At 37.8% G+C, this 72,089-nt stretch overlaps 1 long non-coding RNA gene across 1 annotated transcript; it reads left to right on the top strand.

Annotated features, from left to right (window-relative positions):
• On the top strand, positions 1,373-17,658 carry LOC110395578. The gene is made up of 3 exons (XR_002436467.1): positions 1,373-1,415; positions 16,903-16,971; positions 17,436-17,658. It is a non-coding gene; the product is annotated as an uncharacterized LOC110395578 (long non-coding RNA).

The following is a 72,089-nucleotide window of genomic DNA, read 5'->3' on the forward strand; positions in this document are numbered from 1 at the left end:
TAGCAGAAGCACCAGTTACTGTTAAATTAATTAAAATCACAGAATGTGTTAAAATCACAGAATCAAAGAATCATTTGAATTGGAAGGGACTCTAAAAGATCATCTAGTCCAACTCGCAGTGAACAGGGACATCCACAGCTAGATCAGGTTGCTGTGAGCCCCATCCAGGCTGACCTTGAACATCTCCAGGGACAGGACATCCACTGCCTCTCTGAACAACATTTTCTTCAACAGTGCTTTACAACTCATATCATAAAAATCTTTTTCCTTATATCCAATCTAAATCTCCCCTCTTTTATTTTGAAGCCATTTCCCCTTGTGCTATCACAACAGACCCTGCTAAAGTGTCTGTCCCCTTCTTTCTCAGTGTCCCCAATTAACTTACTGAAAGGCCACTCTCAGGTCTCTCCAGAGCCTCCTCTTCTCGAGGGTGAACAGCCCCAGCTCTCTCAGCCTGCCCTCATAAGGGGGGTGTTCCATCCCCTGGATCATTTCTGTAGCACATTCCTGGACACACTCCAACAGGTCTATGTTTCTCCTGTACTGAGGACTCCACATATGGACACAGCACTCCAGGTGAGGTCTCACCAGCTCAAAGTATAGGGGCAGGAATCCCTCCCTCAACCTGCTGGCCACAGTTCTCTTGATGCAGCCCAGAGTACAGTTGGCTTCCTGAGCTGCAAGGGCACATTGCTGGCTCATGTTCGTCTTGCCACTCACCAGTAGCCTCAAGTCAGTTTTGACAGGGCTGTGCTCAATGTTTTCAACCTCCAGCTTGTACTGACAGTAGGGTTTGCCATGAGCCAGCTGTTGGACCTTGCACCCTCATTTGTTGAACCGCATGAGATTCTCCCGGGCCCAATTCTCAATCCTGTCTACATCTCTCCGAATAGCATTCTGTCCCTTTGGGCATGATGACCACACATCACAGCTTTGTGTAATCTGCAGACTCACGGAGACTGCACTCGATCCCACTGTCTATGTCACTGATGAAGATATTAAAGAGAATTGGTCCCAGTACTGACCCCTGAGGGACACCATTTGTCACTGATCTCCATCCGGACATTGAGCCATTGTCCATCACTCTCTGGGTACAATCTTGCAACCAATTCCTCATCCATCAGATGGTCCACCCATCAAATCCATATCTTTCAAATCTCTGGAGAGAAGGATGTCATGGGGAATTGTGTCAAAGACCTTACTGAGGACCAGATAGATGACATCAATGACTCTTCCTCTGTCCACTGACATAGTTACGCCATCATAGAAGGCCACTAGGTGGGTCAGGCAGGACTTGGTCTTGGTGAAGCCATGCTGGTTGTCTTGTATCACCTTCCTCTCTTCCATGTGCCTTAGCGTTGCTTCCAGGAGGATCTGCTCCATGATCTTCCTCAACTCAGAGTTGAGACTGACAGGTCAGTAGTTCCTTGGGTGATCCTTTATACTCTTTTTAAAAATGGGTGCAACAGAAGCTTTTTTACAGGGATGGGGACTGCACTGTCTACCTGGCAGCCCATTCCAGGGCCTGACCACCTTTTCCATGAATAAATCCTTCCTGATATCTAATCTAAACCTCCCATGGTGAAACTTGAGAATATTGTCTTGTGTCCTACCACTTGTCAACTGAAAAGAGAGCAACATCAGTCTCACTACAACCTCTCTTCAAGAGAGCAATTAGGCTTCCTTTTCTTCAGAAGATTTTCTATCACCTTAATTTTGGGAGCAGATATTTGTGTAAAAATAATGTGTAAGAGTAGTTTGGACTGAGTAGATTTCATTTTGTCTTGTTCCCTGAACCTGAGAACAATATAGTTCTCTAAGCATTATAATTTTGTTTATGTGGTATTGAGTTTAAGCAGTAACACTGAGATCTGAAGTCACTCTGCACTCTTGCAGAGTGCAACTCTGCAACTTGCTGCAGGTAAACAAGAGCAGAGTATTTTTTCATTACACTTCTATAAGTATGTTGATGTCAGCTTACAGGTCAGTACAGAATTCCCTTTGCCTGCAACTACTAGTTCAGAGCTATGCTTCTCTACCTATTTTGGAAATCTGGAGAGATATAGTCATTGATGTTTAAACTAAGTTATTCTTTTGCAGTTTGTTTATACATTAAGAGCATGTTTTTATAAATGTGAGAAAAAATGAACGGCAACTTCTCAGCATTTGTTAGTGATTTATAGAAGTACCTTCCCAGGACCCTCCTGTTCATCTACCTAGTCATTCTGGGAGGAGTGAACAGAACAGGGCCAGGCCCAGTAGCTTGAGCAAGACCAGCATCATGGCTTTGGCCAGAGACAGCCTGGGCTTCCTGTGGGCAGAACAGGTCAGTGGTTGTGCTGCCAAATGAGTTTATTTGCATGTAAGTGAGCCATGCCATGCCAGCTGGCTTCAGGGCCAGAGAACAAACCTTGGCCCAGTATAGCTACTAGGAAAAATAGTGCTCAAGTTATTCAGTTTTACTTCTTAATCTGTAACTGAGCTAAAAGAACACACAGACAAATGTTTATGCTTCAAGAGGATTTTGTACCTTTTAGTAGGAGAAGTGCACAGACATACACAAAATAAAGAGCACACTTATAGACATTTCTTTATCACAGTTTCCTCTTAGCACCCACAGGATTTTTAGCCAAAGACAGCACCCTTTCAAGATTCCCCGACTCCTCTTTCCTATAAATGTTTTTCTTTCCACTGAATCATGTTCTTTCACTCCTCCCCTTTGCTGCAGATTACTTTTCTACGACTTTGGCTGGTTCTGGATTTACAAAAGATTATTTTGCTATAAAAACATACATTGAGCTTCCTGTCTCCCATTTAAAGCTTACTAACCTACTCTGAGTTTCTCAAAATTATACACACTATCACCCTTTTGTTCAAACTTTGGGGATTTTATACTCTCAAATTTATCTATTTCAGCATAAATTTGGAATTATTGGTTCTCTTCATCTAGTTTCAGATACTCCTGTCAAAATGAGAGATTTGTAAGCTAAATATCATCCAGAACTTAGATATGACAATAACAGTAACTGGCTTATTAAATGGTGAAGTAACTTCATATCAAAAACTGAAGTGCACAGAGTGGATGAAAAATGAGTTCTGATTTTTTAGGATGAAAGGCTAAGCTTTTTCCAGGTGTAAAGCCTGAATGCAGTATTTATGACAGCTAAAAATAGTTCAGAATATACTCACAGAATTCCAAGTATCAATATAGGTGTGATGACTAGACAGTGGAGCCTAGAGAGCAATTCAGATGAACCAATACTTGAAGGTGAGCTGAATACCCCTTTTGTCTCCACTGACTACATTTACTGCATTTCCTTTGATTATTACCGGTGCTTTTACATCTGACTCACACAGAATCCCATGTTATAAACAGCTAAGTTTATGGACATGGGCTACTTATTTATGCTCAGTTGTCTGAAACCATTTGAGGTAGCATGGGATATCTTGTTTGGCCTTTCAGGAGTTGTTTCAAAGGAAAGAGTCTTGTGCAGCACTTGTGTCACATCTATCAGCCCTGTGCAAATACCCTCAGAGATGGACTATGACTGGTCAAATCGCTGTTAGGCCCCTATTTTTAGACAACCTAAGCACGACCATTCTAGGTTTTGAGTCTGGAGAGAAATTCCATCACCTGTTTGGATGTCACCAAGTGTCTTAATTTCTTTGAACTCTGTTCTGATAAAGCAATTATTAAATGGGACCAGTGTCACATCTATTTCCTGTTTCTCCTTCAGTAGAACAAATGTATATTTTATTGTGGACTTACCTGGGTAACTAATTAATCTTTGCCAGATTTGTCAAGATCTTTGTACAAAAGTAAGTAAAGCAAGACTGGTATTGCTGTCTGGGAGGAGCTGATGGAGCAAGGCTTTTTGTTCATTGTTTTCCTAACCTGTCAGCTCTCTCAGGCAGAACATCATCTCATTTAACTTCTCTCACCTTTTTGGTTAAATGTGTATAAAGTAAAGATAATGAGTCAGTTCTGCCCTCATGTTGACCTGCTCAGCTCTCTAGGGCCAGTAGCATTGCATCTTTCTCATTCAAGGGAAGAAAGGACTTGATAAAACCCATATGATGCCTTGTTACTTCAGGATTAATCATCTGAAAAGCCTCCTAAGAGGGATAGCATGGAAGTGATGAAAGTGGCAACCAGTATAAAGTAGAGCAGAATATGACATTTTACTTAGAAGAAAAAGAAACAAGGCATTGTAGGACCAGCTCTACGTGCCTATTTCTTATAAAGATATTTATTTGCTCCATCTACTGAGAATCTGTATTTAGTTATTTGTACGGTGAAGAGTGCTTTTAATTTAAGAGCAGGAAATGCTACAATTTTGTAAAGTTCTGTTTAATATTTGGGAAGTAATTTAGCTCTGGAAAGGTGTCAGAAAAAAACTGGAGTGAGAAAATAACAACTCAGAGATTCATTGTAATTTTTCAATTCAATCATTCCTGCAGTTGTTTTTGCTTTGGTTCAGATTTTAGCCACCAAATTGGAAATTGTCAAGACAGCTATTAATATTTTGTCTCCAAATCTTTATGTACAAGGAAGGCAAATCACTCATCAGTATTACAAGAGATTCCTGGGAAGGAATCACAGAATCACAGAATCACAGAATTGTAGGGGCTGGAAGGACCTCTAGAGATATCAAGTCCAACCTCTCTGCAAAGCAGGCTCCCTACAGCAGGCTGCACAGGTAGGAATCCAGGAGGGTCTTGAATGTCTCCTGAGAAGGAGACTCCACAACCTCTCTGGACAGCCTGTTCCTGTGCTCCATCACCCTCACTGTGAAGAAATTCCTTCACATATTGGTGCGGAACCTCCTGTGCTCAAGTTTATGGCTGTACCCCCTTGTCCTGTCCCTACAGACCACTGAGAAGAGGTTGGCCATTTCCCTTTGACTCCCACACTTAAGATATTTATAAACATTAATAAGTTCACCTCTGAGTCTTCTTTTCTCAAGGCTGAGCAGACCCAGGTTGCTCAGCCTTTCCTCACAGGGGAGATGCTCCAGGCCCTTTATCATCTTTGTGGCCCTCCACTGGACTCTCTCCAGGGAAGTAAAAACCAGAGAGAAAAAATCTAAGTTATTTTGAACTACTCTTGCAAATATGGTTGGATCAATTAATATGATTGACATGAATGTGCAATGGGCCTTCATGGCAATATGCCATTCTCAGCGTGGGTCTAAGCTACAGTGCTGCAACTGCACAAGAGAACTCTTAAACTGCCTGCCTGGTTTAGCAAAATGGAAAACCAAACTCTCTAATTCCCTAATTCAAGATTTTTTTTCTGTATTTTTGTTGCCTTATAATTTTTTTTACTATTTTTCTTTCTTTATTTATCACTATTATTTATTATTATTTACACTAGTAAAGTCACTACTGCAGTAATTGTCACTTTTCTACTGATGCTCTGGATGAGCATCCAATATTATTTTTTTCAGCACAGATAGCGTTTTATCTACAGAACTATATTTATTTAATGTATATGATTTTCTCAAATAAAACATTTGAAAATGATTATTGTTTCTTTTCAGACACACTATAGTGGTGCAATGAAATGTCCATTTTTGACTGTCGACACTGTACTGCAATTCATTTAACTTTACCTGCCCAGGGTTTCAGTCACTCTGCTTACACACCACTCATATATTCTCAGAGATGTCCTTGCTTTCACCTACATAGTTTCTATTAAAGTCAGTAGTAGAGCTGATAGAAATAAGTCATTCAAACCTTGTTCTTGAAGCTGCTGCTTTGAATAAATATTTTTTTCATAGTCACAGTGATATGATCAGTATGTATTAAAAATAAAACAAAAATAGTTTGAAAAAAAAAGATACCATTTAAATATTTTAACAAGGAAGATTTTTTGTCAGTGACAAAAAAAAAAAAACAAAAAAAAACAGCAAGCAAAATAAAGCAGCACTTGTAATTTAGCAAAATAATATCTTCTTCAAATCTTATCCTAGGAAAGTGTTTCTATTTTGCTTGGTTTGCTATTTTTTTGCTCAATATTTACTGTTTTATCTGAAATAAGCACTTGATAAAAGTTGTAAAAGTTTTCTAAAATAAGAATTTCATTTTCTGAACTGTGCAATAACAATTATATTTGTGATTGACTTTCTCTGTACCAGAGCTTCACGTTTTTTTCTAAACCATGATAACTTGACATTTGCAATATATATATTTTTTATTATGTTGTCTCTACTGAAAGAAGTTTAGTAGTCTTATAAAAAACTCCTTCAGCATTTACAGAAAGTCACCTCAGTTAATTACAAAAAAAAAATCTTAAGTTCACTTTATCTAATTTCTTTTTTTTAATCTATATTATTGGAGGTGTTCTCACATGTATTATATATCTTTATTGTATATCTTTAACTAGCCCAAAATGGAAACTACTTAAGGCAAACAAAAAACAAACAAACAAAAAACAAAGAAAAATTTTATATCTGTTCGTATATTCTATTATTCTCTTTTTTTTGCATGCTGCTTTTGGTTGAAACTCTTTCAATTTTCTCATCATACATCCCTACCAAACTTAATTCCATCCATTTTTAATGACTAGTTTTCTCCTCCCTATCTGCTCTTTTGGGAGGTTGTTTCAATGACAGAAGTGAATCCTTTGCTGTGTTGTATCAAGTAAATATTAGTATTGAACTATTTTTTAAGACAATAATGTGCTTCATAGCTGATGATTCTCATCTCTCAGGTTTCTGGTGCTGGGGATACCTGGATGCTGATTCAGACTCCAAACAAATCAGAATAGGCTTTTGTATTGGCTGGAAATAAGGGAATGCTTTGAGATCCAGCCTCAGTGTGGATCCAGATTTTAAAAGAAGTTAAACATGGACCCTAAAGATTTATGTGTCGTGAGTTTGAAATCCAACGTTTCCATCTTGAGACATGCATAATATTAGCATAGTAACTGCACTGGTTTTGACTGATCGTTAGTTCTCATACTATGCATTTTGAAAAGTGAGAATCATGTTCATTTGTTATTACTACAGTCATTATTACCATTTATACTGCTGTATTGCACAGAATTTCCAGTCACTCTGAAGCTGAAATGAAGAATAGTGAGGAAAGGTGCATTCAAATATATGTAGTTTTCCTAGGCATTGGCAATTATTTTTGTTATCAGCAAATAGTTCTCAGCACCTGTTCTTCCCCTCAACCTAGTCATTATTTCTTAATGATTTCTTAGAAGCATACTGAAATAGGAAATGCAGAATAAATAATAGTAGTTATAATGTGTACCTTGCATTCTGTCATTTCATTTGTTGAATGACACTTCAAAAAATTATACAGTAAACAATTCTATTAAACCTCCAGATATCAGTAGTTTTTTGTTCCCTAACAGTTTAAATTCAGTTCAATTTTTGGATTTTTTTTTTATTTCAGAGCAGCATTAACAATTTAAGTAGTTTTCTTCTCATCACACACGGTAGATTTTCTTCTCCTAGATTTAGTTAAGTTGGTTTTACTCTTGAAACTATTTAACTGCATAAATAAATCACAAATGATGCCCTATACATAAGAATGTGAGGCATGTCGACTTGTCTAGTAGGCATCTCTGGAACAACATATGTCCTAAAAGTCAGCTTGCCATCACTGGGGAAATGGTGACATGTCTGAGGCACCGCTGCTGACATTGCATGAGGTTAATGAATGACAGTGCCAAAATGCCAGCACTTACCTTGTCACCGCCAAAGAGCTACAATTAAATTGCCCCTTAAAGAACTGACAAGTGACGAAAGGGGTTTCAGTGAAGGTCATGAGTATCTAAGATTTCTATTCCTTTGAGCACTGCAGTAATTTCTGATTTGCCACAAAGAAATTGCAAGACAAATATCCTCTATAACCCAGCAGTCTTCCCACAGAATTATTAAATTACTGGGGCGCAGTTAGCATTAAACCTGTGATATTAAGACATATTGTATGGCACCACAAGTTTACACACTAAAACTGTTCTGTGTCCTAAGTTATATTTCTTTCCTGGTCAATGGTATCTATAAAAGGGGGGGGGGGACGGGACGGACCTCCAAAATGCATTAGAATTTTCTTTTTGAGAGAGAACAGAAGATTTTTTTTCTCTTGAGAAAGACATGATTTGTATCTCCCCTACCAAGGGAGGATGTGTACTGTGTAACAAAGGTTTGACTGTGTATCCACTGACAACAGAAGATGGAATGAATGTACCTCTTGTGCTGATATTAATCTGAGCAAAATACTTCAGCCTTTTTTTCTTCCATTAATCAGGCAAAAATCCCATCAACAGAGGTCACAGAATTTGGTTTCCAGGGTTTAAAAGGACACTTTCAAATGATGCACATGTTTTAAAGCCTTCATCCTTCTTATTGTATGGCAAAGCTAATTCATATTCCTAGAACCTATCAAAATTTATTTACACATGACTTAGACAAATCAGTGACAGTATTTGCTCCATATTAGTTTTATCATGTATGAGTCTTTGTAATATTAGAAGTTTATTTTACATTCTTTAAGGAAAGGGAATTTTGTTTGTATTGATAGATCTTAATTATGAGTATTGACTTATATAATATCAACTCAAAATTGAAAGACAGATAGAAGGAGTAAAAATATTATTAAAACAAGCCAGCAAGAGATATATTTGCATCTGATCTTTGAAAATAAAGTATGTGGAAGATCTATCAAATTGAGACATCTTCCCTCCCAGATAGCAGAATTTTCAGATGACAGACATGTTCACACAAAAGCAGAAATATGGAGTGAGGAGATGGAGAAAAATCATCATCAGCTGTGGCTGGAGCAGGGAGGGAGGAAGACAGAACTAATGAAAAGGGAAGAGCTAGTCCATGGCAAACTGAAATGGAAAGAGTATCTTTGTTTTCCTAAGGGAACCAGGGAAACACTGAACATTTTGACAGTAGTTACTGAGATTCTGGAACTGAAGCACTCTGATTCAGAGGTGGATTTCTCATTTATTAACTTGAGTGCTAATACTTTGAAATACTGAACTTTCTGTCTTGCCTGGACCTGTGGTCTTCCACAAGCTCTGCTGTCAGGGAGCATGGTGAAACTGCTGTTAATGGTCCATATCCACGTTTTGTATTACGGTGGAATTTTGCATTCTGATTTCTTTCTAAAAAGTAGTTGGATAATGGTTCAATTTTCTTTTTGCAAAATAGCCTAGCGATGACAGTATTTCTACATGATAGAGCAATTGAGACATCTCAGCCTTGGGTAATTCTACAAAGACACCATCGTAAATCCATTTTTTTTTCATGCATTCATTCTGAATTCTGTTTGTCCCTGGATCGTTTCTTTCATAGTTTCTGAGGTTGTCAGACAAAGTCACTTAATGTCACTACAAAAGCAGAGATGGAGGCTGCTAGATGGGATGCAAGATTCTGTACCCCACATGCAAGACTGGGAAATATGTACTTTCAAAAACCTGATGACCTATGAATTCCCCCAGTGAGTACTAACTGGGTTGGTCTAGAACTGAGGTGATTAGTGTGTGCAGTTAGCATCCATGGCCTTGACCGTGATTTGTGGGCAACTCCTGTAAAGGGTGGCTATGCAGCCATAGCAACAGAGTAGAATATTTTGTGTATAAGCCACAGCAGTGCAAAAAATGGTCCAGCTGTCAAAAATAAATGTTCTGGACAGCTGTTTAGCATACATAAAGCCAAGCAGCAACTCGGTCTTTGTTTTCAAATCTTTGGGGTTTTTCAATCTAAAACATACTCTCAGATTCTCAGGGCCACCCTTGGAGTAAACTCAAGCTTTGCTTTAGAGCATAATTTATTTCTTATGTCTCATATGTAAGAAATGTGATAGATATCTCCAATTGTGAATGCCCTTAATTTCAAATCCTTACTCATTAATTTGCAATGATATGTGATGAATATTTATAGAAGATTTTATCTATATCTATTAATTTACTATGATATTCCACTGATATCTTTGCATTTTTGGTTAGTAACAAAATGAAGAATTAAATGGAAAACCAATAAAGCTTATGTTTGCCATATGAGACTTCAATACTATGTTTAAAGGGCAATATGTTCCATATGAATTATGTTTGACTACGTAGTTCACTGGCTACATCATAGGCAACTAAGTGACTCTATGGATGTACTTTAATTGCTAATATGGGTCATCATTTTTCCCCTTATATTTTAGGCATAATCTAAAAACAAACCTGTCTTTCTGCACTTAGTAGAAACTTAGTGTCCTCACTTTCAGTGAGTTACTGTAAGGCTCACAGGAAATCTTTCCCTTGGATTAAAGATCAAAGGAAAAACTGTGATTATAACTCACACAGTTTTCACCATAGTCTTTAATAAATGGTTTCAGTTTCAGTCACCAAGTATTACATATTCAGCTTCTTGACATTGTATTTATTTCGGCAACATTCTTCTCTTTTTAATAGCAATTTTATATGTTTGTTGTTTTGTTACTTAGTTTGTGTAGAGATGTTGATTCAAATGTTTAACTTCATTTTGCATTATGAAACAAACACCTGTAACAAATTCTGTGGTGTGCTGAATTTCTCTAATTGAGAGTATTCAAAATGTTGAATATTCAGACTTATTCAGGGAAAAAAAAAAAGAAACAAATAAGTTAAAAGCATTTTATTAACTTTTTTTTTTTTTTTTTTAAAATATATTTTTTGTCTAATTTCTAGTGACTAAGGCTATGGACATAATTTCTAGTTTTTTGAATTTTCTAGCATTTTGTATTCTGTGACTACGCTTTCCATGTGAGGTAGTTATTCTAGCTAAATCACTTANGTGCTGAATTTCTCTAATTGAGAGTATTCAAAATGTTGAATATTCAGACTTATTCAGGGAAAAAAAAAAAGAAACAAATAAGTTAAAAGCATTTTTTTTTTTTTTTTTTTTTTTTTTTTTTTTTTTTTTTTTTTTTTTGTCAAGACAGATTTCCCTTGCAATTTCTAGTGACTAAAGATATGGACATAATTTCTAGTTTTTTGAATTTTCTAGCATTTTGTATTCTGTGACTACGCTTTCCATGTGAGGTAGTTATTCTAGCTAAATCACTTAAGTTCACCAGATTAAACACTTTGTACAGTATAAACTTATTGAGTTCAAATATATTTACAAAAAATTTTGCATTGAAAATTCATGTCTAATATGGTTAATTCATGCTTGCATAAATTAAATAATAATTGTCTATTACTGTAAATCTAGTACAAGTTTGTTTTATATTCTGTTACTACAAAAATCTATATTCTGAAACAGAAATATGTAAATACTTTGTTGCTACTGTCCTGCTTTCACTGCACTAAAAAGACAATGTCTTAATTGAGCCTTAGCCATAGGTTTTTACTCTTTTTTTTTCTTTCTACTTGATTACACTATTTTCTTCTTTTTTTCTATTAAATATTTATCAATGACATCAGAAGAATTTGAACTAAATCAGACAGTTCAGAAAAAGGAGTCTTCTTGGAAAAGTAAATACATTTCTCTTGGGGACTCTGATTACAGAAGCCAAAAAGAAGGACCCGATAAGGGCCTCCTGGAATTATATCCCTTTTTGTTTTTTTTTTTCACATGCTTTGCAAAGTGAAAACTAGCCCAGATATCAGTCTTTCTGCATGGGCAGCTATGGTCTGTCAGAATTTTTAAAGACACGCTGTATGTCTCTCAGACGGTAAGTGAAATGTGAAAGTATATGACAGCCAGATATATAAATAGCTACTTTTTAAGCATAAACAAGTATACTTTAATACGTATAAAAAATACCTATATTGAAGCTTTGGTTTCAGCTCAGTTTCTCACTGCCTTTAAAATCATTTCTGAACACTGTTTTGAAAGCTAAATGAATTCTCATGTGAGCTGTATTTATACCTTTATGCCAATTGTCAAAAGCTTTCACAAAAGTTTTCTTGATGATGGTGGATTGGTTTTTGTTTGTTCACTTGTTTGTTTATTTGCTTGCTTGTTTTGCTTTACAGAAGTCTGTCTTTGCCTGCAGACCTGGACAATAGTGCATTAAAATTAGGATTTTGCTATTCATCCCCTGGCTTTTGTTCATCTCCTATCTCATATGTTTCATATGTCAAAAAAAAAGAAAGCAGAAAAAAATGCCTAATGATCCTGGTAGCCAATCATGCAACTAAGTAGTAGGCCATCCGTAGTTCACACTTAAGCAGCCTCCATGCTAGACAGAAGGAAATTCAGCAAATGTCTTCACACCGTTAAGTCTTGTTTGTTAAAATCAAGATTTTATCCCTCATTTTTCTCTTCCCAATATCCTATAATGCTGAGATCCTTATAAAAGATCCTGACATTTGCAATCTCTTACATGACTGTAGGAATGTGAGATTACACACTTGAAATCCAATAACCATATATGTTCTCCTGCCACTGAAATTTTAAATTTGAGAAAAGAAAGGTGGATAGTAATTCTTTCTAAAAATGGCAGAATTTTGACATGCTTTCTGGTCACACTTGGTTTTTCTTACATTTATGCAACTCACTGACAATATTCCCTGCAATTTTCATGAAAGAAAATCAATATAAAAGAGCTCCAACTTGGTCTGGGGTTAAAGATATTTGAGGTCATATCCCACTATACAGAAAGGTGGCAGTGGTTTCCCTTACTTGTCAGGGCCACATCGGATGTTTGATTAGAGGTGTGGAGTTGACACCATGGAGAACTGAACCAGAGCTAGGACTTGGGCTTAGGCCTTGGTTTATTGCTAACTCTGATGCCCCAAATGATGTACAATGGCATGCTCAAATGGAAATACTGATTTCAAGAGCAGACACAGATATTTCATGTTGGCAAGATAGTATGAGGGTTTATGACCATTATTTAGTGATATCTTGTATGTTCTTATGGCAAAGAGCAGAGAGACTGGGGAAATTTATAGGAAGGATGAAAACCTGAGTACTCAATATAAGCACTGAAGAGTCCTGGCAAAAGAGCTGGGAAAAGCACACAGATCCATGGCTGAAAAGGGGATTTGGATTCATGGACTTACACTGTCCATTGAATTTTTATGTGTTCAGAAAATTAAGGTTTTTACATTCTTGAATATAAGCAGTACTACTTCAGTCCATAGTGAATCTCTTTTACTAAGACTCTAAACTTAACTGCTCCATGCAAAACATCAGAATGACACTGTCATGAAACACAGGCTCTTGCTCAGTCTTGAATGAAACCATTCAAAAAAAGAAAAAAGAAAAAAAAAAGGAAAAAAAGAAAAAAGAAAAAACAGCCAGTGCTGAGATGAAGTGCGTGTACTGACTAAATGCATAGCATCTCTGTAAATATTATTTTAACAAATGCTTCTGGTAGGGAAAACCATAATAACAGAGCTGTAAGAGTATGATGTGCTTGGACCCAGCCTTCAAAACTGAATATCTTGAGCTATGCGCTTCTGTGGCAGTTCCATGCATTTTCTCAGCTAATCTCACATCACCAATATCAAGTTTGTCATATTGATTTTAAAGGGGAGGTAAAAAAAAATTGGAAAGGTAGCTTGCCTTTGTCAATCTTGAACAGGGTTGCCAGGCAACTCGCTGACCTGACTCAGGATAGATTGTTACAGTGACCTGACTAAATACCCCCAAATCTCCTGGGAATGTGTAAAGAAAATACTGCAAATTTGAATTATTGCTGCAATAAGTATTATGTTTCCAATTTGCCTCTACCGAGTATTATATCTTAAAAGTGATATTTTTATAAAAGTCAAAGTCTATTCTTTGTACCAAATAAAAAATGGTGAATTTTCTGTGAAATTTCAGATGAAATTATTTATCAATATCTGATAAGAAACGGCATTAGCTAGAATTATCTAGAGCTCAGATCTCCTGTGTCCCAGTGGTCCCAGTGGTCCTTGAATCTGATGTAGTAAAGGAAGTAAGAATTCAACACTGAAAGGACCAATTAACATCTTTTCCAGAGTTTATATGCTCTGGGCACATGGAAGACAGTGAAGAAGGATTTCAGCAATTTGACTTTCCATTTGTACCTAGAAGTACAGGCAAAAGGATGACAGTCTATTGTTAGCATCTTTTTCTGAAGCACTTGATGTTTTCATAGTTTTCAGCCAATTTAATTGTGAGAAGGTGACCCTGAAACTGTATTATAGTCTGAAGGGTACTGTACTCTCTGTAGAAATGAAGCATCTGAGAAATGTTTCTTATCAAGCGGTACATAATACAGTTGAAAATATAGAAGAATTTGTGAATGATTTGAGTCTGAAGAATGTACTTTACAATTCCAGTAATATATAGAAGCCTTGATAAGATTATGATTGTGATATGAAACAAAGCACTTTGAGGAAAGCATATTGGAGAGTGCAAAATTTACCAGTCCTTAACTCAGTTTGAAAATTCCACATAAGAGCATTCAGCCTTTCCAAACGGAAGCTTTCTGAGAGTAGCTTTGTCATTTACTGTGGGAACTGGCAGAAGTGTTCTCCAAGCTGTTTTCAGTCATTTATCAGCAGTCCTGATCAACAGGGAAGGTCCCATGTGACTGGAGACTAGCCAATGTGACACCCATCTACAAGAAGGAGAATCCAGGGAACTGCAGGCCCGACAGATTGATTTTCGTACTGGGGAAGGTCGTGTAGCAGATCATCTTGAGTGCCATCAAACAGCGTGTGTGGGACAACCATGGGATCAGGCCTAGCCAGCACAGGTTCATGAAAAGCAGGTGCTGCCTGATCAACCTAATCCCCTATGACTGGGTGACCTGCCTACTGGATGAAGTAAAGGTTAGAGATGTAGTCTACCTAGGCTTTAATGAAGTCTTTAACTCTGTCTCCTACAGCATTCTCCTGGGGAAGCTGGCAGCCCATGGCTTAGACAGATGTACTCTTCATAGCGTAAAAAATTGGCTGGATGGCTGTGAATGGAGTTAAATCCAGCAAGTAATTGGTTATAAGTAGTGCTCCCCAGAGGTCAGTACTGGGGATAGTGCTGTTTAATATTTTTATTGATGATCTGAACAAGGTATGAGTGCATCCTCAGCAAGTTTGCATATGACACCAAGTTGGGAGCAAGGGTTGATCTGCCTGAGGGCAGGAAAACCCTAGAGAGAGATCTGGATCAAAGTGCTTAGGGGAACTGTATGAAGACCAAGTGCTAGGTCCTGCACTTGGATCAGAACAACCCCATGCAATGCTACAGGCCTGGGGCAGAGTGCTTGGAAAGGTGCACAGTGGAAAAGGATCTGGGGGCACTTGTCAACAACGGACTGAACATTGCCCAGGTGGCAAAGATGTATAGATGTGGCACTGAGGGACGTGGTTTAGTGGGCATAGTAGAAATGGGTTGACCATTGGACTAGCTGATCTTAGAGGTCTTTCCCAACCTTAATAATTCCATAACTCTATGATTCTATGATAGTAATCTTTTTACAATTAGAAGTTCCTGAAAAAGATCTGCAAGAAGTCATATGGAACTCAGATTATTCATTAAATGAAACAAAATCAGTATGTGGAAGTGCACCTCCTGAGGCAAAAAATGCAGACTTGAGAATAGGTGAAAGCAGTGTAATGGATGATATAATTTTGCAGCAATGCATATCATAGATGTAGACAGGCACTGGAAAACTGTGCTTACACACAGCAGGTGATTCTTCATGAGGAAATACCAGTGGATCATGTTCTACAAACTTACAGCTGAGACATCAGTTGAGAACTTGTAGTTGAGATGTTACTTTTTACAAAGTAGCAACACATACTAATGGAAAATAATAGGAACAGAAGCGTAAGCAAACTTGCTTCCTCTAGGTCTCAGCAAGAGTGGTGGTTTTGTGCTTTTAGTTCACCATTTCCAAAGAAAAAGATTATTGACAATTCCTATTTTCTATTGATTATGGGTGATGAATAATAAAAACTACAATCATAATTGCCCTACACAATAACTTAGTTACTTTATTATCTCCCTGTCCAAAGCTTTTACTGTGGTAAGCAACATGGAGAGACTGTTAGGATATTATTGTAACATTGTTCTACATATTGTAGTTTTGTACCAGCAGGAAAAAAAAAAATACAGTATTGATGCTTAATGCTTTTTTACTTCATAGTTATATACCTATTATTTCTCTCTAAGGCATAACTTCTTTTCATTTTCCAAGAGTAGTTCACATAAAAACAGAAACCTTTGCATCAGAATGCTTATCCAAATGACTATGAAGACTGCTGCACATATTTCTTATTCCTGAGGAAGCATAGGAAAGGGAGAACACAGTATTCAGGGAGCTTTCTTTCTCTTACTCTTGAGACTGACTCTGATTTGTAGCTTACTGTAAAGATGTCTCGATAACACAGAGTTAGTGCAGTTGGATTTATTCTCCCAGCTTGGAGAGACCTTGAGAATAATGGTATGTTTGGAGCAGAAATTACCTGTTGTTTCTTCTCCAATCTTAGTAATCTATTTGAATCAACGCCTTGAAACAGAACCAAGATCACCTGTTACCCTTGACTTAATCTTCTTTTCATCTATCAGACCTACGTGTTTCAGGTAGCTTTTTTTGAGCCTACATTTTCAGGCACTTCTTCAGTGTTAGTGGGTGGATGTGAGATGAGGTGAGATTATTATGGGGGTAGATGATGTGATTAATTCAGAAATTTTAAAATCTGTATTTTAAATCATGGACAGTTTCCTAGATTAGTTCTATCCCTCATCCTAGTAAAAGCCTGAAGGGCTTTGGTGCAGGTGATACCTGCACCAAAGATTTTCCTTTTCCAATCTTTTCTGTGTTAAGGCTTAGAAGCAGAATAATTTCAGGTTCTTACTGGAAATTATTTCTTTTCATTATTCCTGTGAAGTATTCAATAAAAATCTAGCACTGTCTAAACAGGAAAATATCCTTTCTGTTCACTTCTTTCTTTTTTTTTTCTTTTCTTTTTTTTTCCCCCAGAAATTAACAGTCTACAAAGGATAATGAGCTCAGTGAATCTTATTAACACAAGTTACAACTGACTGACAAGTAAGTACATAGTTGTCATGTAATCTAATCATGGCGTTATAATTCAATTAACTATTGATTTTAATTACCAACACGATATTCTAACTGTTGCCGGAAAACATTCAATATCTGTAAAGTGATGGGGTTTTGTTTGTTTGTTTGTTTGTTTGTTTTTACACAACTTAAATCTGCCCCAGACATTACTGTACTCAGACATTATGGAATTGTTTGTATTTTATGTTTAACAAAAACACTGTTGACTTTCATATATTACTAGCTTTGAGCTATTCTGACATTTCTTCAATTGATCAAACTAATTAGACTTGGAAAAAAAGACGGCTATTTACTGTTTATTCAACACCTATATAGCTCTTTATCATTTGGCATTTGTACAGTCATTTGAACCTATGCAAAATGAATGTAAAATAGACATGAAGCTTTATTTTCCAGACTGTTTACTTATCTGTCCCTTTGGACTGTTGTAGATCACTGCACAAATGGCGAAGTGTTGCACTCAGGCATGAAGAGAGTCATTGAGCCCAACAGAAAATGCTAGCATTCATTGCCAGATGCACTGCTACTTCAGTGAGTCCCAGGATACTCTAACACTTCTCATATACTAGTGACTTGGGTAGGGAAATGTGAGAGAAAATTTCGTTCCATCTTCTCAGCTATGACTTTATTAATTTCACCTCTATGGTCAAGAAGTTGGGCTAGTGGAATCATAGAATAATAGAATCATTAAGTTTGGAAAAGATCTCTAAGGTCATCAAGTCCAACTGTCAACCTATCACCACCATGCCCACTAAGCATGTCCCTCAGTGTCACATCTCCATGTTTCTTGAAGACCTCCAGGGACGGTGACTCCACCACCTCCCTGGGCAGCCTGTGCCAATGCCTCACCACTCCTTCTGAGAAATAATTTTTCCCAATATCCAACCTAAACTTCCCCTGGAGCAACTTATGTAAAACATACACATCACAACTAAAGACTTTTTTAACCTAAAAGCAGGATCTCAATCAGCTGAGATCTGAAAATTGCAAAAATGGTCAGTAGTTTTCTAGTTAACATATTTATGGTTTTATTGGAACCCAGAAAAACTACTGGGAATATGAATCGAATCATAGAATCAAAGAATCATCAAGGTTGGAAAAGATCTCCAATATCATCCAGTCCATCCATCCATCCATCACCAATGTTTCCCACTAAACCATGTCCTTCAGTAGAACATCCACACATTTCTTGAACACCTCCAGGGACAATGACTCCACCACCTCCCTGGGCAACCTGTTCCAGTACCTGACCACTCTTTCAGAGAAGTTTTTTCTGATGTCCAACCTGAATCTCCCCCAGTGCAACTTGAGGCCATTCCCTCTTGTCCTATCACTAGTTAAGCAGGAGAGGAGGCTGACCCCCACCTCACCACAACATGCCTTCAGGCAACTGTAGAAAGCTACAAGGTCTCCCTTGAGCCTCCTCTTTTTCAGACTAAACAATCCCAGTTCTCTCAGCTGCTCCCCATAAGACTTGTGCTCCAGATCCCTCACCAGCTTCACTGCCCTTCTCTGGACATATTTCAGCATTTCAGTGGGTTTTTTTGTAGAGAGGGGCCCAAAACTGAACACAGTACTCAAGGTGAAGCCTCACAACTGTGGTTCTCCTACCAGCGGTCGGAGGAAAGAATTGAGAATTTCAATTACAAGTCATAAATATTTTGATTATAATACTTAACTGTATGATCTTGCTTTGCTTAAAGGTGAAAACCCTGGTGTGTGGGTAGGTTTTTAAGAACCATGACATTTTGGATTGGCACACAAAAAGCCAAATTTTGGGTATAGGTGCTTAATTCCTACTTTTTGGATGTTGTCCATCAGTTAAGTCTGCATCAGTTAAGTCTGTATCGGTTAGTACAATTCCAGGAGCTCTCTTACAGAGGTCTTTCAAACGACTAATCTTTGAATCCTGTTTGAACTGTGTCAGGGACCAAAAGCTTTAGGCACTTTCCTACAAGCTGCCAATGCCTGTCTTGAGTTGCTTGGATTTCAGATTATGCTGTGTTAAAACTGACTGTGTACCTTTTTTTGTTTTAGTATGGTATTTTTTCTTGTACTACGAATATCCATCAGACATTGCTCTCTGAAGCTGGTTACATCAGAGACTTCAAAATCTCAGGGTCTTTTACCTGACAGATCTATCAATCAATTAAAATGACTGAGGCTTGCCAGCTTGCCTGTATACCAGTTATATTAAGACTGAAAGGACCAGCAAATAATGCAGGTAATTCAAAACAAGAGTCACTTATGACTATCACACATAATTTACATGTACTGAATAGTGTATTAGAATGACTTAGTAAAAAGAAAATCCATTGCAGATAATTACTTTTTAATGTCATTGTTTACCTAATTTATTGTTCCAGTATGGCCCAAGCCCAGGCAGTTTGTTTTGTCACTGGCATTGCCAGAAGACACAGACAGCAAGTTAAATTTAATAAGTAATCTGCCTACTTTTGGGAAAGTAATACATTATCTCACTCTCACAAATGGGTAACTATCACCAGCCCCCATGCATAACCATTGTAATACGAATGACATCCTGGCTGAAGAACACTTCTCCTGCATTGCCTTAGAAGATAAGCTGTTCTTAAGAGTGACTCAGTTTTGTTCCATTCTAAATTCCTTTCTCAAGGATATGTCCCCATAGCAAATGAAAGTAGTACAGGTGAGGAAGCCTGCAGCCTTGGTGTTGCTAGCCTGACCGACTCTGCAGATGACTCCTCTCTGACAGAGGAGTCTGCTATGTCCTGTGTAGAGCATATGCAGTGCACTGTGTAGCGCTCAGTGCCTCATAGAGTGCCTCCTAGCCATGTTCTTAGCTAACACATGCAATTGCTTTACAGAAATATTTTTCCCTAAGAAAACTGTATAAAAGCAGCTGGTGTGTATGTAGTGTTTACAGTTTCACTCAAAGTTTCTCTGTAGAGTTTTTCATTGATATTGTCTAGAGTGAACTGTCATTCTTCAATGGAGAAAGAATGAGTAAGAAAGATGCATTTCACCATTCACATGCTGACCTATTTTTGTTATGTATGGGTACTCAGATTTTGCAGTAATAATAAATAGTAGTAATATAAATGTCTTCTTTAAGTCTTATTATTCATTTTATTCAGTATATGCCTCTGATCAGCGTGATGTAAAATAACAGGGCAGGATGGAATAAATAAGAAAGGTGCTTTCCAGGATGGTGCAGAAGCACCTTTCCACCTAATGAGATGGCTCTGTAACATTGCCAACCTGCAGTCACAGCGCTCAGTCAAAATCAGCATTATTGTATAGAGAGACAAACCTTGTTTAAAGCAAATTCTATTTAAGGAATTAACAGCAACACAGAGTCATTTTACTTATGACATTAGGATGAACCTTGATGAAATAGAGTTCTATAATTCCTAATAATGTTTAATTTTTCTACATGGGTTGATTAATAAATTAAAAATCACACTGCTGAACCCAGAGAACTGCCGCCACACAATCAGCCAAATCACCTTCACCTAAGTACCCTGCTGTCCTGCTCTCCTGTGTGGATTCACCTACAGAAGAAAAGGCTTCAGAGAGACCTGATCGAAGCCTTTCATAATCTAAAGGGGACTACAAGAAAGAAGGGGACAGACCATTTAGCAGAGTCTGCTGTGATATGACAAGGGAAAATGGTTTAAAACTAAAAGAGGGGAGATTTAGTCTGGATATAAGGAAAAAGTTTGTTACAATAAGGGTGGTGAAGCACTGGCACTGGTCGCCCAGAGAGGTGGTGGATGCCCCGTCCCTGGAGACACTCAAGGTCAGGCTGGACAGGGCTCTGAACAACCTGATCTAGCTGTGGATATCCCTGCTCACTGCAGGGGAGTTGGAATAGATGACCTCTTGTCATGCTTTTATGATTTTGGTAATCAGGATCCCACATCATAACATCATGTAGTGCACTGGGAGTTAAAGAGTTAATGCTCCAGTTCGGTGGATCATGGATAGTTCTGGGCACCTGGTCCTCAGGAGAGAAGAACTACATTTCCCAGAGGACTGCTTGCTGCTCTGTTACCATCTTCCATTCAGAGGGAAGGGTAAAAACTGTTTGCATATCACAAGACGTCCCTTCTCTTCCCTTCTGCTCATCCCAGCAGCGTCTCTCTCCCTAGCCATCTCACCACCAGCATTAGAGTAAGGCCTTTTGGTTTTTGGACACTCTCATTTTATTTGATTTATTTGCTTCAATTCCAATTAAATTGTATTATATTGTATTATATTGTGTTATTTTGCATTCCAATATCTTATTTAGTAAATTAGTTTGTTTCTCCTCAGATCATTGCCGCTGTTTTGTTTTTAGGCCCATCTCCCTACCCTTTTTCCCTTTTCCCTTTCCTGGAGCGTGGGTCTGTGAGTCCCCCCACCCCAATAGTTGTGGAACCGGGCCGAACAGCCCTTAAACCGTTGACACCTCTAAAGGTCCCTTCCAGCACTAACAATTCTATGATTCTGTAATTCAGTGAAATTTTACCAGGGTGGTATTTATCAGAATAGAGGCAGCACAAGTCTAATACATACTTCCAAAGTGCCTAAAGAAAGCAAGAGAGCAGCACCAGGCAGCACCAGGCACTACTGCAAAGGACACACATGTTATTGTGCAGATTTGAAAAACAAAGCTGACAAGCAGGCTTGCCTAAATTGAGAGGGTTGGTGTTCGCCCAGAGCTGCCACTAATTCAATGCAGATCATCTGTGTAATATGAGTGCTTATTTTCAAAAGAAACAGGGTGGAAAAAGTGTGTGCAATCCTCAGGAGAGTCTGATTGCAAAAGGCATGGTTGGAGCTGATTAGCCTGTTTACCCTGCCAGTTTTCACACACAGACAGATAGGCAGTCTCATGCATTTCCCCAAGCAGATTCTGGAAAAAGCAGATGAAGAAAATGAAATCTGGCTTCATTTCCATTTTTCTCTCAGCCCATTGTTGCAAAGAGGGACAGTGCTTCAGCTGGATACCTCATCAAAAGCAGGGAAAAAAAAACAGCCTAATTTCTGAGACAATCTGTGTGGCATATCTGTAGTTCCTGAACTTACTCCCTCATTTTGCCTTCCCGGGCTGAGACTGTTGAGCAGTTGGTCACAGGACAAAACCTACTTCCTTTGTCTTCTACCTTTTGCTGTTGTGCTGGAATGGGATGTTGTTTGTTTTTTTGTTTTTGTCACCATTTTGTGTTACTTACAAAGTCACTTCAATATTTGTGTACTTGCTGTATATTTAATTTAAAGACAAGAATAGAAGTTTTCCTTTCTAAATGGTTTCTGATGCTTTGATGTTCCTAAGTTATGACCTGTCTCATCTCCTAGCCAGTCTATGGTTTCTCCTCCAACCTCAGATTTTTAAATACTTGTACTTGTGCCGTTGCTGTTCTTAAGCTGAGATTTTTTTTCCTTATTTTTAAATCACTATTCCTTTTCCTGTTAAAACATGAGTTTTTATTTGCTTTCAGAAATCAGCCTGTCATGTGGCCCCAGGGATCCAAAGGTGATGCAGAGAAAAAATGCATTGGTTCTGGAGGTTCCATACTGTTTGAACTGATTTTCCTGAGGCTAACTATGACAGTTTTAGGACTTCAGTATTTAGGATCCTTAGGACAGGTGAAAATTTATGCTCCTTTTCATTCTTTTTTAATTGCAAAATATTTGTAATGGAATTTCATGAGTGGGACATGTCTCACCAAATTTCATCCGTCTAAACTAGTTTAATAGATTTCTGCTCTAAATCAGAGAGACCTTTGGATAGCAATTTAACCCTCTTTTTCGCTCTCTCTCTGCTTTTCCTTGGGTCCTAGGAAGGTGAATGTAAACTAAATGACAAATACATAGGTACCTCCAAAAGCAATGCCTCCTATTTTTTTCCATGGAAAATACAACAGATACAAAGAGCAAAATAAAAATATTTGATAGAGAAAATTATCAGCTACAAAACAATGTTTTCCAGCATACCGCAATTAGCTCTTCATTTTTGCCAGTGATGAACAAGAGCCTGCATGCCATGCTCATAAAATTCTGCATCAACGAAGGTGGCCCACTATCACCATTGCCACTGTGAGTCACACCACCCACCACCTCACTGTGCACACATCCACTCCAAAAACATTCAGCAAGTGTCAATGAATGTTAATTGGTGCATTTTTTTCCACATGGAGGAATTGAATGACACACATTTGCTTCATATGCACTTCCATGTCAGATGCCATTTTCTCACACTACCCCTGTGCTGCCATGGCAACAAAATGTAATGGAATATTGGTATGAAGGTTCAACCTCTACTCATACCACCAACATCTGCCTCTGATGTCATGGGCCGACATAATAAAATAGGAGACATTACTTTTGGAGCATCCCTCATAATGAAATTGAAATGGTAAGAGAAAGTATCAGCAGGAAAACACATCGCACCAAGGATTCAGGTCTGCTAACTAGAAGACCACCAGCTATTTCATAAAAGCAAAAGAGAATCACATAGCAGAGCAAACCCAAAATGGGTAGGCTAAAAGAACGCCTGATTGTGATTATACTAGACTGTTTTGGCACAGTAAAATCTTGACAGTTTATAGGTGTATAGTTTACTCCCACTGGAAGACCCTTTTATCTCGTTTGGTTCACATTTCATCTGACTTAAATGGAAGTGCAATAAAATTGAAAATTTAGAAAGATGTGTCTTTTTAAAGGCAGATTATTCTACATGTCTTCAAAATGTTAAAGAAAAGTTTTGTTTTTTTTTTTTTTTTCAGAAACAAACTACTCCAAGGCAATTTCAGTGTATACCATAGTTTAGGACAAACTGGCAGCTACAAATTTATTGTTGCCTGTTTAATGCATAAGTATATTCTCAGAATGGTATTTACTTAGGCATGAAAAGTATCCTTCCTAGATATAGCACGAGTATGCAAATAAGGCCTTGCTCAACTTTTCAGTCTAGAAGAGCCATGCTATTAATATTTCTAAGTTATTTATCTCTGTGATAGTATTTGGGAAATATCTAGTTTCTGACCAAAGCAGTTTAGAACCAAGTGTGAGGAGCACAGAGCAATCCTGGATAGACCCAAAACATTTAATTTGTAGGCTCCTGTTTGTACCAAAAAATCCCATTCATGTCCCTCTGAAAGTGATATAATGGACTACTCTTGATTAAGGAGATGTCTATATGTTACTATAGTCCATACGACGTTACTTTCACCTTGAAGGCAACAGGAGGTGCTCAGCTTGGTACAGTGTCTTGGCACCTGATTCAGGGTTACTGGGAAAATTACTTTGAATTCTGGATCTTTTTCCTATCTCTGCAATTATGACAGGTGAAAGCAGCATGTGGTGTTCAGTCCTCCCAGAACAGTCTTTTTCATCTTCTGCTGATGGAGCACCACTTCATCTGTTGCACCAGTTGACTGACAATATGACATCTGGAATGAAGTAAACTGTAAAGCAGTAGTTTCATGAGGCAATTTTACAGGCCATTTGTTGGTAGTAGGGGTGAAATGTGTCGTTCCTAATACTCAATTTGCAGCTATTAAACTACAGAGGGGAAAAAAGGAACAAACAAACAAACAAATTTAATCCAGACAGGAATGCATGTTTCCATGCTGAGATGTTGTAACTGCAGTTACAATTTATGGAGCTCAGACAGGCTTGAGAGAAGCATGTTTTCTAATTTCTGGTTCCAGAGTTATTTCGGGTTTTAACATTAAACAAAAATGAGGAATATATATATACATATACTTTGTATACAAGCAAATATATATTTATGTAAAATTCATAAATATTTATATACTTTGTGGAGTGAGGACTGATTTTTATCGCTATCTTTCTATTTCCACTTAAGTTCCCTCTTTAATTGTAACATTAGATTCTTAGAAGTTAGTTGTCTTTTTTTTTTTTTTTTTCTTTCCTTGTGTGAGCACCTCCAAAGACTTAGGGAGAAGAATATGCAGTTTCTGGTTCCCAGCTAGCTAGCCTCTGGAGATGCCAAACCTCCTGTGACCAATAATTTTAGAACAAAACATATTCTGAGCATCTGCAGATGCGTACCTTGAGGTATGCACAGAAATTCAGAGCGAAAAAGTGGAATTTATTTTGGAGTTCGGACATCTCAGAGTTTATATCGCTGTATCTCAGTTCAGGATTTTCATACATCTTCATTCTATTTTGGATACTGCAGTCTGCTGGGATTTCAATCTTTGATACTTTGGTCCCCGCTACACTCCAGTATCTGTGCTGAAGATCTGAGACAGGGCAACCAAATTATTTTAAGTTACGTAGCTGTATTGCACAGCGAACTGCACTAAGCAGTTTTGCTAAATATCATGTGCAGCTTGCTGTGAGTCAGATGCCCTCTCTCGTGTGGAATATTTCCATGCTGAACACCTAATTAGAAATGCTCAGACTAGCAGTTTGTTCAGATTTGTTCAGTATCCTTATTTTGAATAGATACAGGAGGTGCTGACACATGATGTTCGAATACTTTCCCATAGATAGAGGATGGCAGTCATCTCAGTATCCCCTGTGTGACATGCATTTACAATTCCTTTGCATCAGTCCTCCTGAGGGCTGACAGATAACGAGGCTCTTTGAGTATGTTCTGCTGCATTTCAGTATTATCACTGGCTTCTAATAACATTCGGATGTGAAATAACAGGTAGAGGGAATTATTAACCACATTGCAAAACACGCAGAGAACAGTTTGGTTAGGAACCTTGGCTGCCTTCAGCTTTCCTGATTACCTGGAGTTTCAGACATGAGTGCAGCTGACAGTTTCTTAGTTAGGACTAGAAATACCAACCAGTTCTCTGATTTCATTTTGTTGCTATATGTCCATCATGCTTTTTTTCAGTGCCCCTTCCTCTTCACTATGCTTTTGAAGCAGGTAAGATGGAGCCATAATATGGATATTTCAGAGGCCTGTAGCCTTAGAAAGGCAATCATAGCAGATCCAGTAGGTGAAAAAGAGGGGAAGGATTTCACTTTGCACTCACATGTAACCATAAAAATTCAGGACCTCAGTAAACATAGACTGAACCATCCATTTCATTTAGTTCTGTGCACATTTCTGTTTGCCATTTCAGTATTTAACCTTCTGTTTCTGACAGTTTTGCTGGGACTACTGGGGCAATGCCCTGTTCAATCAGTTTTATGAAATAGCTGCAGCTATTCCATACACAGTATAACTATAAATGGATGAGTTAAAAAGGTGAGAAATGTAGGGATGGCCTTTCCAGCCCAGTAACTCAGATATTTGTTCATATTCTTTTGAAAGTGAGTGCAGGAAAATTGCAAAGGCAATGGCAAGGTTTCATTTAATATGGTCACTGCCCAAATATCATCAAGTGGAGCTGCTGGTCCCGAAGTTAAAGCAGTCACTGATCAAGATGTGGCTGATGAACAGTGCTGTACTGTGGGCTCTGCAGGAATTGGGCTGGGAAACTATTGCATTGTACCATGGTGAAGGTGACTCATGCAGCCCTGCCCTAGTGAAGTCCAGGCTCCCACCACAATCTCATCCCCAAGGAATGGGGGGATTTGAAACCACTGTCTTATAGTCAAATAAGATAGTGTCATTTTGACATATAGTGGAAAGCAGTGAAGTATATAATGCCTCTATGTTAGACTGATGCTTTCACTAAGTTCCTGCTTGTATTATCAAGACAATGACACAGTCCTTTCCCAAAGAAATGTTAGTTTGAGTGAACTGTCTCTATTTTCTCTTTTTTTTAAAAAAAAAAAAAGGTTTCTGTATCATGTTTCTACTTCATACTCCTCCAATTGAAGCACTGAAAATAGTTGTCCTTGAAGGCACATGCAGCTCATAATCTAATGAAGATTGTGGAAGGAGCACTACAGAATTTTTCTCTCACATCTAGAGATGCAGTGAGTATAATAAAATGTGGTATGCATTTGTATTTTTTATTTATGAAATGCTACAATGTTGTCAACCCTATTTCAGAAGGCTTGATGGGGTCTGAAACAGGCATAGCCAACCACCAAGCAAGTTTCTACAGATGTTTAGAACTGTAACTTTCAGCCCTAACTATCCTATTTCCTGAAAGCTTCTCTTTTATTAGGAATATAATATACCATATTTTCCTAGAAAGAAGAAGAAATTAAGCACAAAAATTTCCATGAGGTATCTAAGTATTATTGTCCTGTACATGACAGTCCAAATGCTTACTGAACTCTACTACTGAACAGATTTGTATTTTTCAAGTTTATAAAGAAGTTTATGTGCTGTTCAATAGGATCAGTATTAGCAACATTAGCACTAACATTTGAATGGGAGCTCTGATCCAACCTTAAGCTCTGTGAGCCCTGAAGACAATACTTATTACAGCAATATAAGTATCATCTTCAATGTCATTAAGATTAAATATGAGTACACATCAGTTTCAGTGTCAGGAGACACACTGTAGAAATCAACAATAATTCTAGCTGAAAATCTCTCTGGAAGCCCATATAGTCTGAATACAACAGCATCAGCTATACAGAAATTAGAACTGTTTGAAAAATAGTTCTGGATATAGAATTTCGCCTTTCACTTTTCTAGAGCAATTGCAAGCCAATCCTGCAAGTTTGAAATTCATTAAAGTTAAGCGCACCTCAGCACTGTACACAAATGAGGATGTTTCAAAAAGTCTTTAACACTGTTATTGATATGAATTTCAAACCTTCATACTTCGGTTCGGAGAATACCTAAATTCTCACACTAGGTATAGCTGAACCGAAATGCTAACAGGACGAAAGACTCACTGGCAGTTTCTGATTGGTTTGTGCCACTCCAGTGATGCAAGAAAATAGCAAACCTATGTGGTGCACTGTGTTGAGGTGGTCAGCAACTGCTTTATGGCTTCAAAATAGTGGAAGAGGGCAAGACAGATAAAGAGTACTCCTGAATATGACTCAGATTTTCACAACTATTCTTCTTTGTCCTCATTCAGTTTTAAAGAAAATATATTAACTGTATCCAGGCTATGATAAAACTACCAGAGTTATCCAGTGTTGAAAGAATAATTCTTTTTAATAAAAGGTCTGGCAGTAGTTCTTAGCTAGAGGTGATACCCAAAGTGAGTGTTTAGACTCATTAAGGGCCTAATGCCCTGGGAGAATGAGCTACTGCGTGTCAGCTGATCGACCACAACTGCATCTGCGTTCACATTTACTGTAAGCACTTCTGTGAGGCTGAGCCTTAGAGTGCAGTACACCTCCCAGACCTGGCTTCCACAAACCTTCCAGTGTGTCAGGGGCACTCTGCTGGGCATCAGGGCCTGTGCATAAGCCTACCCTCCTTCTCTCCTGCTTTCCTCTTGCACATTTGATGATGGGACATGCAGACAGGGCTATCCGTGCCAACACTTCCAACCTCATTTTCCTGGTTTTATGTTACTTTACATCCTAACTCTCCAAGTATCTGTCAGTGCAGAGATAAGAACAATTCCTAGAAGGGTCATGTTTTCTAAAGATTATCGGTACTGCCAGAAGTTCATGTTTGAAGGTGGCACTCCTGATAAAGCAATACCCCATCTGAGTGAAATGGGCTCAATCGTGTGTTTTCCTTATGAGTATCTGGTAATGGGTCTCATTAGGCTATATAGATAGAGGAGGATTAATCTTATTGGCTAAGAAAGAGTCTGAGAGATTTGTAGATCATAGTAATATAGAATCATAGAACAATTAAGATTGGAAAAAGAACTCTAAGATCATCTAGTCCAACAGCCCACTTACCACCAATATAGCCCACTAAACCATACCCCTAAGTACCACATCTACATGTTTCTTGAACACCTTTACATGTTCAAGAAACTGCCAGGTATATCTTGGTGTGACTCCAGGATAACCCTACTGGGACAGGAAGGCAGGACATGAGAGATTTGAAGCAAGGGAGCAATGTGTTTGGCAAAAGGTGTACATCTCTGTGGCAGTGGAAGTTGTCTTAGAGCAAACACGTACAATGGAGCATAGAAAATTTGGCATGGGAAGGGTCATCTTTCTACTTCATTACTTTCAAATCTAGTAATTCTACTCAAAAATTAATAAATAAAAAAGCTGTATGACACGTGGTTTTGATACCGATTGCAATGCAGTGTTTAGATGAGAAAAGACTCCTAATGTGCTCTAGAATAAATCTTGAATGGCAGATTTGCCTTTGATCAGTGAGTTTGAGGCAAATTCAGTAGTATGGAAGAAGAGCTCTGTTCCATGCATATTTCTTTATGCAAGTTGCACGATTGTTCTAACAAAATGAATGTTTTATTATGCATCTCTCATTTTCTAGGAAGTTTTAGATGAAAAGGATTTCCTTCATATATCTTTCCCATTTCTCTGGGCTGTAATAGCTCTCCCTTGGCTTTTTAGCTTGGCCAGCACTAACACAGTGTCAGGAAGTCTGACAGGAGATTTCTGCAAAAAAACAGACCACCACCACCACCACCCCAGACTCCAAGGGGATTCCAGAGTACAGGATAAATTTACCTCTCTTTTGCTGCACACTGTGGGAACAAAAACTTTGCCTACAGGGAACAATTTGATAAATCCCCTCTTAAAGAGAGCTCCTTCATTTCTCAAATTACCTGAGCGGGTAGCTGTTGTCATGGGCAACTTTCTGTTATATCAGAGGCAGTAACTGGTGAATTTATCCTTTACACATGCAGAAATGAAAAATGTCTGCAAGGTCAGAATGTAAATAAGCAATATTCATTGATCTCTTTTCCATAATCTCATTCGTTCACCCTTCTTGTAGATTAACGAAGTATTAATAGATGTGTTAACAAAGAGGCAAACCACAATGAGATTTCCTAAAGCAGTGATATACTTACAGTAAGGAATTCTGAACATTTCATGAACAACAGCCTTCAGACTACCTTCAAAAGCTACGTCCTTCTGGAATTCCAGTGAATTAATGCTTATTCATCCATTTCTAATGATACACACGGTGTAACTCCAGTTACTATAATGTCATATCATGGGAAAAGACAAAAGCTGTTTCTAAAGATCTGGAAGCAAATTTCCCTGCACATGTCTCACAGCAGCTGCATAAGTTAAAATAATATTGTTTGTGTTAGTGCTAGGTGATACAAAAAATATTTAGGGCTATTTCGGTGATCCCATAGGTTTGCATATACAACACTGTAGAGGCAGGGATTTAACTTTTGTTGCAGAAGTTATCTTATTATTGAAAGTGTATGTGTCACTGATGAGAAGTTTAACAAGGCTAGTAAATGAGAAGTGCAAGGTGTATTCTGTACCAAGTTTTGCTCAGCAGAGAGCTTTGACATTCCTGCTGATGTCAGCTGCCACACTATACCCTTGTCATTTGTATGAAAAAACAACACCTCGTTACAAAGGGTACAATTTTTTCCATTCTCTTTTAATCTCACCAATTATACTCCACATTTACAGTCTAACTGAATGACACTTTTTTCAAAACATGCCAAATTGTGCTGGTTTGGGATCATATGTCAATGCGGCTGGAAATAGTTTGAAACTAACAAGTAAAATATTATAATGCATAATCTGAAAAGAATCATGAAACCTGTGAGAGGACCTTTTTAACAGTATTGTAACAATGGATTCTCATACAGTGAATGAAAAGACATTAATATAATATCACGTATATGTAAAATATATCCATTTTTCAATCCTGGTAATGTGCATCTTGGCAGAACAGTGGCTTTTTGTGAACATTTAATTGTATCGAAATGTTGTACATCGCGAATATTTCTTCTGGAGCTGGTCAGGAAAGACTAACAAAGATTACTGCAGTTCCTGAAGTTCTGAAGAAGGACAATAACAAGCCATCTCTAATAATCTTACTTGATATCCTGTCTGGCTCAAGAGGCTTCAGGGCAACATCCTCTCTGTGAAGACTGGTTTCCTCAGGAGAAGATCTGTGGCCACTGTTCTTTATCTTGTGCATGAAGATCCTCAGTACAAGTATAAGTCATACTGCAGAACTAGTCTTTCCAGAAAGAGACTCACATTATTAACACTGGCTGGGAATAAGTATATTTCCAATTTGAAGGAAGTTTATCTTATACAAGATAACACTGGATGTAAATCCATCTATTAGAACCCCTCAAGGAAGTTCACTCTAGTTTTTAGGAAAATTGATAATGTCATTTTATAGCCACTGACTGAGCCATAAAGCGGTGGTGCAATCCATAAACCATGAACTGCAGAGATGTGCTTACCATGGTCATGGAGCAGAGCATATGTGCTTATGCACGCTGTTGAATTAGCAGTGTTAGTGAATGGGGCTCAGATCAGAGGGGACAGGATATGGATAGAACATAGGACAAGGGCAGCATGACTGATGATGATAGCTAAATGGAAAGACAAGCTGCACGTCTCAAAATGTGCGTGAAGCAGATAATAAATAACAAGAGTTATCTTCATAATGGATGGCAAGTTTTATTTGTTCCAATTTCAGCCTTAAACAGGGCAAAAACAGCTGGTCTTTGGGCTGAAAGTATCCTTGGTATCATTATATCCTGCCTAAGCGTTCCTCTATATGCATGTGCTGACACAATTTCCCCTTTTCTCCTTCTTCAGCAGCACTGGGAGCTGCTAAAGCAATTGCAAGCACAGAATAATTCATACCATGTCCCAAACTGAGAGTATTCATAATATAAGAGTTCTGGATGTTTTCTGTGGTTAGTGCTCACTGTTATCTCATAGCTGAAAGAAGACTCCAACGCCTCACTAGAAGTATCTGCGCATTGCTGGGAAGTAGCAGCAAAGGATAAAAGTTTTGAGAGGCATAGGATAAAAATGTAGCTATTTAAAAGAGAAGTGAAATTAGGTGAAAATAATGAATAGGGCAAAACTGAGGCAAGGAGTACCCAGATGTTTGAGGCTGACCAGAGAGATGCAAATGTAGGTGGATGCTCTCCTGCTGCTCTCAAGATCCTGACAGCAGTCCAGGACAGTGTCACCCATCCACACAGTCCTTCTCCCCAGTCACTCCATTAATCACTGCCTGCCACTGCTTGTGAAGCACAGAGGTCATGTTAGCATGTACCCATCCTTCATTTCAGTTCCCACTGCCAGTCACATACATCAATTTGAACAAGCAGCACTCTGGATCTCAAGGAAAAAGAAAACAAGTTGGAAAAAGAAAAAAAAAGCTAAAAAATTCTGAGGACTTTGGAGGAAGATAAAGGGAGAGGTGTTGGTTGCAGAAAAGACATAAAGCAGAAAGGACAAACTCCACTTTTCTCTACAGAACGGTGCAAACTATCCAAACTTCTGCTGCTGGAGTCGTGGTAAAACTTTTTCAAGCTAAGAGTTTGTATTTCTTTCTTTTTTTTTTTTTTTCCCACTAATTTTAACATTTTCATGATGTCTCAGCAAGAGCTAAGAGCACTTTATTTGCAGGACACTGTCTTTTCATAAATGTGGCTAACTGTTGCAGGTCGCTGCAACTGGGACATAGCCAGGCTTCTTGTATGAGAGGAAGAAGTCCAATTTGCACTGTTAAGAGATGCTAAAGTGCTGCTGTGGCATCCCAAGGGTTATGAACATCTTGCACTCTCTTAGGACAACTCACATTCTCCTGATGGCATCTGCATTTAAATTTGTAAAATTTGTAGGCTTATATCTGTCATAGCCCACTGTGACCAGCTGTAGTTATGCTCACTTAAACAAAACATGGAGATGATTCATCTGTTATTAAAGACAAGACTGCTTTTACAGAACCGGAATGTCAGTTTTCAGTTTGGAAAAAATATCATTATTTTAAATGTAGAATAAATATTAAATGGTAATTTTATTCTTGAGCAGCAAAAGAATTCTACAGTATATGAAATCTGAAGTATTTTTTTCTGATCATAAATTTCTTGGAGTTCATGTCACTGATTCCATATAATTTATCCTGCATTTGGCTGTTAACTGCAGAATTTCATAGAGCTGATTGACTGAGCTGAATCAGATGCTACACAGAGTCCAGAAAAATCTACTCTTTTTTCCCTTGATTAGTGAGATTTGTACACCATCAGTATATAGACCTGTGACGTGAAACATGTTAAAATAGTTTGAGAGACTACATGTGGTTATTTTCTTGCAAAAATTAAAATAAAATACAAAATAAAAGCACTTGCTGTTTCTAAGTCCGAATTTTCTGGTCAGCTAGACTGCTTTATAATATTTTGGCAGTGTAAAGTTTTTTTAAGTTGAATTCAATTCAATTTATACCTTCTTGAAAGATAAGCGCAACACTACTGGAGTGTGAATGAGAATCATATCCGATAGATGTGTGTATTCTTTAAATTTTGAACTTACAAACATCTTTGATGAGGAACACCAAGCCTCAGACACTTGTGCCACAATGACCTCATGGTTTCCTCTGATGCTTTATTATCTCTGTCTCAGAACTACAGGCACCGGTTATCCACCAATCCTTCACCAAGCAAGATAATGTTAGAACACAGAATAAAAAAATTTGGAACTACCGTAAAGAGCTTCCACAATAGTTGAGCACAATGCTTGGAAACTCTACATTTCCTTTTGATTTTATGAAAATTGTAAAGTGTCTATGGTCTACTTGAGTCCAAGAGTATTCCAGATTTTATTGCATGTATTTCATACATCACTGAATCATAGAATAACTTGGGTTGAAAGGGAACTTAAATGCCATCTGGTTCCAAGCCCTCTGCAGCGGGCAGGGTTGCAACCCACTAGATCATGTTGTTCAGGGCCCCGTCCAATCTGGTCTTGGCATCCCATCGGAGTAGTCAAGGTTATGGTTACTGGACCCTTGAATTTAGTTCCATGTTCTTCATTCACTGATGTGCTGGAACAAGTTCATATTTTTCATTCTTTCTTGTGAAAAAAAAAGTCTAAGCAGTTTGCCAATAGATAAATATCCAAATTGGTTTCAGAGGGATTTATGGGTTCACAATTAGTCACAGAAATTCACTTCCTACATTCTAACATGCTCAAAAACTGGCCAAAAACATCATTATTATTTGTTTGCAGTAGAAGATAATGTATGGTGTGGCATATAAAAATAGCAATAAAGTGGATTTTGTGTTTATGTGACTCATTGTGACTATATTCATGTTTATAATTCACCAAACTTGAGAAAATACCTCTTTCCTGACCCTGCCATAACACAGTGACAGCTTCAGTATGAAACTGCATTCCTGAACCTGCAGGTGATTCTCACTGCAGAAGATTATGTATTCACAACTACCCAGGAAAAACTGAGAACTGGTAAAATGGGGGATAAAATTTAACTTCAGAAGATTATTCAAAGGAAGCCACTCTGAAGTCAAAATCCTCAAACTAGACTTAAGGTTTGAAGTGAGGCAATTCACCTCAAACAAGAGCAAATAAAAGATACTTTAAAAGCATAGGATTTAAAACTAGACATAAAAGAGCAGTGATACCCTCTTTTCAAGTAATAGAACAAACTATATTATGAGCAGCATTTTGAAGTGTACATCAAACTGATTTTCTTCCTTTATCCTTTTTAATCTCCACCAGATGCACTTTCTTTAAATTCAGGTTTTACATTCCTAACCATAACTTGTCTGAACACACGGAAAGAGCATTGAGAAACATTAGTGGCATTCTTTTTCCTTTTCTTACTCTGTCACTCTATTTTTTACAGCTGCTGAAAGCTTATCTTCTTAAGTGTCACCGTTTTATAGACTTGGTTTACTTTATTTTCATCCATGTTTTAGGCTCAAAACAATTCCATATCATTCCTCTGCAGGCTGCTTGCTGTAAGAAGTTGTGTGCACACACACATTTATATATGAGTGTTCCAAGGAAAATCTGCTATGATTATTTTTGATAGGAGAGAAAAAAAACATTCACAGTAATGTTTTAAACTTTAAAAGACAGAAGATATTATGATTGAAAACTCAGAATGAAAATAGTGTAGGTAGAAAGAAGGGTTTTCATTAAGACGCACTGATACTCGGTAACACTTTTTCTCAGTTGATCCCTCAGGGTCATAATTTGCCCAGGAATGACAAAATGCAGTTTCCTTTCCCATAAATGTTTTAGACATTTTTGCTTTCATAGGAGAGTTTTAATAATTATTTTCTCCTTTATTCTTTCTCTCTCCTCCCTTTCACCTCATTTAATTGTGGCTCAGGATAGATCAGATGTTTTCACTGTTTCTTTTAATTTGAACTACACTCGTGAAGCAAACTATTGTGTTACTTGTGTGTTTTTTTTTCCTGCACAAGGAATGCCCATGATGATTATCTTACAGTAGCTTAGTCTCAGGAACAACTTTCATTTTTTCATTAAGGCAGCACGATATGTTTAAGAGATTCTGCACAATTTCAGCAAGCCTATCTGCTGTCCTCTTGCTCTAAACATGGGGCAGATTCCAAGGTTTATAAAAGGCAGCACAATTTTTATTTATTTATTTTCCTGTAGGTAGTAACCTAGCTTTTTATTATTTACTGTGAATCTGTTCAGCTGGGTGGACAAGAATAATTGCATTTTTAAACATTGTCAAATCCACAGAACATAAAAGGTGCAATGCATATAATGCTGGAAATAACTCTCAGTGAGGAAACTCTAGAATAAATGGTACAAAATAAACCCCTCATACATTTGATTAATCAACTCCATTCTCCCTTTCTCCTCATCTTTCAAATTCATGGGCAAATGACATTTGCCTTTCCCCAGCATGCACCTCTCCATTAAACCAGGGAGTTTGCCTGGGGCCATACCTATATATCTGATCCATGCATAATGAAGCATGAAGCTGCCAATTGTAGGGAGCGTCTGCTGTGTCAGAGACTGATAGGCATTTCATTTGCTGAACTCCCAAGGGCCCTCACACATCTCAGGGTTCATGTAGTATTTATTTTAGGCACTCACATTTCTCATCTGTGAACTTCACACCATATGTAGAATGAGTAACACAAGCTCTGCGTGAAAAAGCTCTCCAGGTAGTTTTAAATGTAACTCAGTGGAGTGGGGACATTGTGGGCTTGAAAAATAGGCTTGCATGGGAAATAAAGGAATATTAAGCTTTGTCCATACAACAGCTGTCTGAGTCTTTTGCTGGATAAGAATGGCTGTATTCTAATAAGATCACTGCTTTACACTTCCACTGCATAAATTGTCGTGTATCATGCACTTTGTGGATCTACATTTTTCACAAATTATTGCTTCTTTGCAGTACCGTCTACAAGGAAATCCTCATGCGCTGTTTCTAAAGTGCAGCCTTGTTAGGTTTGAGGTTCACAGTCAGAGGGAGCTGATGGATAGCTCTCCCATATGCAGTGCGTCTTTGAAATCTGAGGCTGAATAACAACCCTGAAAGGATTGCTTTAGTTCTCAGTATCTGACCATTTGGAATTATTAATGTGAATGTGTATCTCTTGTTTACTTGGCTGCAAGGGAACTGGAAAAAAATCATATGTAATTTTCTATTTTATTATTAACAAGAAGGAAAACAATAAAGAGATAGCAATGAAAGAAGTGTTTGTTTTCTGTAGGTGCCTTTTCCAAATAGGTATTCTCAAACCCAACAAAACCTTTGACACTTGCTTCTCTGTATGTAGGTAAGGCTATTACAACTACCTTGTGAGAAATCCTTGCACGTAAGCATTCCAATCAGAAGTATTTAAACAAGTGCACAACATGAAGCTTTTTGCTATTTCAGTGGTTCCATTCCCATATTACTCTAGTTGAAGTAAATGCCTTTGTAGATGCAGGATATGACGAAGGACTGGACCTTCTGCTGTTTTTAACTGCCTCTAATGGAGCAAGGTCAATTGAAAACAGGAGCATTTTCATCCTGCAATTCCATCTTCATCTGTTTATAACAGTCTGCCCTCATGGGTGCTCAGTGTCCAAACTTCTTTTGATATTAGCCTTCCCTATTTTGGCTTTTAATTTAAAGGATTCTGAGTTGTTGTCTTTTTTTTTTTTAACTTTAAAAAATCTTCAAAGGCCTTTTCTGTGGGTGTTTACGTGTCAAATACAATTTGTAACAGGCAGCGCTGTGAATGAGTCAGTTCACTACTATTAGGCTAATGAAATACAAAGTGTAAGTGGTTTCATTACGCCAGCAGCAATTCTTTCCTACATTTCACTGCAATTCTTATTCCACAGTATGTTGTACAGTAGGAAATTCTATTGAATTTTTTCTTATTATTAACTTTGAGCTGTAAAAACGTATAACAGAACACTACTCCATGTACATATAATCTTGAAAACACACTGAATGAATAGGGTTGCCTGCATGGAATTAGGGTATTACAATAAGCAAGGCAATCATGTTGTGAAAGGCTTTTCATATTGTTCACAGTCACATGAGAGTGCAGCAAGATTTGCCTGGCAAGTAGCATTTTGGCATTCTCTGGCTCACAAATTCCTAATCACAAGTATATCTTAATCTAAGTATTTTATTTTCAATGCTTTCATTTCCAATACTTGTGTGCACTCATAATCATATGCTGAATTTTTTTAAAAAAGCATGTAAGGTTCATTAGCAAGGCTGAAATTCAGTAGATGTTATTGATGGAAGAATAATAGTGCAGTGGCGAATTCAGTTCCTTTCATTACAGCTGCTGCGAGAAAGCTATAAATGTCTTTAAGCTGCCTTATTGGTATACATATGTGCATGCACAGGTGCCTTCCTTTATGTGCATAAATAATATGTGCATGAAGATTGGCACTGCATGTACGTGTGTACATAGTTGGCCTGTGGCCACGTACATTTATTTTAATTACCATATTCAAAAGGCAGCATAAGGCATGCAAAGGAAGGACGCAGACATCTCCTGATTCACGTGTCATCTCCGACGCAGCTCACTGCATTGCAGGTCTTCTCCTGCTGCCAGTGGAATTCAACCATGATGAGGAGGGACCACCCTCTAATGGAGAAAAATAGTATTTCTGCTTCGGGCCTCATTTGAATATTGGCTTTCAGCTCTGCCTTTGTAGCATGGCTGCTGCATGATGCAGTGAAGCAGAGACCACACAGCACCTTAGCACAGAAGGGGCAATTTACAGACAGCTGGCCCAAAAATGTGTCAATTGCTTTCCATTCAGACTGCTCCCGTGACTTTAATCCTGCGGTGTAGAACCTCATCTCTGAGTTCAGTTTTTAGTCAGTTTGCTTTTATACATGTCAACAAGCATTTTAGACATGTAAATCCTAGCGATGTAAATGGACATTTTCCCTCTGAATCTCACCAAGGAAAGCAGTGTTCACAGCAGAGTGAATTTGCAGCCAGGCAATTGCAGCTCTCTGAGAGGTGTATTTCTTTGATTAGCTTACATGCATTTCTGGTTAGTTATACAGACGGAAAAAAAAGAAAATTTATCCCTCTTGAAGGCTGGCTTAAGTACTGCGCATGTAACAGACTCTAGCTCCACAAGGACATATCCCCAAATGCAACAAATATTTCCCTCAGCAATCCCAAAAGTACATTTCTCCAAGGAATTCATCTGGTCTTCTTGGTTTTGTTTTCTTTTTGTTCTTCTTGTTGATGTTTGTTTGTTATTGTTATTGCTGTTATTTCAGTTAACATAGTAAATGAGAAATGGCTGTTCATGCTGTTCAAAGGGATATACAATAGGAAATACTCAAATGATTGTTCAAATCCTCTGTCAGAGAAGCTCCTTGAAGAGCACATTGTGTGAGCATATAACACCGTGAATATTCACTGCTGTTAGTTGACTCTTAATCAGCACTGAAAATACTTCTTAGCCAATAGAACTCATTTCAGTTTAGGTTAACCTTAAAAGGTTATAAATTATGTTTTCCAATCAGTAGGAAATTTAGACATTCACACCTGCAAAAGTCTGCAGAGGTACTGTAATAAAAGGTAATATTCAAACAAAATTAATGAAAGCATTGTTATCCAGCTTGTAAGAGGTAATTGCATTTCACCTCTCTAAAATCTCCCTGATTGCTTCAAGAGCAAATGAAGGCTCTTTTCTTTAACTGCTGTGTATTGCTGTTCCACATCAAAGATAGCAGGCCTTAATGTAAAATTCTCTAGTTATTGCAGTTTTCTAATTTTAAATGATGATTAGAAGAAAGTGCATGCATTCATACGTACATGCATACCTATATGTGACTTGGGTTTTTTCAGTGACCAGTTTATAAGGAAATGATACCTGTATACAGGAAAGAGAATTGTTCATGTGCCCTCCTTTGAGGAAGCACTCACTTGATGTCAAACAAAGCAGAATACAATGACATTTCCTCTTTCTGGCCATTTCTTTTTCCAGGTGGTATTTGTGTACATTATTCTTTTCAATCAGAAGATTGCATAGATTGCAGCTGGGAGGAGGAATGCTCAGGCAGAAGGTCTAGCCCTGCATGTATAAGAAAAGCCAGCTGCAATCTGGATCAAAATTTCTGTATTCTATCCTTAAATTTTGAAGTGCTCTAGCATGATGAAACATACTATGTAAATGAAATATACTGAAATTGCATCTAAAGGTCTAAAATGTATTGAAGAAATTGAGAAGGAAATACAAAGAATAGAGAAGGGAACACAGGCTGAGCAATACATTTTCCCAAATCAAAAGCTTCAATAAATAATGTATGTTCTTTGATTGATTCAGCTGAGGCAATCTCTGAATCACCACTTATGTTTTATTCCTCCATTGCCTTATAAGGTTAGTAAGAATGGTCACCTTAAAGAAGTGAGATAGCAGAATTTACCAACTCAGTCCCACACAACTTTTCATTTTATCTGCTACTTTTTTGTTTAATGACTTGCATGGTTTTTATCCAGAACTAATTTCATGTGGATAGAGGCGCCAATACCTGTGCTAAAACACAAATAAATATTCAGGTTGTAGCACACTGATCTACAGTGTACTGCAGTGAGTCTTACTACTGTCAGTACTTGGTCTGAAAACTACTCCAGTTTTTCTAAAATTAGCCTCCCAGTGCTCCAGAGGAGCTGGGATTTTGGATTGCTCTTGTAACCATTTTCCAGGGGAAGCATAGAGAACTGTAGGATTTGATCACAGCACACTGAAAATCAGTGAGCAAAATGCTGTCTGAAGTTTTGCATTATGAGATTTATTCCTAGACTTCAGGGAAGTGCATCATAAAGTCATTGTCCCACATCTATCAGAATTGAATCTGCATCAGCTAAACTCTCATGCACACCAAATATAAGCTGAGTGTCTAAGGCTCCATCTTCAGTGGAATTGAAGAGATTTTTAGTCTCCTGAGGTGTCACTCTACAAATTGTAGTATTATAAAATATTCTGAGTTGGAAGGGACCCATAAGGACCATGGAATCCAACTACTGGCTCCACACAGGACCACCCAAAGTCTTAGATACTGAATATCTACCTTAAAATTGGAGGAACTGATCCTTTGGAAATGTGTCTTCCTTTAATACAGGGGGAACATGACAAACAAAATCAGCTTCAGTGACTGATTTTCATGTATCTAAATTATGAAGAAGAACCCTGCATTACATGACTAGATAAGCATTTAGATCCCAGTTAGCCACACAGAAGAGTAGGTATAAAGCAGAGCTGTCAGCGGAACACCATGCTGATACTTCAATATATGGACTGCAGACTGCACTTTGTGTGTCTTTATGCAGATTTAAAACAATTCTAATAATGTAGCTGCCTCAGAGAGCTGTTTTCTCTCTACAGGCATGCCATGGAAAAAAGCTTTGAGAAGTTCTAAAGACTTTGTAGAAATGCAAACTAGGGATTCACTGAATGTTATCTTGTTGCTCATTGTACAGCACATGTCTCACTTCCCCGGTCAATTTTTATCTTCTTTGAAATAATTTTGAGTTGAAATGATGGGAAGATACAGCAGAAGGAAAACAAACAAACAAACAAAAAAAAACAAAAACAAACAAAAAAAAAAAAAAACAGAAAAAAAACCAAGAAGACAGGAAGAAAGAAACAAGGTTCAGCCTACCTGGAAGCTCTGGATATTCAGCTGCCTACCAAGAGCTGGGAAGGAAGCCATTCCCACAGCACTACCTCCCTTGGAGATTCAACCTGCCTGGGTTGGTTACACAGTGAGAGCTGAGCCAAAATAGGTGGCTATCAGACAGTGCTCTTACCTTCAGGCTGGCTTCTGTCTGGAGTCTTGGAAAAGGATGTTATTCCATCCTTTTTCTTGTCTGGCCATCTTCCTTTCCTTCCTTTGAAACACTAATGCCTTCACACATGTGGTGTGAAGTCACTCACATCTCTTGGTTACTATGGAATTTCATGGATTTTCTGAGATTTTTAGCCATTATCAGAAAATTCCTGTTTGATTTATATCCAGTGGATTAGATTTGTTGGCAGCAACATGACACACTTCTCCTAGCTGCCATGCCACTGCAAGGGTATAACTCTTGGCCGAGGCTATATAATTTTGCTTTAGCAGATCACTGCTCATTTAATCCTTTTAAGACTTGGAATCACTTTTATCCATGGTCTGACTTACTTGAACTATCATTCAAGGTGCTTTTATCTCTTGATTAATTAGGAACCAAAGCAGAAGCATGCTGCTTAGTGAATTCTGTATCCTTCTTTTTCACCTCAATAACCAGTGACCCAGCTCCACATTTTGAACTAGCAAAGGATTGACTTCTTGCCTTTTTGCAAGAGAAAAGATCCATCTAGGAGAAATATTGCCCATGCTTACTTGGATAACTTCCAAAGATAGGCTATAGGTAATTCACTCGTCTTTCTGTGAACGATTTCTGGGCACAGAAGACTTTGCATGTGACATGGATCTGGACACAGTAGTTAGTTAGAATATCCCAGAAATGCAGACCAAAAAATTTCAGGTTTCAATGTTCTGAAGGCATCAACTTGTCATAAAAAGAAAAATAATAATTCCAAAAAAATCCAGGCTTTATTGACAAAGTAACGTCTCATCAGGCCTAGGTACCTGATTCCTTGACATAGCATTAGTAACCTGCTCCTTTTCATCACAGTAGCTTTTAAATTTTCCCCATGCACTTAAAGTAGGCAGACAGATTCAGCCATGGTTCTGCTGCATATTCTCTTCTGTTATTTATCCATGCCAAAAATCCCTTCTCACTCTCACAGCCAGTGGAGGAGATAGAGCTCACCAATAACTTATGCCTGTCTCTGTTGCTTTACTCATGGGAGGCTGCTGTTCCTTATCCTAATAAACTGACCCAAGAACTTTTTCAGCCCTTTGTGAGCATATGGAAGTGGAGACAGACAAAGCATTACAATGCAAACAACTACAAATATTTTTAATCAATTTTCAGATTTGCAATTCATCCTTCCCCAGTCCAGCCATGAATTGCACAGGGCACTGATATACAGCAGCTGCTCCAAAAGCAGTGCCTCCTATTATATTACGTTGGCCCACGAAGTTAGAGGCAGATGTAGGTGGTATGGCAGTAGAGGGTGAACCTTCCACCAATATTCTGGTACATTTTGTTGCCATGTGGCAGATGGCAGCAGAGGGGCAGTCTGACACAATGGTGTCTGACATGGAAGTGTGTATGAAGCAAAGGTGTGGAATTGAATTCCTCTGTGCAGAAAAAATAACAGCAATTATCATTCTTTAACATTTGCTGAACATTTCCACAGACGAAAGAGAGGATATGAGCATAGTGGGGCAGTGGGTGGTGCATTTCAGCAGCAGCAACAGTGAGAGTAGGTCACCTCTGCTGGTGCAGATTTTTATGAGCATGGCTTGCAAGTTCTTGTTCATCACTGGCAAAAATGCTTATCTAATTGTGGTAAGTATGCTGAAAAATAGCATTTTGTATCTGATAATTTTCTCTGTCAAATAATTTTATTGTTCTCGTTGTATATGTTGTGGTTTTCATGGAAATAAATAGGAGGCATTGTATTCAGAGTAACCTACATATTTTGAATTATTCACCCTTTCAGTAATCTGCATTAAATACTGATATATTAGTAGTAAATATTATATAAAACAGCCTCTATTCTGTTTTATACAAGTATGTAGAAGGAAATGGTAATCACACTAGCCCTAGAGCCAACTCTTCTAGTTCTATCATCAAAACCAAAAATATCTTGAAGGAGATGTAGAGGAGAATAATATATCACATTACTTGGATATTCTTCATGCAACACGCTTATATAATATTTGGGCAGATCAGTATCCCAGTAACTTTTTCTAAGAGCAAACAGTTTCATTTCTCTCAGTAACAGATATACCGGTGTGTCAATATAATAGATGTTTGATGCTAGTCTTTGCTCCCATGTTAGTAGATCAGATATCAATGTGCATTTAAAAATAAAAGTACTGATTTCATAGAATCATAGAATCATTAAAGTTGGAAAAGACCACTAAGATGACCCAGTCCAACCATCAACCCATCACCACCATACTCACTAAAGCATGTCACTCGATGCTACATCTACAGATTTCTTGAACACCTTGGAGTGATTTAGAGCGTTGTCTCAAATAAGCAGCATGGCCAGCAAAATGGATTGATATACCTTTTGAAAGCAGCCATAAGGAAAACAAAACAAAACAAAAATAAAGCAAAACAACAACAGTAAAAACAACCCTTCAGTATGAGCAGTGGCAAATATGGTTAATTAATATATAATATTAGTATATTAATATATTGACAATAATTTGGCTTATAAAGGGTTTTAACATATTAATGTGATGCAGCTGTTATTTCTATATGAAAATAAAATGGTAAATTAGAACAAAGTAAATTACAAAATTATTTAGCTGCAGGAAAATTTCATTCTTAGAATGAAATAACCTGATGGGAGAGCAACGTAGGAAGCCGAACCAGCAAAATGAAAGTCGTTTTTTCATGTTTAATTTGGAGTTGGCTTTTCTTTGGAAAACTGGTCTCATGTCTCAGAGGATTGATGTGGTCTGTCATGGTCTTCCTGGTTTCCTTTGGTACACTCCAGACACATTCCCTGTTCGGCTTTCCTTTTGTATTTATTAAAATATAGTTAGGTTACCTGCTATCCTTTCACTTCTCCACATAAATGGTTTTGTACTGCTTCGGATAAATTATATCACTAATAAGGAACTTTAAAATAATGTTGAGCTTCCTACATATAAATTGAGTGTAATATTGACGTTTAGCTATCAGTTCTTCTAGGGTTGTGCTTTTGATCTTTTTTTATGACTAGCCAAAAAGGAATGTATTTGAAGTCTTATTCATTCTAAATGTGTTGCTATAATCAACCTTACACTCTATTATTACTTGCAAAGTTTTGACTGATCTAAGCATGTTTTCAACTATTGATTCGTGTTTAATAACAGCCATATCAGGAAGACAGTCAACGCTTTATTATTTTGTAGATTTTGCCCTTAAATCACTGGTATTAATCATGCCTGATGACTGAATATTCAATACTCATGACTTTCCTTTGCTTTTTTCCCCTCCACCTCCTTCATTTCACACTTCTATAACTTCTTTGATCTCTTATTGTCAAGTCTAGAGCCAGAGCAAAAAATCACTGAAGTCTGCTTTTGGCCTACTCATTTAAATGTCAAAGAATCAAACTGTCAGTATCTTCAGCGGAGTCCCTAGCACAAGTAAAATAACAGATATTTTGGGGTTTGATGCTGTATAAAGACAAGGAAAAGAAGAAGAACAATCACTTCTATAATTGGAGTATTATATCTGCTTTCTTTTCATATCTCTCACTGTTCCATCAAAATCTAATATATAAAATTAAATATACATATCAATTGCACCGTAACTCTTCAATTTTAATTAAATCTAGGACTCAAAGTTGGTTAGAAAAAATAAGGCTCAAAAGCCTACATCTCCAAAAGTGGCGTTTGGATATTAATTTCTTTTTCTTCCTAAGCGTGTTTGTCTATTTGTATTTTCACAATATACTAAACTGGGCAAAAATTTCACTGGAAAGGTGAAATTTTACTTTGCTTATTACTGTCAGTGCTTCAATTATTAGCTTTGGACATAAGATTTTTGAAACAGTGAGTTTTGTTTCTGTCTTCATGTCATAATCTAGGAATGTAGTGTTTAGCCCTTCTCTGGGCTAACTGTAGCACTGCAGTGTTAGAGATGGAAGAAATTAGAGAAAAGGAGTTCCTGTGTCTGAAATGACTCACCTGTCTCTAGATTCTGTCCTCTAATTACAGGTGGGATCTGTCTTCCCTTTTAATTCTAGTGCTGCTAACTCTGGAGATCCTGCCAACTTTATCCTTTCTGGTTTCCTTTCACTGTATTTTTGCTAAGCTGGAGATTTTCACTTCTGTCCTGGCATGGATGCAGTGCTGTCAAAACTCTGCAGCTGACACATCCTCAGGTTACTGTTATTTCTTTGGCTGAATGAGTCTTACATATGAAAGCTTTTGCCCTGCTCCCTAAACCTGTTCTGTCCTGACCACTCTTTTAAGTGAAAATCATCAAGATTGTCTAACATAATAAACTGCCCTACAAATTAAACACATCACATGCAAGAGAAATTGCACTTAAAACCATGAAAGGGATCTGTCAAATCCTTTTTAAATTATTTCATCCACCATATATTCAGTTTAAGGGATGCTGTAGGAAGTTCAATACTCATTCTCTGAATCTTAATGTCACTATGTTATGAGGAGCTTTAAGAGTCAGAGATGGCAATTCACTTGATGTGGATCCTTTTGAAGAAATATTTCTCCCAGTAAAACTGTTATTCCAGCTGTCTTCTCTATATATCTTTAATACTTGTGGACAGTTAATTATAAGAAAAAATGAAGCTTGCATGGAAGATTATGACTACAGTATAATATAAAAAAGTAATTTTTTCACTATTTGAACACTTGAAAGTAAATATCTAAGTTCCAGTACTTGTGAGCAATGATTATTTCCATGAAATAAGGAAATATTTTTTATCCTCTCAGTAGCTGTAGTTAGTATTTATCGTGGACTATAAACAGTGAAGACAAATGACCTCTTTTGGAAATGTTACGGATTTTTTGTTTGTTTGTTTGTTTTTCCCTTAGTTTGACTTTTCTAATCAGAAAGGGGAAAATACAGTCCTATTGCTGAGATTATCCAGTCAATGACAGTGGAGGTGGAGAGAATCATAGTTAACCACAAAATCCCCCCGTAAAGGTTGAACGTGTTCATATCTGGAAGTATTAAAAAAAGGTGTACGGTTATACGCTCAGTTCTGTACACACTCTCATTGCAGGAAGAAATTGTCCCAGAGTTTTACAACCCTAGCTATGAAAACAAAAACATGATTGGATTTCTAGTTCAGTCAGAGCAAAGACATGCTTGATTGCCCATTAATCTAAGAGAATATTCTTGTTGCCAAAATTCATGAAACTAAAATCAGATGTTAGACCGTGATGTAAAAGAAAATACAAAATGTACAATTAGAGAATAAAGTTATCCATGACATTGAAATTACCTCAGCAAAAAGGAAGCTATCAAATTCTGTTAGTCATTGGTATTATCTCACTATGATCAAAGTAAATAAACAGGATACATTTCTAAAATAAAGCATAATTATTGTAACATGGAAGCCAATACATTTGCAACAAATTTTTGAAAGTGTGGAAATAAGATGTTTTCTGTAAGTTTTGTGTCAACACTACTGAATGAGGAACTGACATTTCCTTAAATTTTTACTGTGATCCTCAAAGTCCTTTTGGAATCTTTGAAGCAACAGATCCTCTCTCTTTCCAAGAATGGACTGCCTTTTCTATTACAATTTGCACATATTTATTGTTGGCTATATCATCATGAATTTTGCTTGTTGCCAAGGTCGTCAAGCAATTCAGATTATTCTGAACTGGTATCTCAATCATGTTATATGTTATACTAGATATCTTTCAGGCTTTTCTCCAAAATATTAAATATAACATAACACTATCAACAGATCTCTCCAGAAACCAGTTATAAATGTGAAATCTCAGTGATGACTCATTTATCATTTCATCCTGCTAGTTTCTACTCCATTCAGAAAATGTTACATGTGTACTAGATTGCTACTAACATAAAAGGTATTTGATATGCCCACACAGTATATTCCCTAGATACCTTGTCTGCATTATGCCATTTCTTCAGCTATTAAAATTCATTTTTTATTATTATAAGACAAAGTTTTTCAAAGTTATTGTCTTTCACTCTGCTAGTGATACAAATTTATCAGTCTTAATGTCCTCTGAGGGAACCTCCACATCACGTTCAAGAAGTATGGTTGTAACAAGTCATATTCCTTCTCCCCAAGTTAACATCCCACTTAAGACGTGCAAAGACCAATATCCCATACCCAGACCATGTTCCTGTCCCTGTATTTGCAGTGAAGCCAAATTCCAGGGTGCTGTCTGATTGATCATATGGGAAGCAAGGTAATTCAGCCTTCAAGATCAGCATTCTTTATTTCTTACTGGCCTCTGCAAAATACACCACCACCTTCAGCTCACATTGATATCGACTCCAACATTGTATTGAAGAGCTCCACAGTGAGTCCAGAATGAGAAGAGGAAGAAGCACCTTTCATGTCTCCTGTGATGTGGAAGAACACAGGTAAGCCTGGGATTCTTCCCCTGAAGCATTATTTTCACCTGTGTACTGCATTTCTACCTATTATCATCAACTGTGGATATCACCATTGTCAGTAATCCTGTTCAACATGAAAAAAGACCACCTTTGTCACTACGACTTTCAGCAACAGAATAAGCCCTGCTGATGGTCACTGGCAGTAGTACGCTGTGAAAGGACTGTCACTATTTTCCTTCTTGAGTTTCTGTCTCCACTACTCTAAGTATGTAGATTAAATAAATGCTAGCACTACTCTAAAATCAAACCTATACCTATGGTAGAAGTATCCATCCTCAGTCTTAAAGAAACATGAAAACATCGTGGTTATGAATACTAACCTTGTTTTTCACTCTGCTAGTTTTGGGAAGTGCGTTCGTTAGGTGGACCAGTGAAAATTTTAAATCCCAAACCTGAACCGTACAGGTTTATGCATTGACCTCAAATCCTGCGAGTAGGAAGACCTGCAAAGGAGAGTATAGGTCTGATAGAATCGGTTTTCCCAATCCAGTGAATTCAAGGGCATACTCCAAAACAACTCCCAGATGAATTAGATATCCCAGCTGTAATCATAAAACCTTTAACGACTCTCATTGGTCATGTAAACACCCATGTCTATGAGGAGACTGACTTCCTGTATGAGTCTGCAGTCCTTGCAAGTAGTAAGCTGGAAAATAAAGATTTTCAAGCCCTTTTTATTCCTAACCCTATCCTTACAACAATGGTAATTAGAGCCAGGAAATAAATCCCTGAGCTAAATGAGATCCTGTTATTTTGATCCTATTAACACCATGCCCTCTTCCTACCCCTGCAGGCACTTTTGAATCCAGAAGTAATCACAGCTCTGATTATGTACATTCTCAAATTCTAACCCTAACAACACGCCTGAATTCTAACCCTAATTATATTTAACTTTAATTATTGAAGGGCCAGTTGTGCCTCAAAAGGGAACATGACTCATTGGACCTTTCCCTAATTCTGTGGCCCTTCAGTGGCTGTTAATAAAATGAAATTTTTAAGGTTTATTCCCAAGTCTTTCCCCAAACCCTCACTCTACTCCAGTCTCAGTTGAGTTGGAAGATACCCTTAAAGATCATCTAATCCAAGTCACTTGCAATGAAAAGGAATACCTACAGCTAGATTCAGTTGCTCAGAGCCCTGTCCACCCTGATCTTGAATGTCTCTAGGGACGGGGCATCCACCACCTCTCTGGGCAACCTGCTCCAGTGTTTCACCACCCTTATTGTAAAAAACTTCTTTCTTATATCCAACCTAAATCTCTCCTCTTTAGTTTGAAACCACTTTCCCTTGTCCTACCGCAACAGACCCTGCTAAAGAATTTGTTCCTTTCTTTCTTATAGCCCCCCTTTAGATACTGAAAAGCCACTTTCAGGTCACTTTGGAGCCTTCTCTTCTCCAGGTTGAACTGCCCCAGCTCTCTCAGCCTGCCCTCATAAGAGAGGTGCAAGGCAAAAGTGAGGCAAAGCAAGGCAAGGGCTCTGATCTTCATGAACAGTAACTCGTTCCTCCAGGGCCTTTAAAATTTGACAATATATTATTGAAGAGAAAAAGTTTTAGACATTCTGAATGCCTCTGCCTAGATAAGTCTTGGGCCTTGGTAAAATTTAGATTACGAAGAGTTTAAATTGCTAAACTCTATCCTAACCCAGAATTTCTATATTATGAAGACTAATCTCTCTATAAAAAGAGAATGGAAAAACTTAATGATTTTTTTAGCTCTAGTTCCCTCTCTAACTTACTGAACCTCAAAAAAATCCACCTGTAGATTTATTTTCAAATGTGTAAACAACAATTCCTTATTCTCCATCAAGAGTTATCACCAAGAGACCAATCTGTGCAGTAGAAGATAATGAAGAGATATAGGCCTAACCCGGGCAGATAAATAATAAACTAATAAAGTAACCAGTAGAATCATAGAACCAGAACATAGTTTGAGTTGGAAGAGACTTTAAAAATCACCTAGTTTCAACTCCTCTTCTGCTGGACTAGGTTGCAGAAAGGTTCCAATCTGTCCTTTAACACCTCCAGGGATAGAACATCCACAACTTGTACCAGTGTCTCACCACTCTCATAGTGAAGAATTTCTTCCAAATGACTGAACTAAATCTCTCTTCTTTTAGTTTAAAAAGATTATCCCTTTTCCTATCACAACACTACTTAATAAAAAATCGCTCTCTAGCTTTCTTTTAGTCCCCCTTTAGGCCCTAGAAGGCCACTAAAAGGTCTCTCTGGAACCTTCTCTTCTCCAGTCTAAACAAGCCCAACTTTCTCAGCCTTTCTTTATAGGACAGGTGCTCCAGCCCTGCAATCATTTTTGTGGCCCTCCTGCAGATCTGTTCCAACAGGTCACATCTTTCTTGTCCTGGGGTCCCCAGATCTGAACACAGTACTCCAAGTGGGGTTTCACATGAGCAGAGTAGAGGTAAATCACCATGCTAACTGCACTTCTTTAATTGCAGCCCAGGATATCATTGAATCTGTGGGCTGCAAGTGCACACTGTCAGCACATTTTGAGCTTTCATCTGGCAGAACCCAACGTCCTGTTTTATGATTCTATGATTATGGCTACTCTGAATCCACTCCCTGCCCAGCCTGTTATCATGTTTGGGATTGTGACCCAGGTGCAGATTCTTGCACTTGATTTGTTGAACTGCATATTATTTGCATGGGTCTACCTCTTGAGCCTGTCAGAGTCCTGCTGGATGGCATCAGTACACTTTGGTATGTTGACAAACAGCTTGGTGCCATCTCCAACCTTGCTAATGGTGCATTCAATCCTACTGTCAGAGTCTCTGACAAAGATGTTAAACTGGTTAAGCTGTACTGGTCTAAATACAGGCATTGGGATAAACTAACATTTATACAGCAAGAACTGGAGGACTAGAATCTGGAAAAAATTGTATAATTATATTCTGCAACAGCACTTTGAAGTTCAGCTATATGGTACGTCCAAAAAGGTAGATCTGTCTCCCTTGCTTGGCACTTGGCAGACATTGTTATTGCAGGATCCATTTTTAGATGCAAAAAGCAGAAGGAAATCACCATTTGGTTTGATTTTATAATCTTTGCTTACAGATCTACTCCTGAGCACTACCTAAAACTGGACTACATAATCATGTGTATTCAGTGTAGAAAAAAATATTTACAAATTCTTATGGCCAGAGATTCTTAAAGACCAGAGATTTGGCTACAGATGGGACCTGCATAGTCCAATCATAGCTTGGGGATATGGATCAGTGAACACTGAGACTTGCATGATCTAGTCTATTATCTGGGTTATGAAGACTTCCCAATTATTTTAAAAATCATTCACGAATCCTTATCTTTGAACAATTATTGTATGTGTCTAATCGATGTACAACCTCGGGATCATTTGCTTCATACTGCACCTGACACATAATTTCTCAAACAGAGATTATGACTAGTCGTCTCTCTTCCATGCTTCACTTAGATCGCTGAAGTAGCATCAATCTGAGCTAAAATGAATTCCATCCAAAGTTATATTCTGATCACAGCTACAATCATGTGAATGTTTGAGTTCTGTGGAAAATCACAGAATCATAGAATCATAGAATTAGCTAGGTTGGAAAAGACCTACAAGATCACCTAGTCCAACCATCCACCATCATAGAATGACTTGGGTTGGTAGAGACACTAAAAATCATCCAGTTCCAACCCTCTGCCATAGGCTGGTTGCCACCCACAAGGTCAGGCTGCCCAGGGCCCATCCAACCTGGCCTTGAACACCTGCAGGGATGGAATATCCACAGTCTCTCTGGGCAGTCTGTGCCAGGGCCTCACCACTCGCTGAGTAAAGAATTTCCTCCTAACATCTAAGATAAATCTCCCCTCTTTTAAATTCATTTCCCCTTGTTACATCATTTTTCCAAGAAAAATTAGAGCAATCTAATTTTGAAAATAAAAGACAATCATATGCACATATTATTTATACAAAATTAAATTTACCCAAAATCACATTTACATATTATTTATCGTAATTTGAGTACTAAAGAAATGTAATTAAAGAGGTGTGCTAAAATTAATGTTACACTTTTTTAACCTTTCATGATCTCAAAACATCTTACATACTTGAAAATTAAACCTTATGGCATATTAACTGTAGTATTTTTAAAAAAAAGACATGGCTTATATATTAATAGATATTTTAGTCACATAAACCTTCATCATGCAAGGAAAAGACTATGTCTGCAAATATCAGCAGTACATTTCTGGGATGAAAGATTGTTTTTCTTGTTCAGCTGACTATTCATAAAAATTTTGGACTATTTTAACAAAACAACTCAGTATCATCCCAACAGAGCTCTTTATTTACAAAATCATACAAAATCCATTTTTGTTTGTGTGTGGTGTGGGCTATTTTTTATTTGTTTGTTGTCCTTTCTATTCTTGTGGTATATAATGCCGAGCTTGGAGAAGGGATATATGTCTTATAAACTTAGCTCTATAAAATTCAAGTGACTTATTTTGATGAATTTAATTGAATATCAAAATATGTCAGTAACTAATTTCTCAGGTCATTATTAATTATAAGGAGATATTACTGCTCCCTTCCCTTTTCACAACAATCTCCAGTTTATTATCTAACTGTTTATTGCTTGTGTGTTGTATTGCCTGGTACACAACTACATCTGTATGAGTAAGTGCATCATGACCAGGACTTTATTATCAGTTCTCCGGTGCTGCAGACAACTGGATTACACATTGTGCAGCTGTATTGTTGTTTTCTCTTACTCTGCAGAAGATGGTAGCATCATGGAGACTGTCACTGGGAAATTATCCCAAACTGCAACAGAATTGCCTGGGGGAGCATAAGATGACCTCAGAACCACACACAGTGACTGCACTACTGTCTTAGTACCTTCACTTTACAGACCAAAGACTGACAACACCAGGAAAATTTCTTGGTACTTTTTACCTGTATAGAGAAGCATGAGATACTGGTGTAGAGTAATGTCTGTAACATATTGCTCTGGATAGTACTGACATCAGCAAAACTATTAAACTATTCATGGACCCTCAGAAATGTACATCCTAATTCAAATGGGCTGAGAGTTCTTTAAGAACAAGGAAGTGTAATATTCCATCTTTTTCCATACCATTTTAAATACGTAGGTAGCTCCAAAAGTAATGCCTCCAATTTATTTCCATGGAAATTATAACAGCTAAAAAGAGTACAATGACACTATTTGATGGAGAAAATTATCAGCTACAAATCACTGTTTACTGAAGACAAAGCAAGCTCAATTTTAGCTGTTAAAAGATTAAGTAGAGGCAAAAGTATAATCTATTTTTTCACTGTACATTTTATAGCAGAGGTAACAGAGAACATTGTCCCTAACTGAACAGTTCTGAATCTTTGGAAGGGATTTGCAGCCAGTCCTCTTTCATTCCCTTCTTATGATGCCTCATTCTTAGCTATGCCACATTCTCTACAAGCTTACTTTTCCAATCCCAATTACAATTCTTTTTTTCCAGGTCTCCTTTTTTCCACCACTCCTCCCCCACCCCAGCCCCCAAGTTTTCACCAGCTGCTTACAAATTCATCTGTGTAGACATTGTCTCTCTTCAGTTTCCTCTTGTTTCTTGCCAGGCCACCTTGCATCTTTACTTTCCCCATGCCCCTTAAGTGTTTTGTTTCCTCTGTTGCTGAGTCTCTATGTCACGCAGTCTTTTTTTTTTTCAACCCTATCCCAGGCCAGCATCCCAATTTTTTTCTCGTTTTTCCATTTGTGTTTTTCTTGTTCTGCTTTCATAGTCTTGTGGCTACAACCTGTATGAGGACTGGGGGAAACAGGTTGTGGTAACTGACAGATGGTCTTTTTTTTCTGATAATAATGTTAACATAGCAATGAATTCTTAGATTACTCATAAAAATTGACCAGAGCATTATTCTCCACTGACATGGAAATTAAGTCAATTAACCAAAAAAGTAAAACCATCTTGCCAAAGAGCTCTTCAAATCAGCAAAGAAAAGAATACACATGCTAACTACCCAAATTCAACTTTTCTTTTTGCCTGGGATATGTTCAGGATGGAAAAAGAGGAGGCTACTTAGTGGCACAGACCATGAACTAGCATCTGAAGCTAGAGCTTGACAGATGTCCAGTGTTTGATGGGCCTCTAGAATTCAAATTACTCTCAGATTAGCCAGCGTATCTCCAGTAATAAAGGGGAATAATGATTTCAGCTCTCTTATTTATTCATTTTACACTGAGTCTGAAAGCCATAAAATACTGTGCTGATGGATGTAAATTGTCTCAGACAATTAGCTGAGATTGTACAAAAGCAAATTTGAAGTCTCTCCAGTTTAATAAGCAAGATGCCTTGGATTGCATTTCAAATGTTAGTGAAGTAAACGAAACAACAACAAAAAAAGGCACATAATAAGCAGACAAATGTGTAATATCTAGGGTGTGACTAGAAAACACTTTTAGGAATATAAATCTGCAAAGAGGACACTTCAGCAAAAAAACAAGAACAGAGCTCCTGTAAATTTGCACATCCTTCGTGTAGTACTAAGTAATGATCTTATCTTAAAGTTAGTAGCTCCGTAATCTTGCCTATTAAAATATTTTTTTGTTTGACTGCTTGGTCAAGATAGATTCCCTATGTTTACAAATTCTTCACTAGAGGTATGAAGTTATGTCATTACCTCAGTAACAGAAAATTTCTCTGCAGTGTAACTGACAGGTTTTTCTGTAAAACAGTCCTGAAGAATCCTTTTACTACTGACAAGTGAGTAACATTATCACAAAAAAATTGAAACCATTTTCCTTCTGTGTTGCCAAATAATCACATTTCAGTCTGGACTTTTTCAAGTTGTACTTTTGATATTTCCCTAAGCTTGTTTGTTTATTTGTTTGTTTAGAACAGTTTTTCTGGGAATGCAGCATGGATTTGAACCAAAAGCTCAAGACCTACCAAAGTTGACTCAATTTCTTTAGTGTCATTGAGTATGAATTTCATTCTGGTCCCACTGAAATATATTTTTCTTGTTGGTCCTGAGGAATTTGCAGTTGGAGGCAGATTGAGCCCTGGTCATTCACAAAGGAATCTGAAAGAAGTGTAGGATATGATGACCTAATCAGCTTCACATTGAAGATTTCTATTACCCTTATGGGCATTAAAAAATTATGATTTTATCTGTACAGATTAAATTCACAACTGAAGCACAACAAATCTAAGGAATCCCCAAAACACCAGCTTTACTGCCTTTCTCCTGGACTTGTGCAACAGGCATCTTGTGTTTCCAGCACACCACAGTGATGGCAGATTTACTGAATGATTCTGTGGAAGCCTTCATCACAATCTCCTGTATTATATATCTAACCACAGCAGTTCAGTAGACCTTTCTTTCATTGGCTCAGAGTTGTGTCTGCCCCATTTGCCTGTTTTAGCTTTGAAGTTATGACAAATGGCTTCTGTGAAGTTGACAACAAAGCTGAAACGGTGGCAAAGGCTGAGACTGGATGATCTCTTTTTAAAGTATCAGTTTCTACAAAACTGATGTGAACATAGTGGGGATCTACAAATCACTGCTTCCTATTATCTAGTGTGACAATGAGGAGCTCTGTGATTTCATATAATTGGTTCCAAATGTGTAAGTAAATTTTTCAGTGTTGTGAAGAAGGAAAATATTGTAAATGTGAGGTGAACATAAGTAAAATGCTTGATATTAGGCAATGAATCAATGAAAGAGTAGGAAAATCATCCCAGAATTTATCTTGGTGAAACTGACCTTTGGTATCAAGACCACCATTACTTTATCAGCGGAAGAGAGCTGCAAGGGATATCAATTCATTATTAGGAAGAGACAGAAGCACCAGAAGAAAAGGCCTTGGTTCTCATTTAGCCTAAGGACTTTTCCACTGCACTAACAGTGCAAATGAAGTTACATAGTGTGTGAAAATCACATTTGCAGTTGTAGAACAGTAAAATGAGCTTTTGTATAGATGTCAGTTGGACTCCTTCTGTCTATCTCCTGCTTTCCAACACATCTGCTATTGAGATGAGAATGGTTCTGAAGGACATACTCAATATGTGTTAGCAGTCCCAGTGTGCTCTGGTACTTCACAGTGATTGTTTCAGCTTAAAGTTGCATCCAAAAGAAGAGATACCTAAAAGGAGATCTCTTTTGGAGGTTGAGGTAATTACTTTCATGATTTGCTCTGCCAGGGAAAACTAAAAATGATGTAAATGATTTTGTACAAGAGAGTACAGTCTAGGCATTTGGAAAATTTACATTTAAAATATTTTTCTTCCTCAAATTCTGACCTGCATATGAGCTATCTTTCTGATGGGATTTTTGTTAAATGAAGTAATATCAGCATGAGTTTTTATGTCTAAAACCAAATCTTCATTTAGCAGACTTTTTCTTGCCTTCAGCAATAAAATCTTATTAAAAAAACAGACAACAAAATCAGTCTCGAGGGCAATCTTTGACCACCTCTGTAATAAATTCCTTCCAGTCTGAAAGTCTTACCTTTTTTCTTTTCTCCTTGAATCCACAGATAGTCAGTGCCACATTCTGCTTGGTCAGAAAAATCAAGTTAGACAATTGTCAATGGATTTGGAGAAAAGCTGCATTTTTTCCATATTCTATTTACTCCGTATCCTTAATTACTTTGTATTGCAAAATTCAGCCTAATCATTGCATAACATTATGAAAATCCTACAGAACATCTTTCAAGTCTGAGGCAAATTATGCTGTTTTTATTTAAAGAAATGTCCAGTTCTTTACCCAAACTTAAAAACATTAGAGTCTCCTTTCCCCTCTGTTCAACTTTATTGATAGAACTTAGAAGCTTTTCAACTTTTTTTTCTTTTTTTTTAAGATTTACTTCATAAAATCTTAGTCAGCTTGGCTTTTGGCAACTTTTATTCCTCTCTTTCCTAGCCTTCAATGCCCAACTTTCTTTGCTGATCAATCCCCTTTCTCATACCCTGTAGACAGCCTTCAAAAACCCTCCTTAAGGAGCTATAAATCAAACATGAGATTACATATTTTTCATATTTTGTGCAAAGTATTTTTGAAATCACAGAATTTAACATTTATTTAAAGCCAGTGTTATAGTTTAGCAAATACGGTTATCTATACGCATATCTGCACAATCCATAGTGCATACCAGTTGGTGTCAAAGTAGTAATTAAATACATTGCAAAAGCAAATCAGGTCCTCCAAATGTTAATCTCATTATCACCTTCTCAGCACTGCTTGCCAGAAAGTTAACAGCCGTTAAAGCTCTGCTGCTCATCCAATCAGAATATTAAATTAATCAGTATGGCCTGACACAAATATTGCCAGTGGTGTTAATCCTTCGCTTTGTACATAGCAAATGGGGAAAATAAGCGGCTGTCTATGGAGCTCGATGCAGTCCTATTAATATTTCAACTGTGTATCCTGCTTTGGAATGTTTTATGTCATGGTGTGCAATGTTGGTATGAAAAGTTTCTCAGAGACTGGAAAATGCATCTCGTGTCTGGTTCCCAAGCACTTTCCCTCCTCTGTGTTCCCCTAGCAATGGTCATAGCTTTTTCTCTGTTCCCTCTGTCTGTGCTGTCAGATGATTTCCTGGCATATTTTTAAAAAACGTGCCAGCAGTCTATGAAATCAGATACGATTAGATAGATGTGTCCAGACAGGCTCCAGCATTCAACAGGCATCTGTTGTAGGAAGCTGTCTGAATCACAATCTAGCATTGTTCCTTCAGATGTATTTTGAGTATCACAAAAGCTATATAGTGTTTTTTTATTTTTTATTTTTTTTGCTATAAGCAGACAAATGTTGTGTGAAAACAGTAGCTGAAGGAATTCTCCTGTGCTGTAAATCTTGGCTAATGAAAGGCGTTGTGTTCTTGGAGACTTGGATACTGTTCAGCTGAGGCCTTTGCCCTGCTTTTGTTATGATAGTTGCAGCGAAGACATGATCCTGTCAGAATTAATCATGGATAATAATAAAAAAATAAAATGTACATAATTCCACCTTTCAAGTGGATACTTCTATTAATAAATAATGCAGAGCTATAAAAAGCATGCTTACAGCCTTCCAAAGTTACAACTGTGTGAGTGTGTCTGGATGCGCACATATATATATATATATATATACACATATACACATAAATGAGAATATACATAGATGAGAGAATGCATATGCGTGTCCAACTACAGAGCTACCTAGGTACTTTTGCATGTGCATATGTATATTAACACAGACTATACATACATGCATATACTCATGCTGTAAGAAGAATAAATATTCATTGCTCATTTTAATAATTCATCATAATAAATATTTATATAACATACACAATGATGTGTTGTGGTATAAATGTTTCAGTGACAGGAGTTGGGGCTGAATACATTATTTATGAGTGACAAAGCCACAAGTAAGTCATGCAGGTCAGCAATAAAATCCTTCCACTTCACTGTCATGAATTTCTCACATATTATTACAGAAGAGAAGAAGAATTTTTTTTCAAATTTTTAAATGGTTTCAACCTCATTATTTTCCCTCTCTGTGACCAGAATCCAAAAGGAATGCAACAGCATACTTAAATTTAACATTATACATTGTATTTTTGGTACAGTTGTACCATTTAACTCGGTTCTCATTCATTAACAGGGAGCAAAGACAACACTGAGACAGAGATGTTATTTATTACCTATCACTTATTGAAAGTAGACCTGTGCCTCAGATAAGAACACATCTGACACACAGCAAAACATAACATAATAAATTTTCCAGGACTCAGTTACACATTTTGTTGTTGGATGTTTTTTTTATTTTCAATTGGGTGTAAGTGCTAGAAAAACTTCATGTGGAATAACTGTTTCTCTGGTAGTAGGATTTTCTTCTTCCATTTAATTGAACAGCCAGTTGTCTGAAGCTGTTCAGAGGTCTGGAATATTCAAGCCAGTCTTAGAGAAGATGGATTAGTGACAGGAAAAAGATGAGACAGTCAAAGGTAACTGATAAATTCAAGCATGTGATGAACTTTATTTATAGCATGGTTTAGCAATTTATCATGCGATTATTCAATTTATCTCATTGCTATTGCCATTACTCAATTAGTAATGTACACTGATTTGCAAGTGTTTTCCCTCTGTTTTCACTAGTTTGGGTAAGAGGTGCATTACTTCAGATCTGTAAGATATTATAAATATACACAGAGTATTTTTCTAATATTTCATGAAGCTGTGATGATGAAATGGCTAGTATTAATATGGGTAATACTGGATAAAAAGGCATGCTCACCAAACTCACCAATAGCATTCAACCTAGGTAAAGATGCAATTACAGTTTTGAAAATATTATGGGTAACTTCCATGCAGATCTTCTATAGTGATGATCTGAAAAAAAAAAAAAAATAGATAAGACTAGCTTTAACCTAAATGCTCATCTGTGAGTAATGTTACTGTTACATTATCTATATGTATATATATGTGTGTGTGTGTACAGATATACATATATAAACGTATATGTAAAATAATATATTTTTATATATACTTTTTTCCTTTTTTTTTTTACATGGACTTTTACATCTGTCATTTGGAAGAAGGAAGAGAAGGTACCAAGAAACGGAATATTTTTCCTCTATCACATTAGCAAGAAACTGCTGATACCAATACCTTGCAACCCCCTGAAACATAATACCAGTATCTCTTCTTCCAAGCCCCTAAGCCTAACTGTGCATATTTTCATTAATTATAATTTGGAGGAGATTGAGAGTTTCTTTGAGGTGACAGACAAACAGCAGGATATCATGAATATGTATTGCATGTCTGAGAAAATAAATTAACAGGGGCCATCCACTCCTGTGACCCACTTAGGCTGTCATTGATGAGTGTGACAGGAAGGTTCTGTAAGGACTGAATTTGCATGACAGACTTTTCTCCTGATCAACTAATTTACCTTGTGCATTTAGATTATTTTAAGCACTACACGGCAGTCAGATAATTAATCACTAAATCACCAATAGTGACATTAAGGTACAAGCAATACATTATTGCTGATTACCACTTAAAACTCTAACTTGTTGGGCTTCAGCTCAAAAATTGATGTAATTTTACACTGAGTGATGAAATTCATCATCTGATATGTTCATAAGGTTAGGTGTTTGGAGAAGGAGGTTGGTATGACATATTTTTTGTTCTTTATTACAAATATGCACAAATTCTGTAAATTAGCACAGCAGTACTCACTTGATACCAATTATTAGGACATTATATTAAAAAGAATTTCCATTAAGACTAAAAGTCTAAAGTTCCTAGAGTGAAAATGCTTGTGTGCATGCATACATATATAAATACGTTTTCGTACACATACGAATGAAACACTCTCTTCTTTGACTCAGTTGCCTTCAAACAATGTATTTTTTTTGTCCAAATAAATCTAATGTTAAAATAATATCAGTGAATTATAACAAAATAGATCTCTAGAAGTATAAGAACAACACAATGTGTGTTTATATGATTTAGCATAAGCATAAAGTTAATGTCTTCCCATGTTTTACATTTTTACTGATTCATGTTAACTTAATTGAAGGGCAGTAGCAACTTATATGATTCTCTCAGTCATTTTCTTAGTTAAGATCACACATCAATAGTCACAGATTTTAGCAAATGCATTAGCTGAGGTATGTAAAAAGTAAAGTAAAAAAGACCTGTTCTCCTAAGAGGGCAAGAATAAAGACTAGTTATTCTGTGTTTCTTTGTGGGTTGTTTTTTTGTTGTTGTTGTTTGTTTTCTGTGCTTTTTTTTTTTTTTTTGGAGTGAACCTGATGTGAAAAACACATCAGGTATCAGCAATCATGTTAATTATGCAGGGTAGGCATACAAAGAGCCTATAAAACCACGTTTTGAAAATTGGGAAAGAGAAAATTGGCAGAGAACTCTTAGTGTTTATCTGCTTTTGACTAACTTCAGACTACATGGCTTTAATAACAGTGGAAAGATCCAGCACAGAATTCCTTAACCCAGAAGGCCCCTGCCACTTCTGGAAACTTATGCTTCTTAGTTGGAGGATAACACATTATTGTTTGAGATCTGTCATCTTCAATCATTTATGCTTATTTGAAGTCAAAGAAACAAGTCAGGTCTAGAAGGCTTATTTATCCTGAAGAGCACCTGACATATCACTCCTATGCAGCTCCCTTTCTGTGACTGGAGATTCATCAGGCTCTGCCTGTCTTGGGTGCCTTTGGAGACATTCATTGGTTGGGATGCAATAGACTAGGAAAAACATAATCCATTTTGAAGCTAAGGTAATGATTTATGCATATAATTAATTCATTTTCTTTTGCAGTCAACAGCTCTTCACATTCAGTTGGGCTTTCCTGAGAATTTGTTGAAAATTATTGAATAGCAGAAAGAAAAAAAAAAACAGTAATTTCTCTTGTAAACTAACCTGTAATGGCATCAAAAAATCTTGTTTTAGATCCCAGCCAGCAGCTGAGTTCAAATAACCAGAGGAACACAGTAAGAATTGAGTTCATTCAAGTCATCAACCTATGTCCTCTGGAAACTTAGAAAATAATGTGGGGCTGTTTTGTTCAGAAAAGCTGAACATGCATTCTCAATACCACTGCAATCCATAGATAACAAAACTTTTCCTAGACGTCTATTAAAACCTAGTAAATAAAGGAGTTGGTGGTCTTTTGTGCCACTGGAAGAGAACAAGAAAGGTCAGTGTCTGAGGAAATTGAGCCAGGCACTGTGGGCTCTCCACAGTACACAGACCATATCCTAGGTTACGAAGGTAATCATATTATGTTTGCAGGTCTTACAGAAAATTCTCTACCTGTACCAAGGTTTGTAAATTGGTTTACTTCAGTGCCTGTCAGTAAAGCAAAGCCTCTTATCTGTAACTAATTTGTATATGTTTAAAGGAAGACTCTCAGTTTCCTAAAACCCAAAATGTACATACTATCCTGTAGTTAAGTTAAAGGATGCCTTATCTGAAGTTCAGATCCAAGCTATTCTTCCTCTTATACACAGCTGTGAAGAGCAGATGACAGTGATCACAGGGAGATTATGAAACAGATGTAGGTTTTCTAAGCAGTGAAGCAGCCCAAAAGGAGACAGAAATTATATGATCCTTGGCTCAATCTGACCAAATATATATTATACTGAAAACAGACTGAAATCCATCTTTGAATAAGTTGAAGTTTGTGATCTTGGAAAGAATATGTTTGCATCACATATGTTACTGTGGCAACAACAAAGAGTGGCTGAAAGTGAGACATCTTGCAGAAAAGAATCCAAGAATAATTTCAATTGAAAAGTGAGAAAGAGAACATGAAACCAGAAATACAATCACAGGCTCTTATGTAAGTACTTCAAGGGAGGCGATGGCTTCATTGCCTGCTCTAAATTTTGTGTATACTTTGTATTAAATATGCAGACAGCATATCAACAGATCTTTACTGGGAGAGAATTATCCAAGAATCATGTTCCACATCTGAGTTTGTGAAGACAAGTCTATGCTTAAGCTCTTAGTCTGAATCTTCACAGTTGGTACAGGGGGTTTAGTTCTGAATCTGCCACCTCCCTTTTTATTGTACACCAAGTCCAGTGCAGGCACCAAAACAGCGATGGCCCCTTGAGTACTGGGTGGAACAACATGAGCTATTGCCAATGACTCAATATCTATCCTGGCTCCCTACATTTTCTCCAACAATAATGCCTTACTAATTTCCAGTATCTTGCCATTCCAATTTCTATCTTTCTCGTAGTTGGAAGAAAGGAATTCCACATTTCCTGAAAAGCAGGAAAGAGAAAGCAATTCCCTGACAACTTTGTTTACTTAGATAAAACACAGATATTGAAATTGATTAGAGGTTTGGAATGTTTGCATAAATCCTTCTATTTTAGTGGGATTAGTGGGCAGAATGCTCGTGTAACTCAAGAAATTCAGTATGTATAATTCACAAGGTTTCAAAATGAAGAAACGGGATGTGAGTCATTCTTGGAGAAGAGAGCATGTAGCATGAGATATAAAGGCAAGGGAGTCCTTTCATCATTTTGCTGCATTTTTTTTTTCTGTATATTACATATTGCCTGAAAAAAGCAGTCTGTTCCTGAAAGGATATTAATTTTGACCAAGTAATTTTATCTTGGTAGAACATATATTTTCATTATTTTGTTCAAATATATTTTTCTTGATTTATGTATTTCCTTAAGGATTGTCTGGATATTCAAGACTCATCTAGAAGAAAAAGAACCATGGCCAATAAACAACTTAATGAAACTCCTCCTGAAGCTGACTTGTGTGGAGACAAAGACCATTTGTAACAACGATCATAATTAGGATTTAAAAAAAAAAAAAAGATCCATCAAAAACTGTGCTGTTTTCAGCTCATGAAATAATATATTTCATATATGTAGATTGCTCCAAAAATAATGTCTTCTGTCTATTTCCTGGACAGGCTGGATAGCTGGATGGAGAGGAACCTTCTGAGGTTCAACAAGAGCAAGTGTAGGGTCCTGCATCTGTGGAGGTATAACCACATGCTTCAGTACAGCTTGGGGGATGACCTGTTGGAAAACAGATCTCCAGAGAAGAACTTGGTGGTCCCAGTGGACAACAGGTTGGCCATGAGCCAGCAATGTGCCCTTGTAGCCAAGAAGGCCAATGGTACTCTGGGGTGCATTGAAAAGATCATGGCCAGCAGTGAGAAAGGTGATCCTCCCCCTCTACTGTGCCCTGGTGAGGCTGTATCTGGAGTATTGTGTCCAATTCTGGGCTCCTCTGGTAAAGAAACACAGGGAACTTCTAGAGAGAGTCCAGTGGAGGGCCACAAAGATGATCAGGATCTGGATCATCTCCCTTATGAGGAGAGGCTGGGAGATCTGGGACTGTTCAGCCTGGAGAAGACTGATGGGGGGATCTTATCAATGCTTTTAAGTATCTAAAGGGCAGGAGTTGAATTGATGGGGCCAGGCTTTTTCAGTGATGTCTAGTGACAGAACAAGGGGCAAACTGGAACACAGAAGTTCCATATAAACATGAGGAAAAAATTCTTTACTGTGAGGGTAACAGCACTGCAACAGACTGTCCAGAGTCTCGTTCTCTGGAGATATTCAAGACCCACTTGGACACTTTCCTGTTCAACCTGTTATAGAGAACCTTCTTTAGCAGAGAGTTGGATCTGATGATCTCCATAGGTCCCTTCCAAATCCTGTGATTCTGATTCTGTGAAACAGTGTATTTTTTTGTACCAAAGATTTCAGAAAGAAAACTTTCCAGTTTTCAGACATTAGTAGTGTACACACTGCAAGTGAAAAGACTTATTTGCATGCTTAACTTAATCATGTGAATAGACCTGTTCAGTATGAGCATGTGTGTTTGCAGGATGGAAGTCCAAAGATCCAATCTTAGTCTCGGTAGAATTAGGAAAGGATTTACCGATTATTTTGGGAAGTGTAGGATCATGACATTACATATGAATGAGAATTGATGGTTTAGATACATGATTGTTTTCAGAGCAACTGTTTTGTACACAGCCAATTTGTCCAATTCCCCAAGGTGACTAAGTCCCAGTATTCTCCATCTTAACTGGAAAAGATACACACTGCTTCACCCTTACAAGAAGCTGTGAAATTAGCCATTAGTCTACGAAGCAATTATTGGAAAAGAATAAGTTTAAAAGTACTTGAAAACAATTCCCAATATTAATGACAAATTAAGTAAGAAAACATAAATTGAGATTAATTTACAGTTGACAACTACAGTGTCCTTCATCAGTAAATAAACATAATCTTTGGGATAATCTCCCCCACAAAGTATTGCTTGATATTTATTATTTGATATTTAATTTAAAATTATATTTAATTAACAATTTGTGGATGCAAAACAAGATATTGTTTAATAAAATATAGCAGGCCATTTCCTTGGAGGTTGTTTTTTTTCCTTTCTTTCTTTTTTTTCCAGAAGAGATAGAAATATAATTAATTTAAATCTGCAATGAGAAATAATCTAGTTCAAATGCCAAGCTTGCAAACAGCCTTTGCCTCCCTTGCTTAGCTCAGTCTGTACCATACTTTCTGTTGTGCGCTCCTGTTGGTCCCTTTTTCTTTCCTTGCAGTTAAAAAAAAAAGCGGGGAGTGGAGGGGTGGGGAGGTGAGGAGAGAAGGGAGCAGAGGAGACGCAATTTTCAGAAAAAAATTGTAGACACCAAACCTTTTTCTTGACACGTAACTGATTCTTTAGGTGCCTACAGTTTGCTTTGCCACCCAGGATCAGGTCACACCTTTGCATTTCAAAATCCATTCATTTGCTACCTTAATTCCTTTGCCATTTGTGTTATCACAGCAGTAACAAAGTGATAAGCATGCTGATCCTGGATTCAAAGAAAATTGCTGCTTTCCTTTTGAAAGCAGTAGATGGCTGAAAGGTTGTGATGGTGCTTATGAGCAAGATTGAAGAAAAATCTCTAAGTTTTTCTTAAATTAACCCAACAAAGGAAAATTTAATTAGGCATTGCCATTTTCATAAAATAGGCAGTAGGTGTACTTTTAATGACTCACGGAATCACAAATGTCTATTACAAAAACAGCCATCAGCCTCCTGTCATACAGCTTTTTTAGAGGGTCATGGCAGGGAGGTACTTTTAAATGTTCCTTACCCTTATAATAAACCTTCACCTTGTTCCTCTCACTTTCTTTCCCTTTTCTTCAGCTACCATAATGGCAGCTTTCACTTTTTCTTCTTCCTCATATTTAATTTTACCTATCCTGCTTTTAAGTTTATCTCCTCTGTTTGTTCCCCCAAGCCTATATAGTCAGTGTCCTTTTCGTCACATTACCAGCATCCTCCACCATCCCTCCTGCACACTGTCTCTTCAGCTGACTGCCTGCCCATCCCCTCTGCTGGCAGCAACCCCCGATTTCTCTCCCCTCGCTCCATTCAGCAGCGAGGCACTGCCACCTGCAGAGAGCAGCTTTGACAGTGACAACTGCATGGGAAATGGGAAACAGTAAAATCTATCTAACTGTAGAAGGAGCAGCAGTTACATAGATTTTCAAGGTTCTCTGGAGTAGAAATTGGTTTTCCTACATTTTCTTAAATCCATTTATTTAATCCATTTATTTTCTTAAATCAATTTCTTAAATCCATTATTTAATACAAAGTAAAGTCTTGTATTAAAGGTTGCCTGTTTAAACAGGGTGTTGTATTGAAATGTCCATTGTCATGCAAGCTGAAGTCTTGTTTGTTAAAGTTACAAAGTTATGTCAAAGTCTGGACAGGCAATGAATGGATTACTGGGCATTAATTTGGAATCTGAAAGAGCACAGTTTATCTCCTCCTTGTGTGCTGTTAGCAATTGCAAGTGGTGGTGCTTGATTATGTCTGATTTACCATCTAAGCATTTACAGAGGAACCAAATAAACCTGCACCCTTGTTTTAGATGCTGTCTTACCAGTGAAAATCATCATACCAATATATCTGTGGGAGTCAACAAGAAGCACTTCAGTTTAAATGAATTTTCTTTGGGGCTTATTTGGGGACTATTGTCATCTAGAGGAGCATTCAACTTTGGACATTGAAAATCTGTATTAATAAACTAAATATTCTCTCTGAAATTGAAGCTAACTTCCATGGTGTACCTGTTCACACTACTAAACTTTCTTGGCCTTCAGAGTAAGAAGGTTGTATTCCTGCCTCATATTGGGAAGATAGTTGCTGATTCCTGAATGTTGCAAGCATTGCTTGTGGAAGTGTTCATTATATTGTATACTTCATTGTATTATTCTGTACTCAGCACTGGTGAGGCCCCACCTCGAGTACTGTGTTCTGTTTTGGACCCCTCACTGCAAGAAAGACATCGAGGCCCTGGAATGTGTTCAGAGGAGGGCGACAAAGCTGGTGAGGGGTCTGGAGCACAGGCCTTATGAGGAGCGGCTGAGGGAGCTGAGATTGTTCAGTCTGGAGAAGAGGAGGCTCAGGGGAGACCTTATCGCTCTCTATAACTACCTGAAGGGAGGTTGTAGTGCGCTGGGGGTTGGCCTCTCCTCCCTCGTAACTAGTGACAGGATGAAAGGGAATGGCCTCAAGTTGCACCAGGGGGGATTCAGGCTGGACGTTAGGAAATACTACTTTTCTGAAAGAGTGGTCAGGCGCTGGAATGGGCTGCCCAGGGAGGTGGTGGAGTCACCGTCCCTGGAGGTATTCAAGGAATGTTTAGACATTGTGTTGAGAGACATGGTTTAGTGGGGCTGTATTGGTGGCAGGTGGATGGTTGGACTGGATGATCTTGTAGGTCTTTTCCAACCTTGCTGATTCTACGATTATCCTGGGCCAAGACCATGCCAGATCTGTTCTAAAAATGAAAAAGTTTAGACAATGGAGTTGTAGTCTTAGTCTTAGAAATATTCATTAGCATTTTTTAATATACTTGAAGCAGCCTTTAATCATTCAACTGTTTCAAGCAAAATCTGAATGCCTCCAAAGTACTTGCTTCAGGCTGTGATTTATTTCCTCTCTGAAGATCTAATGTCCTTCTCAAGACTATCTTGTTTTGCTCGCATGTGCAGGCAGCTCCACATCTCCTTCTCCACAGTGGCTCCAATCTAGTAGCACTTCGATTTTATTCTGAGACAGAGAACATGTCCCCTGTTAAGATTTTCAAAGAAAAATTATCTCTCTCACCTTTTCCATCCTGTACTTTTACAGATTAAGTGCATCACAGATGCCAGCTACTACAGCAAGAGAGTTTGTCTAAGTGGGTGAACATGTCCTCCGTGCTGTGATCAACTGCTTTGCCACATCACAGCCTAGACCTGGACTTGTGGCAGACTTTCCATCAATCATGTCTCTGAGAACTTATTAGGCACATCTGGATACAGAAGTTTATTCATGAAGAGGTAGGAGAGTAGATATGAGTAGATGTTGACAGTGATGGACAATTAATGGACAGGGCAAGGGTCAATGACAGCACTGAAGAAACAGACAGCTGTGTCTTCTCTTCTCCAAACAATGGATGTCAGAGTGTAACAACTGTGGAGGGAAAAGAACACAACTTGCCAGAACTTAAACCACAAACTTCACCAACTGAGCTTATAAAGATTTCATATTAGACTTTAACTAGATGAAAACACCTTGTTATCTGACATATTTATGAAAATTACGAACATCTGTCAAAATATACATTTTTCTTTCCTTGTCTCAGAATTGCTAAGGAATATGAAAAACCACTTGCTGTAACTGAATTATTGCTATAAATCAATTCAGTCTGAATTCACTTATATTTTGCTTGCAAGATATAGAGGATTCACCAGGTTAAAAATATTCTGGCTGATAGAAAGGTTCACAAATAGAAAAGATGGAATTTCCTAGTCCTGGTCAACTGGGGATGTCCCAGAGAACTGGAGACTTGCTATTGTGACGTCCATTTACAAGAAGGGTTGGAAGAAGGATCCAGGGAACTACAGGCCTGTCAGCCTGACCTGGGCTGAGGCCAGCTGTATGAACTTCAACAAGACCAAGTGTACTTTGGTCAAAACAACCCCATGTAATGCTATAGGCTTTGGGCATTGTGGCTGAAAAGGTGCAAAAAAGTGAAAAATGACCTCAGGGTGTTAGCTGATAACCAGCTGAACATGAGCCAGCAGTGTGCCCAGGTGGCCAAGAAGGCCAACATCATCCTGACTTGTATCAGAAATCATGCAGTTAGCAGGGCCAGGGAGGTGATCATCCCATTGCACTCAGCTCTGGTGAGGATGATCCTTGAGCGCTGCATTCAGTCTTAGGCCCCTCACTACAAGAAAGACATTGAGGCCCTGGAGCATGTCCAGAGAAGGACAGTGAAGCTGGTGAGGGGTCTGGAGCACATGTCTTATGGGAGGAGGATGAGAGATCCAGGATTTTTTAGTCTGGAGAAGAGAAGGCTCAAGGGAGACCTTATCGCGCTCTACAACTATCTGAAAGGAGATTGTGGCAAGGTGGGAGTCAGCCTCTTTTCCCAATTATCTAGCATAGGACAAGAAGTAATGGCCTCAAGTTGTGCTATGAGAGGTTCAGGTTGGATATTAGGAAAAAATTCTTCTCGGAAGGAGTGGTCAGGCGCTGGAATGGGCTACCCAGGGAGGTGGTGGAGTCACCATCCCTGGAGGTTTTCAAGAAACATGGAGATGTGGCACTGAGGGACATGCTTTAGTGGGCATAGTGGTGATGCACTGATGGTTGGACTGGGTGTTAGAAGTTTTTTCCAACTTTAATGATTCTATGATTCTATTAAACAAGGCTGAAACTAGTACTGACTTCTGAGGAACACTGCTAGGCCTCCAAGTACACTCTGTGGCAATGATCACAACCCTCTAAGCTCTGCCAGTCAGTCTGTTCTCAGTCCACCTCACTGTCCATGCATCTATCCCACACTTCCTAAGCTTAACTCTATGATATTTTATGTGCACTATGTCTTTCTCTTGCTGTCATTCTCCAGTGAAGCAAAAGCTGAAGCAGTGTGTAAATGCACACATGGTAGGCCAGGCCAGAGTCATTTGCTATGTTCTGGAAAAAGAAGTATTATGTAATGTCTGATCAAGAACTATGCAGCTACTGAAGATAAGATTTCTCCTTAAAAAATCATGAGAAATGACTACAGAGTACTAGAAGCTGAGTGACCTAATCTATCCATCAGCAAGGAGACTGTCTAGAGACCTGACAAATCCCAGTTCACTGCTCTTATTTCTGTCATGCCACCCTGTGAGTTCCCTCAATTGGCTGACTTCAGGTTGTCTCCTCTATAGTCATTGTGCTGCAGCACAGTTCTTACTCATTTGAGTAATCTGACTCATTCAAGTAGCAAGCTAACATGGTGCATTCCCTTACAGGTGCACTGCTATAAATCAGGAGCAAGATCACAGAGGCTTGAGGGTTAGTATCTATATATAAACAGCACAAGCAAAAACAAGCTCAAACAAGAGCAAAAACTTTGGCCAGATTTTTAAATCTGAATGACAGATTAACAGAGTAAATTATAAAGTATTCAACACATGAACTTTTTTTTTTCTTCAGTATTCCACATACTGAGACTGGAGCCTCTGTAGTGTGAATAATCATATGTCTGTTATAAGGAACAAATGTTTTTTTTAAACATGAAAAACAATGTTGTCAGCAAAGTATAAATATACGTTTTGAGAAAGACAGCTTACCCACCCAAACTTTGTAACTGCAGAGAGGAAAAGGTCAATTCCTCGAACTATACTGTACATGTATTATGAAACCTATCATAGCCAATGTTGTGCTGGCATGTAACAGTTGTGGGTTTTTTTACTCTTTTCCTTCATGTTCAGCGCTTTGGGGATTTTCATCTGAGTTTCACTGCTATCTGTGTGTGGATGATACAGGAACTTTCCATATGCTCAGAATGACTTAAACAAACTTTTCAGCCATTTGAATTGTGGGTGTTACTGTTTAAGTGGAAGAAAAGAAAATGGAGGGGAAGTGACAGATGTTTTTAGTCAGCAGTGAGCTCCCATGATTTTAATAGATTTTGATACATAAATAGTCCTTGCAAGGCTAAATATTTTTAATGTGGCATTCAGCTGTAACTTTTTATTTTTTTATTTTTGTTCAGAATGAAATTCAACTGGAAAAATATCTGATATTATATTAATATACATGTACACATGTCTTTATGATTCTATAAAAGTAAATGGTTCTTTAAAATTACAATAAAAATAGAGTAGGAATTAAATGACATTAAAATATTAGAAATTATGTAAGCAACTGTTTGCAAATATCCTTACAGACTCCATATGGTTACAGCAGTCAGATCACCCCACCAGTTTGAGACAGAAAAATTATTTTCTGTGTGGAGAGGCAGTGCATATCCAACCATGATGTTAGTTCCATTCAGGCCTCAGGTGTGCATCCTGAGAATGATCCTTCTATATAAGAAGATTAAATATAGTCACTAAAAAAATGAGGTTGTTTCAGTTTACAAACCATTTCTGGCATGTTGCTTTCTTGAACTCTAAATATGTGATATTTAAAAATGGGTCCAGGTCCCAGACAACTGAGACATTTTGAATAAGGACTCACCAAAAACAACAGGTGTTTTCTCACTTTATCAGCCAATCACAGAATCATAGAATGGTTTGTGCTAAAGCAGACCTTAAAGATCTAGCTCCAGATCCCTCACCATAGGCACGGACACCTTCCACTAGATCAGGTTGGCCAAAGCCCTGGCCTTGAAAACTTCCAAGGATGGAACATCCACAACTTCTCTGGGCAACCTGTTCCAGTGCCTCACCATCCTCATCATGAATTTCTTCCTACTATCTAATCTAAATCTACCTTCTTTCATTTTAAAACTGTTATTCCTTATTCTATCACTACACTCTTTATCACTAAAGAGTCTCTCATCACCTCGCTGGAGCCTTCTCTTCTCCATGCTGAGCAACAACAGCTCCCTCAGCTTTTCTTCATAGAAGATATGTTCCAGCCCTCTGATTATCCTCTCATCCTGCTCTGACAGGTCCTTGTCTTTCTTATGCCACAGGCCCCAGAGCTGAACACAATATTCCAGGTAGAGATCCACAAGAGTAGAGTAGAGGGGGTGTTTCTTGAACTTAGCATCAAGGCTTAAGATCCTAATTCAGCACAGACGTTGGGAACAGATTTAAGATTGTCCTACTTTAGCAGAATATTTAGGTAACATATGAAAGTAAACATATATTGAAAGTCCTTTGCTCCGTGAAATATTATTAATTCTCGATTGCCTACAGAGATGACATCGAGATAATTCCCAACAAGCATGAGTGCACAAGGCTTATTGCAGATTACTGAGAGAAGATGACTGACCAAAATGGAGAGGACAGGGTTTAATCTCTAGGCCCCAAGTCTTGCTGTAAGATGAATTTTCTCCACATCTGAGCACATCCGTAGGCATTACCCTGGTACTACACTCTTATTAATGTATGTAGACTGAGGTTCATCGCTTTTTTATGCAACCTAAAACCTAGAATCTCCCAGAAGAGGCAGGCTGGCTGTTTTCACTTTGTCATGGCTGCAAGTCCCTGTCACTTGGCTTGCTCCAGGGCTGGGATGCACCAGTAGCTTCACAGTGAGCTCGAGAAGGAATTCAATCTGATAAAAAAAACTGATCTTTATTCTCTTTGGTGCACTGATTTTCAACTGGCATCTTCTCTGTGTTGTTTTGCCATGCAGCCAAGCTAACTTAAAGCCAGGTGAAAGAGAATTTTCCTTTGCTTCACAGGTAGCAAAAGAGAATGTCAGAACTATCCTTTCAGGCATACCCTTGCTGTGAAAGTCAGCCCACAGTCTTTCAGCACAGAATGTTAGCTGTGGTGCAGCATGTGGCTAGAATTGTGTCTGGACCAAAAATTTAGATGCAGACGCCTACACTGGTGCTTTTTTCCATCATATTTCCAATTCCAATATTAGCATGGGAAGACTAAGATCAGTTCTGCCTGTACCTGCTAATGTACACCTACACATAGTTTCTGTGCATCTGCTCTTTGTCTGGGAACTTGGGGAAAGCAGTATTGCCTTATATGACGGGGAAACATTCTGACGACAAATGCTTTCACAGCTTGTGAGGCTTTCAAGCATTGAAGTAA

Source organism: Numida meleagris, chromosome 3, assembly GCF_002078875.1.
Source record: "Numida meleagris isolate 19003 breed g44 Domestic line chromosome 3, NumMel1.0, whole genome shotgun sequence".
NCBI classification, from domain to species: domain Eukaryota; kingdom Metazoa; phylum Chordata; class Aves; order Galliformes; family Numididae; genus Numida; species Numida meleagris.